The 72089-nt window shown below is 32.6% G+C and overlaps 1 protein-coding gene across 2 annotated transcripts; it reads left to right on the forward strand.

Moving 5' to 3' along the window:
• Positions 1-16758: 16758 nt before the first annotated feature.
• Positions 16759-58437, forward strand: Osi9 (DUF1676 domain-containing protein Osi9). Of its 2 annotated transcripts, none has more exons than XM_072535525.1 (3): positions 16759-16970; positions 35178-35433; positions 53091-58437. In XM_072535525.1, the coding sequence occupies exons 1-3, from the start codon at positions 16797-16799 to the stop codon at positions 53390-53392; spliced, it is 732 nt and encodes a 243-aa protein (XP_072391626.1). In that variant the 5' UTR covers positions 16759-16796; the 3' UTR covers positions 53393-58437. The 2 variants fall into 2 exon arrangements, with proteins under 2 accessions (XP_072391626.1, XP_072391625.1); XM_072535524.1 differs by having other exon boundaries at positions 35178-35436; positions 53091-58436.
• The last annotated feature ends 13652 nt before the right edge of the window (positions 58438-72089 follow it).

Here is a 72089-nt window from a genome sequence, read left to right on the forward strand (position 1 = left end):
AAGACTTCGTAATAACAAATACCTTTTTCAAATAGACTACATTATAATAGCAAGGAGGTATTATTAAGCTGTTAAATGTACTAAGACGTACCCAGGAGCTGATATAGGCTCAGATTATAACCCAGTAGTTACTGTAATAGAGGCGAGACCAAAAAAGATTAGAAGACCACACAAAAAGGCACTAGATTTAAATAAACTTAGAAACAAAAATATACGACAAGAAACAAGAGAAGAAATAAATGAAAACCTCCGTTCAGTGCAGCAACAAAACGATACAAACAACGTTAACAAAAATTAAAGTACATAAATACAGCTATACAAACAGCAGGAAAGAAACATCTTACAAAAACAACAACAAAGAATAAGGGGTGGATGACACAAGATCTACTAGACTTGATGGAACAAAGAAGAAAGATGAAGAATCACCCAGACAAATACAAAGAAATAAATAAACACATAAAAAAGAGAATAAAAGAAGCCAAAGAGGAGTGGATTAAAGAACAATGTGAAGAAATGGAAACCTATGAGAAAAAGTACGATGCGTTCAATATGCACAAAAAAGTAAAAGAGATAACAGGAAGCATAAAGAAATGCCAAATAGGTAAATTTAAAGACAAAGATGGAAATCTTATTGTAGATCTAGAGAATAAAATAAAAAGATGGACAGAATACCTGAATGAATTATTTGAAGACGATAGAAACAACTTAACTCAGATAATCAATGCAACTGGGCCAGACATATTGAAAGAAGAAGTAGAATACGCAATAAGAAACGCTAAAAATGGAAAAGCAAATGGACCTGATGAAATTCCTACAGAACTGTTGAAGCTTTTGAATGATAAATCCGTAACCATAATATTAAATTGTGCAGTGAGGAGCTAAAACAGTTTCCCCTCCACTTTCCTATGCCGATCTTTCGAAAGTAACTTCGTTTCGAAAGGTTTTAAGTTTTGAAAAATTGGATGAATTTTATAGCTATAAAATTCAATATAAAGTTTAGATTTTCATTCAAAATTTGTGCAAATTTTACTTCTTAATGTTTATAAACAATGGAGATACAATTAACAAAAAAATTGTCGCTAACTTCGTTTCTATTGTTCATAGAAGGTTTATTTTTTTTTTGTTAAATGCGAGTTTTTTTACCAGCTATCTAATGGTTGTAAGTACAAGTATGTAGCTTGAAAAATATAGAAGTTATTACAATTGTTTATAAGTAAGAAATATACCCCTTTTTCAAACGTTTATTTTGTAAATAATTTCGATGAAATCTCAATATTCATTTAACTTCTGAGATAGTATAAGTCTTAAAGAATGCTATAAAATTTGTTAAATGTGTCTAGCATCATTCATAGGGCAAGTTCAATGGTTTAAATAATTAGTCCCAGGGATAAACAAATTGAATAACTTTTAAACTATTTGACCGATCGGGGGTAAATTTCGCACAAATTTAAAGGACGGTAATTCCTCAATGTTGAAATGTATTAATGACATTTTATTTTGTTAATAAAAAAATTAATTAAATTTATAAATTAGTGCAAAAAAAATGCTTTTTTGCAAATATCTCCGTAAATTATTTATCAATTTTAATTGAAAAAACGGGAAATTAAAGATATTCTTGATATAAAAAAATGATATAAATATTGTTTATTTAAATTATAAGGAAAAAAACTTATAGATAAAAAATCAAATTCTGACCATAAATTATTGTTTAAAAAAACGCAAGGTAAAAATAAGAGTATCTTTTTATCTATTCGTCATCTAGTAACCCCCACCTATGTCTTAAAAGCTTCAGATATCTGCGAAACATTTTGCCGTGAAATCGATGATTTTTGTATAACCAGACTGGGCTATATCTTTATCAACAATTAACACTATTTTTTCGCTTTTTTTTATTAAAAGAAATAAATAATTAAATTAAAATAAATTTAAAAGTTTTTTAGAGTTTATTGACAATATCCCTAACGTATACTGCCGCGCGAAAAGGTTTATCTGCATAAAATTTGGAAGCATACTCATTATTTTCTCGCGCAGTTAATAAAATGTCAGTATGTCTGCGCAAGTAAGGCGTTATCTCAGGAATAATCGCCTCACTCGCGATAATAGTTCGTAAGTCGTTATGCACATCTGTTGGCCGGGGAACAATCGATAGCTGAACTTATTACTGTATTCATGGAAAAACAAATACTGTACAACACTCCATCCTATTTATTATGGTCCTTTAAAACTAATTTGAAAATCTAAACCTTTATATCGCTATTTTCACATTCGTCTGGATTTCTGGCGTGATAAATAGGAATGAGAGATTGCTCAATACCTAGATAGTACGTAAACTGCTTCATTATTTTACTAACAAATTGGTATCCGTTGTCACATTATTCTACGAGGTGTGCCTTATTATAAAAATATCTCGCTTATTGGTATATTTGTGCACTCCTCCGTAGTAGCTTAACGAAAATAGTTCTATCCATTTCGTGGAAGTATCTTCCGCAGCAGGAATTTATGTTGTCTTTTTTAGTCACAGATATTGGACCCACTTAATCAATTTCAACACAATTGATTTAGTGGGTCTTTAGGAATAAGTTGGGTGGATAAAATTACAAATGAAGAGGTAATACTCAGCATATAAAAAAAAATTGAAGTCTTAGGCCACCTGATGAGAGGATAAAAGTACGCATTCCTACAAAATATAATGCAAGGAAAAATCCAAGGACGCAGAAATCCAGATCGTAAAAGAATGTCCTGGATGAGAAATTTAAGATAGTGGTTTGGCTGTACCACTAACTAATTATTCAAAACAGCAGTAAATAAAATTAGAATCGCCGTAATGATATCCAATCTCCGATAGGAGAGGCACTCAAAGAAGAAGAAAGCCGGTTTCAGATTCAAAGGTTTGTACCTTTGGCAGATCTCTTTATATCGCCGCGCCGTAACCAACCACCATTAAAACATAATTTGATCTTTTACAACCCTACGTTTTTCCTAGTCTCCTCAAAAATGTCTCTCCAGTCGTCCCTAACCATAGCCTTTCTCCGCCAAGCACGTATTCTTATATTTCTCATGTCTTCATCGATGTTATCAAGGAACCTTGTTCTGGATCTTCATCTTCTTCTCTGACCAATGGATCCATCAAGGAGCGTCTTTCTAGCTGGGTCATTTTGTTCCATCCGCATTACATGTCCTATCCACCTCAGGCGTCATATTTTAATATGTTATATCAGGTTTCTAGTATATATATGTTTTCATTATTTTTTGTTAGAGTCCAGGTCTCTGAACCATATGTTTGGTCTCTGCATATTACTGTTTTGTAGAGTTTTATTTTTGTATTTCTCGATACAATTTGTATATTTAAGGAGGAGATTGAGCCCAAAATAGAGTCTATTGGCCGTGCAGATTCTACGGTTTATCTCTGCGGTAGTATTATTTTCGGTGTTAAGGAGCGCTCATATGTATACAAATTTGTTCACTGCTTCGATGACGTCGTTTTCTATAACGAGTGGTCGTAGCATGTGTAGTTGCCTACTTATATTTATATACTTCGTTTTGTTGGTGTTTATTATTAAACCCATTTTTGTAGCTGATTCTTTTAATGCTACATACGCCTCTCATATAACGTTTTCCGTTCTCCCAACAATATTGATATCATTAGAATATCGCTGGATTGAACTCTCGGGAATGAGGGAAGGTAGTCCAGTCGCACTATCCATAGCTGGGATGGACCGGAGCATGTAAGGATCACGGTCCGTGGACATATAAATTGTATATGAACACTAAGCTAGAGGGAAAATACCTTTTATTGAAATGCAAATAAATGTTTACTAAAGCTAATAATCTGCAAATAAATATGGATTAGTTTTAGAACTAAGAATCTGTAAACAAAGAGTTAGTTATCTTAATATTAAAAATCTGCAAATAAGGTGTTAATTAGTCTTAAAACTAAGAATCTCTAAGAGAAGGTTATTAGTTATCACACCTAAGACTAATTAAATCAAAAAGAAAAAAAAAGTGAAAATTAAAAAAAAGTGAAAATTTTTCTAATTTCAAAAAAAAAACAAGTGTGATTTCTAAATGTCAGATTTCGTTAGAGTTAGAAGTTATTTTTATCCTGAAAAGAAATAAAATATTAGAAATATTATAAGTCCCTAGAAGAGAAAATAATGTTAGCAAAAATTCTACTAAGTTATTTTCGGTCTGAAAATATTTCAAAGTCCCTAAAATAAAATATCAATAAAGAGAAAACAATAAATTTATATATCTATATATATATATATAAATATATATATAAGCGGGGATCCTACAGCTTCTGCCGCTTCCCGCATTTCGATCGCCATCTTTTTCTATCTCTCCAGGTGTCTTCATCAATTTCTCTATCTTTCATGGTTTCCATAACACCTTGTATCCAAGACTTAGCTGGTCTTCCTCGTTTCCTTCTATTACTTGGATTGTATTCCATAGCTCTTTTTGGCCATCTGTTGTCGTCCATCCTCTGTACGTGTCCATACCAACTGTAGAATAAATTTATCCTAAGTCAAATTAGTAAATAGGAGAAATATTCTTATAATTTTGCTGCAAGAAAAATGTTATAAAAATTCGGCTAATTAATAAACAGTAGAAACTATTCTAAGTTCGTTCAAGAACTTAGAAAAATAACCTGTAAGAGAAGTTAAAATAACAATAATTCACAAATTATGCTAAGGTAAAAATTCCCTGAAATAAATGTCACACAAATCTTACCAAAATTCCGTCTAAGTCAAAAAGACGATTTAATTCGAAATAAAATATTTCACGAGAAATATCCTAAGTCGAAAAGCTGAAAATAAATACAATTTAAATATAAAATCGACTAAGTCTCACTAGAGACTTAGAAAAATCCTGCAATAAAGAGGATAGCGCTTTAGGTAATAAAAGATTAGAGTTTCTAGGAACTTAATCAACCGGAAGGTCTCTATTGCCAAGAAGGCTGGTTCTGCGGACCTGTCCTAACCAGAACGAATTGTTTTCCATCGTGCACCTATATTTATTTATAATTAATTAGGTCAACGATCCAATGGCGCTCTACCATTGGAACCTGCACGATAGCCAATGCTCAATTTTGGATAATACCATTGGCTGCAATTATGTTGCCATTTGACCAATGGTAAATCCGCAATTGAGCTGCAATTTCGGGCAATACAATTGGCTGCAATTAAGGTTGCAATTTGACCAATCGTAAAGTCCGAATTTTGCTATTGGCAACAAGAATAGGTCAGGATTTGCACTGATTTATTATATATTGAACCAGTGGTGGTGATCTATGACATATGTATTACATTTTTCGGAGTCAGTTTGAATAGTATACATACACAAGAGAGGGTCTCCCTGGCGTAGCCCCTTATTTGTTTTAAAAGTTTCCCCCTGAATTCGTATTCTATATTCAACTTTTTCAAGAGTTAGTTTTGTTAAATTTACGAACTGATTTGGTATTCCTAGCTCTTTCATTGCTAGTTTTATGGATTAATGTCAAAATCACAGCATTCTATGTGTTCCGTGGTTGTGTGGATGCGTGTGATAAACTTATTTACCACGGAAACAAAAATAAAATTGAATAAAACGTAGAAAAAAGTTGTTAATTATATTTATTATCATAAAGCGTAATTAATTCTCGAAGGGATTGTATCGCGGACCGATCCAAATTGTGTCTCAATGATTACTGAAAACTAAAACTCAACACAGAACACGCGTTCTTTGTTTTTAAAAAGCCATGCCATAAAATTTTATTATCGGGCAGGTCGTTATATTAATTTCGTTTCCCATAAATGCAACGCACTCAAAATTTATTAAAGTGTCGAGTATATCTAATATCTATAGTAAATAAACATATTAAAAAAAATTTTTTTTTTCTTAAGTATATAAACCATTTGCGAAAATGTTAATATGAGATTGTTTTATTTAATTTTCGAATACAAAAATTTAACTCGTAATTAGCTTGTCGCTATATTATCCCCCTTCAAGAAATATGGATAATACATACATAGTTACAATGGAAATTGAATAGGTATATCAGAAAAAGACAATGTTTGCACGAGAAAAAAAATATTTTAACTCAAAAAAATGATTTAACTGACACTTGCTTGATAACTTCCCGTAAATCTCGTTTGTCTCTTGGGTCTGCTGTTCTCAAAATTGTTGTAGGTGTTCGTTTCTCTGGACACTGTTATTTTCTCTGGTTCTTGATTTACGTTGACCTCATACGCAGGTTTCAATCTATCGATGGAAATTTTTACTTCTTTTCCGTTTACACGAACGATAAATGTTTTGTCTCCTCGTTTAACTACTAGAAAAGGTCCGTGATATGGATTATCTAAACCGTTTTTGATTGTGTCACGGCGGACAAACACGTGAGTAGTGGTTTTCATCTCTTTGAAAATAAAAGTACTTTTGGACCCATGTTGCGACGGTTGCTTAGGACGGAGATTTTCGAAATGGTTTCGAAGTGTTTTTAAATAAATGTGAGCACTGTCGTCGGTGTTTCTTTGAGACGAAAACAATAATTCACCGGGCAAACACAATGGTTGCTTTGAGAAGTTTTATATCTACAACATATACAAACACATAAGTGTTAGATATAACTAGACTCATATTAAAGTGATAATTCTAATAATAGTACAATATACAGGGTGTTCTATTAAAAAAAAAACAAAGTGACTAATGATATCAGCAAAATAGTAAATTTAGCAACATTGTAAGCATCAAATTTAAACTCTCCACATTGCATAATAGGCGTATTCCTGTTTTTATACAATTCGGACCATCTATTTAGGGGGTTCCTAATTAGACGTTTCCAGAAACTTTTTCTCCACTCTGTACATATGGAAGTAGACGATTGCATTTCTTTTTAACTTAAGCTTCACCAGTGTTCTAACCGTATTTTGAAGTTTCACCTCTCATCAGGAAGATTTGTCTTAGCTCGAAGTGAAATGAAATGCTCGTTGTCTTTATGGCTGTTATAGTTACATAATAAATATGCTTGAGTATGTCAGTAGCGACCTATATGAAGCAACAGAAAGTTAGGAGATTTCTTTTCGATGGCGAATTAAACTGCGAATTCAAGCTCACGGGAAGCTATTGGACGATGTTAGTAATCACCTTTTATTCCGACATTAAATCTACTGTTTACAATTGAAAAAAAAATCTTTAACACTCTTTACGTAGGCAAAAAACGTTGAAATTAATGCAATAATTCATGTTGTGTGTTTGTATCTTTATGCAATACAATAATCGTGTAATAAATTTACTGTTACGAAAAAAAAACCTTTTTCAGCGGATTGCAATAGAGTAGACCGGGGACAATTGAAACAGGGTACAATTGAAACAGCCGCCATATTGGTAGTATTCCGTGATTAAAACCGCGCGAGCTTGTAGCAAACGCAGCGCCTCTAGGAGCCCGGTGTCTCTATCAGTCAGCCATTGATTGTCGTTTGCATTACATGCGTACATTCTCGTTAGCGTGATTTACCGCTACCGAAGTAAACTTTTGCACTGAACAACAAAAGATGACGCAACATATCGGAACGTAAATATGCAGCTTCGACTATTTTTGTAGTTAAATTGGCATTTCTCCTTTAGGGAGGCCAGTTTAAATTATTACTATTGTCCTAGAGTGAAAAGATACGTAAGTGTTTACGAAAAAATGTCTCGTGGGGACGATTGAAACAAATAGTATAGGGGACGATTGAAACATGTTTCAATTGTCCCCAGAGTAGTCTTTTATGTTATTTATTATTGTACGTTGTAGTAGAGTATCCAGTGTTTAACACTTTAGTGGCGTTATTAATACCCCCCTCAAATTCATGTGAGATAACGTAAATTAAATTGTAGAAAAAATTTGGAAAAATTGTCAACGTAGTTTGTGCGCGAGCCCTATTAACTGTTTGGTTGGAGTACGAGTGAGAAAAACGGAAATTGGTTGAAAACCCGTTTTGGTTTATGAAGAAGCCTATAAAGAGGTTACTGAAAATAACACGTCCATAACATCATCTACGGCTAAATTTGATCTAAACTACGTGTCATTAAGTAGATTTATCAAAAAAAAAAAGAAAAAAGCAATTGAGCAATAATTCGTTACTCCAGTCACAATGGGTTATCATTGCGTGAGACGAGTATTTGACAGAGACCAGGAAAAAAGCATTGCTGGATACATAATCAAAGCGGCACATATATTTTACGGGTTACCGCCTAAAGAAATTCGGAAATTGGCCTTTCAATTGGCCGTGAAATATTCGTTGAACATGCCTGATATTTGGAGACAAAATGCTATGGCAGGAGAAGATTGGTTCTCTGGATTTATGAAACGCAATCCAGAACTTTCAATCCGCTGCGCTCAAGCCACAAGTCTTTCCAGAGCAACCAGTTTCAATGTAACGAACCTAAAACTTTTTTATGATAACTTGGCTAATGTAATGGATAAGTACAAATTTGAACCAAAAGATATATATATATATATATAATATTGATGAAACGGGGGTAACGACGGTTCAAAAACCTAGTAAAGTTGTTGCCGAAAAGGGGACAAGACAGGTGGGAGCACTTACATCCGGAGAGAGGGGAACATTGGTGACCATTGCTTTAGCCGTCAATGCTATCGGTAACAGTATACCGCCCATTTTAATTTTTCCACGAAAAAGATACAAGGATAACTTAGTCCGTGACGGTCCAGTGGGGTGTATTGGAGCGGAAAACGCGAGCGGGTGGATGCAAGAGGAAGAGTTCTTGGTATAACGGTATATTATTTTCAAAAGCATACTAACGCTTCAACCGAAAATAAAGTATTGCTTTTACTTGATAACCACCAGTCGCATATAAGTATACGCTGCTTGGATTTCTGTAAAACAAATGGCATTGTCGTCTTGTCATTTCCCCCGCACTGTTCGCATAAGTTGCAACCTCTGGATCGTTCTATCTACGGTCCCTTCAAAAAGGCTTTCAACTCAAGTTGCGATTCTTGGATGAGAAATAATCCAGGAAAAACGATGACAATTTACGACATACCCAGCATAGCTAAATTATCTCTACCGTTGGCCCTCACGCAATCAAATATTATAGTTGGATTTGCTTGCACAGGCATATATCCCTTTAACAGAGACATATTTACGGAACTAGATTTTGCACCTTCATATGTCTCGGATAGACCAGCTCTTAATAACACGACACCATATGCCACTGACGTTCTTCAAGAAGCACCTAGTGAAGATCCTCTACATACTAAGAGAGCTGATATCTTGCCAACATCATCACAAAATCACACACCGCCAGCGTCTCCAAGCACTTGCATTGCTCAAGCATCGCAGGTTGTATTTTCACCAGAAGCAGTTAGACCGTTGCCGAAAGCGCTCCCTAGAAAAACAATTGGCAAACGAAAAGTGAGGAAGTCTGCAGTTTATACAGATACGCAGGAGAAAAGTTAAACTACGAATCAAATACAACTTTTAGAAAATACAAGAAAACCAAACAATGCCAGAACAATCAGCAACAGAGTGATAGCGACGAAGAGGATGATTGCTATTGTCTGATTTGCTTGGAAGCATATCGTAGTAGCCGCCCTGGAGAGAAATGGGTGCAGTGTACTGAGTGTCGTCATTGGTCCCATGAAGAGTGTACTCGCCAAGAAGAACTATACGTATGCCACAATTGCCTTTCAGAATAAAAAATATTTTATATTGTATGTTTTTCACTAGAATAAACACTATTTTTCTATGTCTTAGTGCTATTTCAATTGTCCCAGGTATCTGTTTCATTCCCTGCCACGGGGACAATTGAAACAACTTGACAAGTTCAAGTTTTTATTTAATATCTTATTAATGACATTATATAGACAAAATATAATGATATATATGGAAACACAATAGGATACGCTTTTTATAACTAATTTCGTAATTTAGAAATTTGCGATAGATGCGGAGAAAAAAAATCAAAATGCAGAAATGTTTCAATTGTCCCCGGTCTACCCTATATTATGACATTGAATGAACATTGAATTTTAAAACATCTGGAAAATAAAAAAATAAGCTAAAGTAAAATTACATTATTTACATTGATTTTAAGTTAACAACAGGTGTTCAAACTCTGAATTTTGGCTCTTTTTATAATATAGTGTATTCGATATACACATATTAATCAGATTAAACAGGAAAATAAGCTTTAAATTTATACATAAAGAAACTAGAACACGATACAAAATTACATTATTTACCATTGTGCATGGCAATCAGAAGAAAAGCATTCATTATCTTGTTCTCTCAGTAGAAAAACTGACATTGTTAGTAAAACATACTTCTTACATTTAAATAATATGTTTTGTTTTGCCGACAGTTGCTTAATTTCATATAAGTATCTCTTTTAAACAGATTTTTTGTACTCTTTATATTGAGCGTGAGAAACCACAAAATAAAGTGCGTGTTTACGTTTATAACTAAAAATTGTCCGGACAAAATTGGTTAATATACAGGATGAGGCAAAAGTGTTGGTTAATATTTTGATTTGTGATGAAAAAAAAATATTACGTTAACATTATAACATTAATCAAGTTCTCTTTCGAAATAAAAATTTGAAAATTAATCGGAAAAGATACATGCCTTTGTAGAATAACATAGCTTTGGACAAACTAATGATCGTGAAAAAATTCTTAAAATTCTGTCTGGCGACATGGTTAAAATTAATACCTGGTATAAATTTTTAAAAATACGATTATATACCTGGAGACTATTAGGAGAAAAAAGCATAAACCCAATAATGAACCATATTGAGACTAAGAAGGACCCACATCCTCGAGAATCGAGTCACCGAACTGGGCGTAGCCCAGAGCGGGGACTCGACGCCTAAGAAAGCAATAAAGTTCGATGGTAGTAGAAGATAGCGAAAATAAAGCGTCTAACATAGGCCTGCATTTGTTCATGGTACGATTTCGTGTGGAAGTCCTTGTAACCAGGACTCTTACACGACAAGCACTTTGCTGATGCCTCTAGAACGTATAATGGTACTATCGGGATTGTTGTGGATGGTCTGGAGCAATAAAGCGGAGTAAAGTGATTTCTGATTACACAAATAAATTATCCTCGCCCCAATGAATTGTATCAATCGAACGTCATTCTAAGGGATGTGCAAGTCTCCAAGGCTGGTTTATATTCAATTAATTGAAAACCAGATTAACTATATATTAGTCAACAAACCTTTTATAATTTGTGTTAAAATGATCACTATCTACCCTGAAGTACACATTTTAGCTAATCATAATTCTGTTGTAATCAAAATTCAAATTAATCTTAAACTTAAAAATCGTGTTACTTAAAAAAATCGGGGAAGAAAGAAAGGCCACAAGCTTTGATACATCTATCAGAAAAACGAATTTAAATATGACTTAAAGTTAAAGCTTACTGAAAATTTTAAGAGTGAATAGAGTAATCTAAAACCCAAGATGAAGCAAATTGATACTTAATATTATACTTAATCAATTATAACATCAAATAAACCTTGAATGAAGTCGGGATTATTAGAGTTAATGGAAAAATAAGGAAAAGCCAAAAATAATTCTAAACCATATAAACCATGCGAAGGTATTAACAGAAAAATTAACGTTAAAATAAACACTGCAATAGAGATCTGTATGAAAAAGAAATGTGAAGAAATGGTACTGTTGGATTTTAGACATGATGTACAATGAAATTGATGTTATATACCGAAAGAAATCGTGACATATCTTATTTGAGAAAGAACTCATACTTATAATTGACGAGCAAGAAATGCGAAACACTTAACACAGTCTACATAACATTCCTGTTATACTCTTAAAATGCTGGACAAAGCATTTGAGCATTATGATTAAAGTTAACCTCTTGATAAAAGAGGTATGATACCTAGCGATTTGCTACATTTATACCGCTCCCAAAAGACAAACACCTCCACACTGCAGTGATTACAGACTGATGATGTTTATGAGCCATACTTTTAAAATATTTCTTCAAATTATACATGGCCAAACTAAAAAGAAAAGCGAAGATGATCTTAACGATACACAGTTTGGTTTCCATAATGCTTTTGGGATACGACAAGCTTTTTTGCACTTAACATACTCCTTCAGAAGTGTAGAGATCTATAACAAGCTAAAAATTTGAACAATACAATAATTACTAAAATCCAGAAACACCTATCTTTGATACATCGAAAGGTAAACGATCTGTAAACTGCTGTAGTCTCTAGGTTAGGTAGACCGATAAACCTAAACTTGAATATTCTTTAAAACTGAAAATAGGAGAAGGGAGAATTGGCTTGCTCAAATAAAAAAACATGGTCTAATACGAAAATCTTGGCCAAGACGATATAAACTGCTAGTGGGAATAAATAAAAAATATGGATTATCTCCAATATAGAATCTTTTAGCATTATTCGACTGAAATCCTATAAACAAGCTGAAAAATCTTAAAAATACATCTTTAAAAGATATCTCAGTCCAAGACGCCGCCTGGCTGACCTTAGTGTAGGATTCATTTTTTTTTGGAATCCCGACGATAGTTTCCGAGGTATTTTTGTCGCCGAGTCTACGTCCAAAGCCTATTTGCTAAACAGACCCTTCTTTGTTATTCAACGTTCCGGAAGTGAAACGAAGCCTGTACGGCTGAGCCATACTTTCAAAGCACTACCTTGTATTATCCGCAGACTAGTTATTTAGAAACTAGTTTTCCCTGTTTCTTTTTCCTGTTTCCCCGTTTTGGTCCCAAAAAATGAAGTTTTTTTTTTTTTTAGAGGAACACCTTTTCAGATAGTTCGTAAAAAACCCTAATTGATATCAGAATAGCGTCACTTTTAGTTGAGCATTTTCTCCTTTCCCACAGTCTAAATCACATAGTTATTTAGTTATTCATCTTATCAAAACGAACTTGCTTCATCTTTAAATTACAACATCTTTCTTACCTCAGCCATTGTCCCAACTGTCTTTCTCCTTCTACTTTCTTCATGATGAAGGCACGAATGCAGTTATGTATAGTCCAACCCGCTTTATTTTTAATCATTATTTCAATCATATCTCTAACTGTCACAAAATTCGCACCTATCTCCATTTCTATACTGCTCTCTTTTACTATCCACTCCAACATCGCATACTTTACAGTGGCCGGGCGTCGATAGCGCAGGCACAACAACATCTAGAGTAAATTCGACATTATCTTATACATCAAAACAAATAGTCTACAAAAACTTTTCAGGGTAGAGAATAAATAAGACGGAATCTACAGAACAAATATTGTATAACCAAAAACTGGATAACCGAAGAAGAAATGGTAGACCAAGAGTATGATTAAAATGAAGAAAACCTTACGAACATTAGATATGTGAAACTAAAAAAACTAAAGCAAAAAATAGAAATTTACCCAAACTAATGGAATAACTCTTGGAATAGGACAAAATCCATATTGGTTTCTGGATTTACTATTAATTATAATGATATGATAATGTAAGACATAAGAAGGCGTAAAGCTAGTTACAAAAGGCCACAGACAATAATAGAGTGTAATATTAGCCAAACCAAGTCTACAAATCCAGTCAGTAAATATATATAGAATTTGGATAATAAGACCAACAATTTATTTTTATAGTCACATTACCCCGTGAGGCTACCCTAAAAACGTAAAAAATATTTATTAATATTATTATTTATATGATATGTTTTGTATTATTTATTCAATGTTCATAGTTATTAATTAGTCTTTTGTATTTCAAAATAATAATCTCAATAAATCACTGTATCACCCAGAACTGTCAATTTTGAAATCAGTGTGTCATGTCCTCGGTAGTATAGTAGTCAGTATCCTTGCCTGTCACACGGGCATCGAGCAAAAAGACAAAAGAGGGAATCTAATCGTTATGAAAAGGCGACCAAAAAAGTGGCCTCTGATGGCGGACATATCCGGAAATGCGAATTCGCCAAATTTAAATTTTCCGACACTTATTAACAGTAGCTATAAAATAGTTTTTAGAATGTGTCTTAGACGAGAAAATTTTAATTAAATATTAACGATAACAGTCTAAAATGGGAAACAATTGTTAAAAAACTTCAATATAAATAAGATTTCATGTGACAGTTGGGACAAATAATAACATAACCCAACTAAATTTGATTTCTTAAACAAGGAAAGACTCTCTTCCTTGTTTAATTTGGCCTCTCAAGATGCCACTTCCTGTCTAACAATATTTTTGCCCCCACTACCTTTACATTCCCTCTTTTGTCTTTTTGCTCGATGCACACGGGAGACCGGGGTTCGAATCCCAGTCGGGGAGGACTTTTTTATTAATATTATTACATGATAAATTAAACATATGCGTAAATAGAAAAGTTACGTATATTATTGTCATTTTGAATACTTATGAATATTGCATTTTAATTTGTATTGTATTATTATATTGAATTATGTTGCAGTGTATTGTATTGTATTTTTATATTAATAACAAAATAAACAATAAATTTTACTGCAGAGTATGTGTAGAAAATTTTTTGCATTCAACTCCTTTCATACATATATGAAAATAAAAATATACATTTTCATCAAAATATTGATTCAATCCTTCATTTACTATACTCCTATTACAGGTCAAATTTTGTTTATTAATTGTTAGTAAGTTTTTTATTAATTCTGTTTCTCTTTCTGCTATGTGTTACCTATAACATTACATATGTATTGATTGTGCAGATTGACTCCCAAATAAATTTATAACGGCTAATGCGTGTATAGAAGTGTAACTTCTACTGGCAGTCCCACTGGACTGCCACACCCGTTTTTTTTATTTTTTTTTCACTAAGAAGGATGTAATTGAGTATTAAAACATAGTTTTTAATTCCAAACGACATTTAATAATACCAATTTTCGATATTGTAAGGAATAGTAAGGAGGAAAAATATAAAACTTTGTTCATTTTTTCATATTGTGTTTAATAAAAAGTTAAACCCACAATCTACAACTTACGCATAGTGAAATTATCATTTGTAGTGATAGTTGGAGCGATTTATGCAAAAAACTGCGATTAGGTATATGGGTCACACCCAAAATCGTTATTTTAAACAGGTACCACCCGGAGTATACAGTGATGAGTGTTTTACTACCCGGCAAAATAGCGGAAAGGATAGAAGACAGATTAAGTTGTGAGATAGTACGAGATAAAGCTAGTTTTTAGACGTGGCTATTTGACTTCAGTCATAATTATACGGATGACCTCGAAAATATTTTATTTTGATAATTTCTGATGTTAGAATAAATGATTGAATAAATTAAGATATATTATAGTAAAAAACATTAATTAGTAGCGATTTTAAATTATAAATCTTTAAGTTTATTTAATAATAAAAATAACTCAACTGAAACATTTGACTAAGCTAAAGGTAGGTATGTTCAGTCCGAAAACAATTATTGTATGTGGAATTGGTGTACTAGTTAGAGACGTGGTCTATTGACAAGAAGATTGGGGTTTAATTCACACTAAGGATAAAATTTTTGTTTTACTCAATCAAAAAATAATAGAAAATATTTTTTTTATTTTTGTAGAATTTTTACTTATTTAAACATTCTTACAACGTTCTTTTAATTTTGAAGAATTTTTACTTTATTTTCGAAAGTACGACGATACTGTTTTTTCAATAAGATATTTATGTTTAACTAACACTTCTAATACTAGTAACGACTGACATAAATGTTTAGTGATTCAAAGCAAAACGATCTCTGCATAATGTAAAATTAAAAAAAAAAAGAAAACCACATGTGGGTTTTAAACTCTAATCGTCTGCTACGTCTGTGTCGCAGTATCGAATTCTTACCACTAATCCACGAAGGATTGATAATTATTCCGTGACAAGAGTGTATGAAACTCCACAAATCATAGTAGAAATTATTCTTGGTTAATAATTTAAAACTTTAGATTAAATAATCACTATTAATTAAATTATTTTATTCACATTTTTACTTTATTGTGGTCAATCAGTTTTTACTTTATGCGAAATTAAAAAATGGAAATACGTCACACATACGACGTTACACATAATAATTATGACCGAGGTGAGTTAGCTCGAAGCTAACGTCTAAAGGTGTGAGACTATCGATAGCGGTAATGTAATGTAATGTAAATTATAGGTTTGTATTGATTATTTCCCACCTCTACGAGTTTCATCTCTTTTTATTTTACAAGGTAACTATGTTTTCTATCTCTTACGGTTAAAAGCCGGGTAATAAGACACTCATCACTGTATATGATAAATGCTGTAAACTGTACCTGTGCAAATGACCATAAACTGTTGAGACGCGTTAATTTAAAATAAAAAGAAATTAAAGTCAAACAATGTTTAAACTCTTTTGTATGTTTAGAGAATTTTAAGCACACTGTATAAGCACATTGCCCTCCGTTCTTATGATTAATTTAAATTTACATTACATTTTTTTAGCAAATCCTGTATTTTTCTTTATTTTCAAATAAAAGTAATAATACGTTCAGAACATCGCTGCATACTTTCTTTGACCAACTTATTCTGATTAAAGAAACATAATTTTCATAATAGTATTGCACTGGCTAATTAGATATTTCCAATAAACCGAAAACTAAATGACCACTTATAAAAAGTGTCTCACGGTGCAAACACGAATCGCGATCATCCAGGTCACCATACCTACTAACTTGCAATTTGATTTCTGTTACGCCGTTAAGCAAGACAACATAGATTTTTGAAATACTTGTTATAAACATCCTTACAGGTTGATAAAACCAGGACGTAGGTGACTTTGGTGCACAGTATGTTACGAATCGTGCGTGAAGGCTTTCCCAGCATGAGAAAGATATTTGTAGTTCTGGGCCTATTAGGTCATGTGTTGGCTGATGATGAATATTTGGGAGATATTTTTGTATACAAGGAAGCTATGGAATTCGTAAGGGCATGTGGAAATAAGGAATTGTCTATGTGCATTAAGGTAAGTGATATTGTATACCGGTACAATCGCAAAAATAATGCTAAACTAATAATAAATAAACAAAATTTCTAAATCGTAAAAATAAATCAATATAATATTAATTTAAAGATTTTTTATAATTTTATCTAAAGTTTATAATTTCTAAATAAACCAAAGAATTTTTTAAGTGAATTGGCTTAATTTACATTGTCTCTAACAATTAACAGTTAATCGTTATTTTTAGGAGTTGATTATACTAATTCATTTATCGCACTAGTTTTAAAGCTCAGATTTTATATATGTTTTATTATACTTTGTTTTTCGATTAGTGATTTTGTGATATTAATCAGTTTCTAGATCCCCAGACTGTCTCAATAGTATTCTAGGGCGTATCTGTATATATACATATATATATATATATATATATATATATATATATATATATATATATATATATATATATATATATATATATATATATATATATATATATATATATATATATATTTAGGGATTCTACAGTATTCACTGCCTTCCCTCGCTCAACCGTTTCCATCTCTGTCTGTTGTTCCATTCTCCATCGTTTAGTCCTCTCTTACTCATGGCGTCGTCTACTTCGTTCCTCCAGGATTTTCGGGGTCGTCCTCTTTTCCTCCTTCCTATGGGGCTCCATTCGGTTATTCTCTTTATCCATCTGCTGTCGCTAGTTCTTCTTACATGTCCATACCACTTTAGTCTTTTTTGTTCTATACATGTTAGTATGTCTGTTTCTATTGATTTTCTTTGCTTTATTTCGTCATTACTTCTCCTATCCATTCTTGTTACTCTGCAGCATCTTCGCAGGCATTCCATCTCTGTTGCTACTATCTTACTGTTGTTTTTCTTGTTTATGATCCAATTTTCAGCCCCATATGTCATAATACTTCGTACTAATGTTTTATAAATCTGCGTTTTTGTCTTCATATTTAGGTGTCTATCCCACCATACTGAGTTAAGTTGTCGGATTGCTGTTCTTGTTTGTCCTAATCTTTGTGAAATTTCTTCCTCTGTTGTTGCCTTTTTCGTGGTTATAAACCCCAGGTATTTGAATTTATCCTTTCCTTTGATTGTTACGTTGTCATCAATCTGTAGATCTTCTATGTGTTCTTCACTTGTAGATAGGTACTCTGTTTTCGAGAGGTTAATATCTAGGCCAGCCTTGGTATATTCTTCTTGTAGTTTCTTCATCATGTAGCTGAGGTCGTCTTGGTCTTGTGCAATCACTACTTGATCGTCTGCAAAACTTAAAGTGTATAGGTATTCGTTCTGTACCGGTACTCCCATGCCTTCGCATTTTCTTTTCCATGTAGTCAAGGCTTTCTCTAAGTATATTTTAAATAGGGTTGGAGATATGGAACAACCCTGCAGGAGCCCTTTTGTTGTGGTGAAGTCTCCTATGATTCTTGTTCCCATTTTAATGGACACTTTATTTTCTTTATACAGAGCTTTTGTAGCTTCTATGAGTTCCGTCTGTATTTCTAATTTGTACATTGCCTCCCATAGTTATGACCTTGGTACAGAGTCATACGCCTTTCTCAGGTCCACAAATGCCAAATGTATATCTCTATTTTTTGCTTTTTTCTTTTCCAACAGTTGTTACAGTGTGTATATGTGGTCTATGCAATATCTTCCTGCCGTGAAGCCTGCCTGATCCTCCCCGATTTTGCCTTTTATCGCTTGCTCTATCTTTACTCGCAGTATCTTCCCATACAATCTTCCTATTGATGATAATACGCTTATTTCTCTGTAGTTTTCGCATCGTTTTCTATCTCCTTTCTTTAATATAGATGTCATATATGCCACCGTCCATTCCTTTGGGAGCTGTTCTCCATTTATGGCTTTCTGAAATATCCATTGTATCATCCGGTGTAATTTTTTTGATCCGTATTTTATAAGCTCAGGTGAGATGCCTCCAGGTCCCGGTGCTTTCTTATTTTTGATTGCTTTTATGGCCGTATCTGTAAATTAATGAATTTAGGTACTCAAGCATTATCAACAAATATTATCAACATTTAATTGATCTATCTATAAATATAATTATTGTCCTTAGAATGGTTTATCATAACATAGATCAGCAAAAATTGTGGTTAATTCTTCTCTATTATGGTTATTTCCCAGCAAATCGTTAGGTCAGAAGTCTGTCTAAACTAGTATATTTAGAAGCCAGACTGTGCCTTTTTCTTCTTTAGGTGTTGTCTCTAATAGTGGCTTGCGATGACTTCTGCAAGTTCGTGTCTATTTTGGAAGTTTCTTATTAAAATTTGGAGTTTATATATTCCTTCACAACACGCAGCCATGTCATTTTGTCGTCTGTCAGAACCTCGTTTTCCTTTTATTTTTTCTTCTATTATTAGTAAAAGGTAATTATATCGTTCCTGTCTGGATATAAATATGTTTAAGATACAATGTTTTCTGTTTTTTTAATAATGTCTACAAGTTCACGATTTTTATTCATATGTCTCAAATGTTCTTCATTTTTAAATTGGTCACATGGTCAGTCAATGACAATTTTAGAATGCTGCGAAATATCACAAGTTTTCCAGTCACCGTAATGAGCAAATTGTTATTGTCTAGGCTTCCATGCTATGTGGTGGGATAGTGTGTGTATATAGCATTTTATCTTTCGATATTGTAGAGTTAACTCAAGATATTGGATGTTGAAAAATATTTAATTTTTTTAAATGCGTTCCTGGCTTGTTTTATTTCACTTCTTTTTCTGAGCCTAAGATCTTATGTATTCAGCATCATAGATATTCAATCTTTACAACTTGCTCAATTAGTTTGTCATTTACTAATATATTTATGTTTGGAGTAGTATTTGTTGTGATATTAATTGTTTTTGTTTTCTTTTCATTAATTTTAAACCGCTTTGCAATGTCCCCAAATGGGGACAATGGTATAAAGTGTTTAAAATTTTAAAGTATATAAAATTTTACACTACATGTTATTTAATATTTTTAAGTGCAAAGTATAATACAATTTTGGTTAAATCTAAACAAAAATCAATTAGTACCTACAGCAAAATAAATAACAGAGATTTTTTTAATAAACATCTTAGGAATGATAAACTCTGAAACGCTTATAATACGGAAACGTAGTATGAAGTTTCACGCTAGTCTACAGTACCACTTACTGTAAAACTACTGATTTAAATCAACTTCCCTCTTGCATTTATTATACATACGGAAAATGTGTGGCTTCTGCACCGCCTACTAATTAAACTTTTTCTCCCGGATCTTGAATTTTTCTGTGGTGGACTCCTTGGCTTTTTTCTCTGTAGGTACTTGTTTTCGGCATCGTACCAACTTTCCTGATTGGCTGACAGTCTGTGAGTCGATCTAAACATCCTCTGGATCCGAGTCTTGGTCAGATCTTAACAAGTCTACATTGTGATTTAATAAAAGAAATACCTTGTCCTCTTCTCAGCTACCTCCCTCAGTAGTATATACTAAAGCCTTTATTGGATGGTTGCATTTGTAATCCATTCTTCTCATGTTAATCCATCGATGATCCTGTAACATGACGTCTCTGTTGCTTCAAGTTTCATCCAGTTGGATTCCTAAATGAAGCTCCAAACTGGGAAACTGGGACAGCGTACAGCATTACCGATCTAACGTAGGTCTGGTATTAGATTTTCTTGGCCTTCGTTAGTGGAATGGACCTAAAAATATACGGACGTATTAGTTTTTTAGCAGTGTTTGCTTTTACCTTGATATTGCAGTGTATTTTTCTTAAAGTTGAGTTTCCTGTCGGGGTGGACACCTTGGTACTTGACTAATTCTTCTGACTAGATCCTGTTTTTTCCTATTGTAATTTCTACCACTGGTGAACTCGTCTCCTTGGTGAACATAACGAATTGCGTCTTTTGGACGTTGATTTTGATCTTCCATTTATCGGTGTATTTCTTAATTTTTCCGAGGTGGTTATTTTTCTGTGGTCTGCGTAAAGGGCTGTAGTTGTTCTTCGATCTGTTGGTAAATCTAAAACTTGAAATGTTCTATTAGATATGTATCACGTATATTAACTAAATAATGAAGCAATCTAGCTATGTTTATCTTGTAGATTAGTGCCTTCTTATAGACTGTGTCGTATGCCTTCTCGATGTCCAGAATGGCCATTCCTGTTTTTTGTCTTTCGTTAAATCTTATCTTTGTGTCGCTGATGACTCTTGCTAGTTAGAGTTCGCAGTTTCTTCCTCTTCTAAATCCGAACTGGTCCTCCTGAATAATTCTTCTTCTTTCCGCATGCTTCATCAGCTTTCTGTAGATAATTATTTCCAGTAATTTTCCTAGTATTTCCAGTAGTGAGATGGGTCTGTAGCTTTCCGGTCTTCTTCCGTCTTTTCTTGGTTTTAGTAGGGGGATGATGTTTTTCAAAGTAGTATTTGAAGATGTGGATTCCTTCTAATTCTGGTACTCTGCTGTCTTCTAGTCTTCAGAAAAAGAATGAGTCCCAACAAAAATTCATCACTATCTCTAAGTCACGCTGGGTAGATCTGGGACCACCCAGATATTACATACTCATTGACCTATTCTAATATCTATAGTCATTCTGGAACTGTTTTCTTGTGGTATATTTAAGATACATATTGTGTTTATATGGAATTACCACAATTAATTGTAGTAATAATTAAACATTTATAACTACAAAAAATTTGATGTTTCGATTTCCACTCCTCTGCCTCTGCATATAATAGCTCTATATTTAGAGAAAGAACAAATGACGCTAGAACCGGAAACATCAGAAATTACCACAAACGAAGAACTTAACATAAATATCCAGGAAGTTCGGAAACTACTTGAAAACCTGAACAACAGAAAAGCAGCAGGTAAAGACGGGATACCAAACAAGTTACTGAAATATTGTGGAGCAGCAATGATAGAACAATTAACAACATTAATTAATAAAATTATAAAAGACAATAAAATACCGGAAGAATGGAAAACGAGCTTACTCTAGTATTCAAAAAAGAAGATAAAAGCAGACAGAAAACAACAGAGCTATAAACTTGTTAAATACTACGCTAAAACTTACAACTAAAATTTTACAAGTGCTAATAAATCAGAGGATAAGTTTAGCAGATGAACAACATGGTTTTCGTAGTGGAAGATCGTGTACAAATGCAATATTGGTTATAAAGCAAATTACTAAGAAATCACTAGATTATAATAGACCAGCATTGCTGAGTCTGTTTGACCTAATGAAAGCGTTTGACAGAGTAAGACTCAAAGACGTAATCCATATTCTGCATAATAGAAAAGTTTCCCTAAATATTATAAAAACTATCAAAAACAGCTACCAAAACAACAAAATGGAAGTCAGAATAGATAGACAACTTACAGAACCTACAGAAATAGGCAGCGGAATAAAACAAGGGGATTCATTGAGCCCCATGCTCTTTAATTTGATCATGGATGAAATCATCAAAACCGTTAACAAAGGAAGAGGATACAGAGAATGGGAAACAAAGAAATCAAAATACTCTCTTACGCAGACGACGCCATATTGATAGCCCAAGATGAGGATAGTCTGCAAAGACTGGTCCACAGATTTAACATAAGAGCAAAAGAATTTAATATGACAATTTCATCTCAGAAAACTACAACAATAGTAGTCAGAAATAAAGTACCTGGAAATTACACTGTCTAGCTATGAAGACTTGGACAAAGAAGTGAGAGATCAAGTACAAAAAGCAAATAGACTGGCAGGATGTCTTAATAACACTATATAGCGAAACAGACACATTAATACTGATATGAAGACAAGAATTTATAAAACCAGTGTAAGACCACTGATGACATATGCCTTAGAAACAAGACCTGACACAGCCACAATGCAAAGGCTACTGGTAACAGCAGAGACGACAGTACTGAGAAGACTTATAGAAAATATGCTGAGATATTGAAAGAGAAGTGAAGGCAGAAGAAAATATAACGTGCATTGTATAAATGAATGGACACAAAATAGAAAAAAAGAATGGAATAACCACATAAGCAGAATGGAAGAGACCCGTGTCGTCAAAATAGCAAGAGATAAGTCACCAATCGGCAGAAGTATCGGACAACCGCGCAAAAGATGGAGTGACAACCTTCCATAGAGGTTTTAATCCACCATTGAACAAGCAGAATTGCTTATAATTATAAAGAGGAGGAAGAAGAAAATTTCCACTCCGGAAATCGTCCTCGAAGAAGATTATTTAGAATTTTGTTAAAAAATTTCAAAATAGTTTACGGGGCTGTGTACAATTTTAAATCATGAAAATTGAATGATTGATTTAAAGGTTCATTGTTTACTAACTATAAATTTTATAAGATTGTACCCCATTCGCATTCAATAAAATAAAATTACGGAAGCCAATAATTAACCTCAGTAAAACGTGTTAAGTTTCCTATATTGCAACGCTCGGTATTTATGTTTTGAATATCGTGTTACTGTCACATTGAAAACCATTATCTCTATTGACATTCTTTCAGCATGTTACATTTAAAAACTCATTACAATTCATGCGCCAACAATAAAGGCCCCGCCATACACTACTGATGAAAAACTTTTTCGATTTTAAGTTGGTTGCCGTTTTAAACTGTATTAAAATGAAAACGCAGTGCACACATACCACATATGTAGGTACACACAAAAAAGTTACACAAACAACCCGTTCTGCAGTCACAGTCGATTCCGCTTCGTATGATTAAACCAACAACGTCACAATAAAAAATCTGATGGCACTGTTACTGTTCTTGCATCGTTTAACGGTGCATTATCTGCAATATGTTACTCTCAATAAAAATGTCTAGATTTCCAGTTACGACTTTTGAAGTCAATAGGCCGTATATAAATGTTTCGTGTTTGTGCCGTATGCTAAACTTAGAGAAAACGAGGAAATTGCCTTATTGATGACAAATTCGTCTGCTTGTGGTCTTTTAATGTAGTGATAAACTAGATAAAGCTAAGAATAGAAAAATTAAATTAGAATGGCAATGTTTACAAGGACAGGAGTTAGTTTCATTATTTTATATATTGTATTGTTCTTAAGCTAGTTTCTTGTGGCATTTTAAGGTAATTACTATTTAAATGGGAATAAGCCACAATTAAAGGTTAAAGTACGTTTATTTATCAATCTATTTATTCATCTCTAGTTTTAACGGATCTTGAGAAAGCGCTAGTTCTTAAAGATGAAATAAGGTTGAGTGCAATAGCAGACTATAACATTAAAAAAAGACAAACATTTTCTATTGAAACAATTAAAATATTGCTTATATACACACACAATTTGTACAAACCCCAGCTCCGAGTGACATGTGTATTCCAATGGATCAGTGGGACCCACATGTCCGAAGATCAAACCGGTCACACTCCTTAAAGAAGCGGTACCTATCCCAAGCTATAACCAATCACCCCTTCCCATGGCAGGAGATAACGAATACTGGTTTTGTACTGAGCGGTACTTTGGATGCCCTGGGTAATGGGACATCCTCTGTTTTACTTTGTGTGGTTAGCGCTACCTAATTTTAGGAGTAGCTAGGCGAGCTTTTCTCCCTATAACTAATTGAATTTATTATTCTACTTGATCTTAGACTTGTGTCCCAAAACTGTGGTCCATAGAGATGTCCGGATTTTTGTATGCTCGGTCACTTAGCCGCCGAATCGGCAAAATAAATTTTGTTCTCCCGAAAGGTCTGGCCACCGAGTTCACCCGCAGTTCACAGATTTCGCGTTCCTTTGACATGCTTGAGGGGCTGTTTTACCTGAGCGGCGTTTTTCTGTTTGTGCCTCAGAATTCACTTGATGTGGTTGCATCGTTGGCATTACTGCTTTAACAGAAAATTGTTAGTTAAGATTAAGATAAAATATTAATAGCAAGAAAGTAGCAATGGGTGGGGTGTGCACTCCCAGGAGTATACGGTCGTCACACAACCTGTGTATATTTTTTTTGGTTTTTATCTTTTACAGTATAACTGATCAGTGAAATAAAACGTAACTAAACAAAAGAAATAAGATAACGTAGGGATTTTTTTTCTGTTACTGCGTACGTTAGTCTACCGCATGGCTATCATTCTATATTTGGGTTATTTCTATATCATGTTAGCTGCTGAGTGGGCCGTCGATGTACCCTTTTGTACCCTTATGTCTGTATCCTTTTTCTTCTGGTTTTATACGTACGTCCCCATGCTGCTGAGGCATATCTTCATGTTGTCAAAATTATACAGTTTGCCATTCTAATCTTTAAATTAAATTTTAGTTTACTCTTTTAACCTATTAGTGATGAGTGTTGACTCCTGAGTGCTTTAGCTTTGTTGACCGTTTGTTTGGTCAGGGTTGGCCCTATCCGAACTCTGAACCTTCTGTCAGCTAGGTATGATCAGAGGAGACAGGTCATTGCCTCGCTATAACCATACTGGCTTTTGGCTAACTCATTTTATACAGCAGGCATTCGTGGCATACGTTATCGAAAGCTTTAGTGATATCTAGACAGGCAGCTGCTGTATTTTTCTTTTCATTGAATCCTTTCGTGACATATTCGATTAGTCTCAGAACCAGAAGTTCACATGAGTGTTCGGATCTTAATCCAAACTGTGCTTCCGGTATTGTTTCGATTATTTCGATTCTTTTTTTAGTATAGTTAGTATGATCCGCTCTACTATTTTGCTTATAGCTGGAAATAAGCTTATTGGTGCATAGTTTTTTGGAAATGTGTCATTTTTGTCTGGTTTTTGGATCATTATTACGTGAGCTTCCTTTCATCTGTCAGGAAAGTATCTTAGTCTTACGATGTTATTGATTAAATTTGCTATGTATACTATTACCCTTTACTGGCAGATTTTTAAGAGCTCTGTTCGTAATTTTGTACGGTCCTGGAGCTTTCTTGGTGTTGGTACACTTGATCAGTTGTCTGACTTCTTCAGGGAAGATGTGAATATTACCCATGTTACTCTTCCTTCTTTTTAGATTCCTATATCTTCTTTATATTTGTTGTAACGACTTTTGAATGCCATAAACAGAGAGGAAGATAGCTTGGGGCTGAATATAAACAAAAATAAAACAAAAGTAATGGCCGTTACACGTACACCGACATTAATATTCATATCTACAACAAACATATAGAACCCGTACAAAAATTCCAGTATCTGGGTTGTTGGATAACAAACGATCTTGACTACAAAGTTGAAATACGTGCTCGTATAGAGTACCTATGCTAGGTCCTTTTTTTAAAGAATGAAAAAATTCCTAATAAACTCGGCTATACGGAGTGGAAACATGGACTCTCGAAATCACAATTATGATAGCGTAGAAGCCTCATATTGTATTTTTATTGTATTGTCTATTGTATTTTTTCTCCTCTGATTCTCAACATTCTTCGATATGTCCACATTTCGAATGCTTTCAATTTATTAATACATTGTTTATTTAAAGTCCATGACTCCACACCATACAAAAAAACAGAAAATACAGAACACTTTAGTACTCGTTTTTTAAGATTTAGGCTGAAGTCTCTATAATATATTATTTGTTTTATATTATTGAATGCACTTCTAGCCTTGTCTATTCTAGCTCTAATTTCTTTGGTATAATTGTTTGTTTCATTAATGTTTGCCCCTAACTAATTATAATTCTGAACTCGTTCTACCGTCTTATTATTTACGTGTATATTGATGTATTTAATATTTTTCTTTGATATAACCATGAATTTTGTTTTCTTTATGTTTAGTGACAGACCAAATTCTTCACTCGCTGCAACAACCTTATCTAAAAATTTTTATAGATCTGTAACATTTTCTGCTATTAGTATTGTTTTATCAGCATTTCTAATTTCACGTATGGATAGGCCATTTATTTTAATGCCTGCTACTTCATCTTCTAATGCTTTTTTGATTATTTCCTCTGAGTATGCATTAAACAGTAATGGCGACAAGACACAGTCCTGTCTAACACCTCTTCTGATTTTTATTTTATTAGTTTTTAAATTATTTATTCTTACGTCAGCTTCAGGTTCATAATACAGATTATTTATTATTTTTATTTATTTTATCTATATTGTGCTAAAAATGCTACAATTTCCGTATCATCAAGCGTATCCACTAGTCGTTGTATCAAATATTATATGTATTACTTTGTAATATCATATTATACGTCAACGCTACTTCAAGATAAAGGTTTATACATTTTAACATCCTATAAGTACAAATTCTCTGAATTTGCATGTCCAAGCTACACGTAATAAATTTTATCGTATTGAGATACGTCAAATAAATTTTTACCGATATAACTTTTGTTACAAATAAAATACGATTTTCTCTTGGCTCCAGCTTTATAGTTTTCTTCGCCATCTTGAAAACACTTTAAAGTTCACAGCCTGCTGAATTCAATCTCTCACTGAAGGACCGAATCAGTTCAATACCGCCCTTGTCCATTCTATTTCCTACAAATTTTCTATTCAATTTTCACCAGCGTGCATTCGAAATCCAATACCTCCGCTTTAACGATTTTTATTTCCTTTACACTTGATAAGCATGATGTAATGACTGGTTCATACTTGAGTATTTTTAATTTCCGCTGCAGGGAGAAATGTCAAATATAATTTTTAATGAGATGATCAGTTTTTATATTTTGAAGTATCAGTTTTTTGATTAAATTCTAACTATAAATACGGTAAAAGTTGTAAAACAATATTCTCAACCATAAATACCAATAACTAAGTTTGTAGTGAAATATATTAGATGTTTATTCAAAGAGGAATAGACAGAAATAGTAATTGATTATTAAAAGGGTGATTAATATTATTTTCTTTGTATTTCATTCGATAATCACATTGCGACTAACAAACAAATTGGATAGTTATCAGCCACGGGAGCAAGCAGGATTTAGAAGAGGTTATAGCACTATATATCATATACAAGTAATAAGAACTCTAATTGAAAAATCAAACGAATACAATAAAACACTCTGGATAGCTATGGTAGATTTGACTCCATAGAAATTTGGGCCATCCTTGACGTCTTAAGCAACATAGAATTGATGATCGATATACAAAATACTTTATAGAATACAAAGATACTTTAGAATGGGGAAATAAAGGAATGACGAAAGACGGCGAAAACATGAATCACCTGAGATTTTCCGAGATGATGTTGAAAAGACAGAGAAGAATAATTGCAGGAAATGCTGTTAAACCTAAACACAAAATCAAAAGAAATAGGACTAAAAATAAATCTAGCAAAAACTAAATATCTAACAAACGAATCCCCAGATATAACTAAGGATATAAATCTAGACAATAATATTATAAAAAAAGTTGAGTCATATAAATATATAATACTTAAAAGAAATCGAACAAATCGGCAAAAACATCGAATTAACAAAGCTTAACTTCAAGACTGACTTAAGTAGAAGATATTTCTTAGCATGGGCCGCATTCGGAAGATTAAAAACAGTATTTTAATCAAACTTACCAAATATTTTAACCCACTAATGCATCCTGTTGCTGTTCGGCAACATAGGTAAATGATTAAGTGAAATTGTTTTCTGATTGTATTCTGATTGTATTTTGATTCGAATTTAAAGTAACTGAAGTTGCTTGTAGTCTACATAGTGTAAATATAAAATAGTTTGGTACTTTTGCACAGATAGCATAAGCATGCACCTCGCCCTATTGAATTGTTTGACAGCTAACCTGTAATGTCGTGTATTATTTGTGAGTTGTATCTAGTTAAAATATTAGTGATTTATTGATATATAATATTTAACCCTCGGTTAGTGTTCTGGGGTATACCATACCCCAGGTACTCCTTATATTTCTATAAAATCTAAAATAGATGAAATAGCGTCTTCTTGCGCGTAGTAGCTGTAGTTTATACATGTTTCCTCACGATGACCTTGTTACCAGATGTACATTCAATCCAATTCCAGTTTGAATTAGGAGTTACTCAAAGACGGTTGGGTGTGTGATACCCCGGTACACTACTGTTGTAACTTTTAATTGTTTTGTGTTCTAGAGGTAAATTTACATATTTTTGATATTTTTTCGAGATGTTCTATGATTTTTATTTTCCTTTCAGCGATACCTACTGAATTATAGAATAATTATATCTTACGAACAAGAGCAGGAAAGGTTAAAACGTTTATGGGCGGAGTTTGGCAGTATTTCTGACGATGATAAATCGTTCATTGATAGTGAATCTGGGGAAGAACAAACCGCATTAGAAAGTCAAGAGACAATCATATTAAAAGAAAGGCCTCAAGGAGAGACAGCACACAAAAGGGAGGATTCTGAAGAAGTGTAGGCTGAAGAAGAAAGTGATTGGGTCAGTTTTCTGGTACTAAACGTAATATTACTTTCGCTAACTGGTTTACCAGTTATCCGCTCATGATCAATCTACTTCAGACTCATGATCTTATATCGGTTGGGACAGTTAGGAAGAACAAAATGCAAATGCCAACAGCTCTTCTGAACACACGAGGAAGAGAAATTCGCAGTTCAAAATTTGAATTCAAAGAAGATATAACGGCTGTCTCATATGTGCCAAAAACGTCAAAAAATGTAATCCTCTTTTCTACATTGCATTATGATGATAATATAATTGAAAAAACTGGTGAAAAGAAATTACCTGAAATTATTGACTTTTACAATTCAACCAAAAGCGGTGTAGACACATTGGATGAGCTATCTGTTAATTACAGCGTACCAAGAAATAGTCGTCGTTGGACTTTGACACTATTTTTTTCGTTTTTGAATACAGCTGAAGTGAATGGTCAAGTTATATATAAAACAAATACAAAAAACGATAAATTAAAAAGACGAATTTTTTGAAAGAACTGTGTGTGCACTGATTTCTGAGTTTCGAAACCAACAAAGACAAAACCCTTCCTTGCGTCGACTACTACGTGATAATCAGCAACCAGAGTTATATCAGTTGGGACCTAAGCGACGTAGGACAAGCAGTAGATGTTCTGTTTGTCCAAGAAATACAGATAGGAAGACTTTTTATATATGCATGTGATGTGATACTCCAATTTGTTTGGAACACGCAATAATGACGTCTTCAAATTACGACAATTTTGAGGAGGCGTAACTTTTTTATTTTTCAATGTATTTTGGCGAACATTTTTTTCTTTAGTTTGTAGAATCTTAGGCTATTAGTTTATTTAGAGTTGTGTGATCAATACAATTTTTCCTAATATCTGAGTATATTATTGTTCACTCGTGTTTTTTGACTAGCATAATGGCAATATGTTGGATAAATGATGTTTTCCATTTAAATATAAGACTTTTACAGTACCATATTTAATTTATTTGAATCATAAATAAGTAAAAAACCAAGATTAGCATTTTAAATGATTAAATTTAAAAATTTTAACTTCCTGCGTTAATTTAGTTTGGTTTAGTTTGGGGTATGAAATACCCCGGAACACCTCTCGTGCTAATTTATCTAGGCACACTAACGCAGGGTTAAATATTTATATATTGATATCTCAAAAGGTCGTGTCTTACTGGCAGGGAGCATTCGTAGTCAACACGCCGGTTCTTGTGCTTCGAAGTTTATCTTCTAAATGGATGAAGTCTTCTTTTATTCGACGTCTTAGACGATATTAGGTTATTGGATAAATAATAAAACTCAAAGTAGCATTGTGGCAACACCAGGCCAATAAGGTCTAGCGGGGCTAGTAGTATATGACGACTAGATCCCGATCGGAAGACGTGCTGCTCTTTTATACACTTAGTATTTGAGAATTCGCAGCAATCTTCCGCCGGAGGCCAATGACAAAACAGTTAATAACGAGCTTTGTGATTGGCCGACCAAAATGACAATCTGTGTCGTGATTGGACACTTTGGCGACATTCGTAAAGCTCCTACCCTTCTATGAAACTAGTACATGAAGCCCTTAAAATAAAAATACGAGCAACCTTTTTGTCACTGAACCTCTAAAAATCATACAAATAATCTGAATTTTAAGCCGAGAGTATTAATTTTGGAACATCAAAAAGATGCAAAACAGTTTACCACTTTTACACCCGGGCTTCCCCCTAAAACCCCCTCGCGGAGGGGTAAAAACGCAAAAAAATTGATTTACCAAGAATCTGTACATCGTAGAAATAAATGTTTCAAATAAAAAATGTAGCTGAGATAATTTTAAACAAAAATGTATATATAAGAAATTTTTGTGTAGATTCAACAGTTCTCTTAGAAACAACGCTTGACTACCGTCGATTTTGCATGTCAGGCACGCGTGCGAAATCAATGTTTAATAAAATTTGTATCAGCTCGGCGGTAAAAATTCGATATCTTTTAATTCAAGTGACATATCAACAAAAATTAAGGTGCGTTTTAAAGATAAGGAATTCAGATTTCGTATGCTGTTTTTGTATTTTGCCGCAAATAAACTCAGACTTTATAGAGGTGTTAAATAAATAAACTTGGCGCGATTTTTGGCATTTTTTATGAATCTCACGAGATCAATACAATCTATCCATTTCATTGACTGGCCATTATAAAGTTTGGACTACTAGAGCCTAACCTTAAAAACCTATAGCATGAAATTTTATTTTTAAGTGTTGGCAACAAATGTAAGGCATTTGAAATATGCTTTAAAAAACGATGGATTTAAACTTGCACACAACCAACGATCTAAAACATTTAACACTAGAAAGTCAGGCTTAGCATACCTACCTAGAAAGCCCGAAGGGATCATTTTGGCCCCAAGTTCCTAAATCAACAAAAACCAAGTTTAGAATTAATTATTTATTTGGGAATAAACAAAAAATAAAAATAAAAAGTTTTATGAAATTATATAAACTCTTGACGATAGAATTTGATTTAATTTTTTAGTTTTATTTTAAACATTTGAAACACCATGCAATTTGCAGTTTTTGGCATTTGCCACACATTGCCTTGTTACAGCCGTGGCACTCATTGGAAGTATGATTTCCTTTACAAAACATTTTTAACTGACATTTTTTTCTTTTTTTGGCTAGTAACAGTGCTGGTGGTTGGTAAATCCGGTGGTGCTGGGTATAGTACCAGATTTCGGGAGGCAAGGTATGGAGCCCGTAATTCTTCACACAGCTGAAGAATAAACTTACGACGACTGATTTTACTTCCAGTAACTTCTTTATAAATAATCCATGCATTTATTGCTCCTAAGTCAAGAATGTTATAAAACACGTGTATTGGCCATCGTCTTGAAGCAACTTTTGTTGTATAAAGACGCGCCATTTGGTCCACTACATCAACCCCGTATTTTGTTTTATTATAAAAACTAACTGTTTAAGGAAGTTTTTTTCCATCGACAGCAACATCCACTGATTGATGTAATGAGCTCAACAAAAGCACATTTTTGTGACTCTTTCCTTGGTATGCAGTAAGTGTTATCTTTTCGTCGCTCTGGAATATATGGGTAACATATAATTCTCCATTTTTACTCTTTACGCTTAAAGGAACTTCCTTTCTGTTGCGATTCAAAGTACCCACAAGACTCGTTGATTTTTTTTGCAATGCCTTGGCCAATTTTAACGATGTAAAGTAGTTATATGTCGTAACATTTTTGCCCTTTCCCAGTTGATTTTCCATTAACCGCAAAACAACATGTTCACCAACACTTGTATCTTTCTTGCATAGATGATCAGTGCCAGTATAAGGGTAACCATTTACAATATATTTTGATTCCACGCATGTCAAAAGCCAAAATTTTATGCCAAACTTATCCGGCTTATTTGATATGTACTGTGTGAACGGGCACCTGGCTTTAGAAGGCAGTAGTTGTTCGTCCACAGTAAGGTTTATTCATGGTTTGTAACATGCACCACTATTTTCTATAAATCCATTCCAAACCGCAGAGGCTAGAGCAAATTTGTCGGTTTTCAATCGTTCAGATCTCGTTTGCTTTATGTCAAATCTGAGATATTTTATAATATCCTTGAATCTGTCTCGTGGCATAGTTTGCTTAAAAAGCTGAGGACCCCATACTGTTGACCACAAGCTGTTGGTTGGGAAATTTTTGGCGCTGTAGACTCCTCTTGCGTACATAATAGCAATGGCAGCCTCCAGTTCTTTCAAAGTTATAGTCCATGTGTCATTTTTCAAACATCGATGTGCTTCTGCAATAGTGCATTCTTTTATATGACGTAACATGCTGTCGTTGATTATTAGATGCCAAGCACTTACCACACAATTGTTCCTCACGTTCTTTTTTGCATACGACGTAGAACCTGATTCCTCTCGATAAATGTTGTGCTGAGCGCGGCGTCCTGTAATGAGCAAACATTCAATGAATATGAAGATACTAAAAATCATAATCTTACCAGGTACTGATCCAGAATCAATAACATCAATAACTTTCCACGTTGTTCCGTCTTTCGATTGTTCGGTGTCTCCGATTGAAATAGTTTTTCCTTGTTGACCTCTTTTTCTCTTGTGATTTGGCTTAGATGCACTTGGATTCACGATAAAATTAGCTGACTCGTGCTGGTGAGTTGTAGAAGCAGTGTTTACATAAATTGGCGAGTCTTGTACAATAAAACTTACTAACTGCTCTGAAGCATCAGAGTCACTTGAATCATTATTTTGTGATGGTACGTATTGTTCATCGTCGGACTCATTATTTTCTGCAAATTCAGATTCACCTCCCGAAACATCTTCTTGTATTTTTCGTATTTCTTCAAGAAGTTCAAGCTCTGATAGTCCACGACAAGAGATCTTTACAGTCGTCTTGAATTTTCACAATTGAAGGAATGTTTCAATATTCTAGAAACGAGAGTCAGCAGAACCTAATAAACCGCTCAATAAACAAAATACTTTCAAGGAACAAACATTATGTATCAAAATGCCTTCTAGAAATAAACGTACATAAACATAATTTTATCTATCCGACAGAAAGTTAAAAAAAAATAGTCAAATTTCCGAGAAAACGATAGTTAATACAGGGCCAGTTTGGCCCTATCAGACTTCTATGGTAGGTTTGTTAGAAAATCCATTTAATAAATTTAGTAAACAATATTTTTTTGCGTTAAATAAGACTTTGTATCTTAAAACTTTTGTGCGTTAAAACTTTTTTTTAATTACACTAGTAAGATTTTCAAAAGAACAAAACCTTTTCAATAAACTATACTTAAAATCGTCTTCATAAATGCATTTTCCGAGATGTGTGATCGTTTTTAATGTAAAACATTAAATTCTGCGTTTTTAATGCATATTTCAAATGCCTCATTTGTTACCACAACTCAAAATTCGAATTGCATGTCATAAGTTTTAAAGAGTGATGTCTAAACATGAAAATTTTACTATAACTAGTCAATAACAGTGAATTTTATTGATCTCACGAGAATCATAAAAATGACAAAAAGTTTATTTACTTAGCACTTGTATAAAATATGAGTTTATATGCGACAAAATACAAAAACTGCATACGAAATCTCAACTCTTTACCTTTAAAACGATTTTTGATTTTTGTCGATAGGTCACTTGAATCTAAAGATATTTAGTTTTTATCGTCGAGCTGAAAGACATGCAAAATCGACGGTCGCTTCAAGCGTTGTTTCTAATAGAACGGTTTATTCCACACAAAAACTTCTTATAAACATTTTTATTTAAAATTATCTCAGCTACATTTTTTATTTAAAACATTTTCTTCTACGGTGTACAGATTTTTGGTAAATCGATTTTTTTGCGTTTTTACCCCTCTGCAAGAGATGTTTTTAGGGGAAACCGGGGGGTAAAACTGGTAAACTTTTTTGCATCTTTTTGGAGTCCCAAAATTAATATTCTCTGCAAAATTCAGCCTGTTCGTATAATTTTTAGAGGTCAACTCTCTGACGACTGGACTATTTTAAGTATTTGAGATGAGCGCAAACTACGCAAGCTTAGGGTCTAACATTTATCCTTAAAACAACAGCTTAATACTAGTGCCTGTATTTTCAGTCTAAAGGGTTTTTGTATTTGAAGTGACACTCGAGTACTTTAATTTCATTCGTTCCAGAATTTTTGTAACTGTTTAGATACATTGGTAAACCAATTACATAGCAAAATAAACTACACTTGTGTTTGTAACAAGCAACAAAAAATTAATTGCATTTTCTTTGTAAGGAAAAAACTATGATATACAGCAATTTCAGAAACACACATTCACTTTAACTAACACACATCCTTTTCAAGCACACTTTACAACAATGGAAAATAATTCAAGTTCTCCAATTTTCAGGAACGTGCTGTGAGATACATCGATAGCCTGCCAAACTATATGGATCTCGGAAGCGGTTTGAAAATAAAATCCAGTGAGCCCGAAAGAATTTCCAGACACGCTACCATTTCATCTCTGCCAGACGAACATCGAGCTAGAGAAGATGCCTTGGATAATTTACTTTTTGAAAGATTTAGCGAGTTCATGAAGTCGCACACATTCGAATATAAGGTTCCAGATGATACCATCAACGACCTGAATAAGTCGGTTGAGGAAGGTAGTTGTATATTTTACATTTTATTTTAAATACTATACCTCAATAATAGTTTCAAATCGTATTATATAAAAATAGAGTACATGGTTAGTATTTTTGATATTTATATAAAGAATGTTTATGAAGAGAATTCTCGATCGAACCTCCGAACAGTAAACATATTATCAGCAATTAGCGTTAATTGATTATTAAAAATAGGCTTGTTAGTTCGGAAAATAATAAGGAATTTTTTTAATTCAAATGTAGAATTTTGTTTATATATCTAAAATTTAAACAAAGGTGCAGTGTAAAAGTGTTACTTCTGGACTAAAAGCTGTAAGTTTGATTTTCCTATTTCATCTATAACAAATCAAGGGTAAACAACTATTTTGCCGATTGAGCGTGAGGTTAATTACCAGTCCTTCCGGTAATAAATTATAAACACCAGGACCGTATTCAGGTTATTTAGCGCAAGCAAGGAAATGGATTCAGCAGCGGGAACTTGTACCATGAAAATGTCTAGCAATCTACTTGTAAACCAACCATCAAAATTATATTCTACAGCTCTTAATCAACCTACAAATAAATTTCCAAACAAAAAACAAGCAATTCTACTTCACTCACTGCCAAACTCTAATATCGAAATTTACCTTAATGCAGTTACTTATATAGAACTGGAATAATACCTAGGGAATGGCTCCGTTCGACCTTTATACTACTGCCAAAAAAGGCAAATACAAGGGAATGCAGCGAATATCGTACGATAGCTTTGATGAGTCATGCTCTAAAACTGTTCCTGAAAATAATCCATAATAGGATCTATAGGAAATTAGACGTAGACATCAGTAACACTCAGATGGGATTCAGAAAAGGGCTGGGTACAAGGGAGGCTCTGTTTGCAATGAACGTTCTCTCACAGAGATGCTTAGACGTGAACCAAGAAATTTACACCTGCTTTATTGATTTCGAAAAGGCCTTTGACAAAGTACAACATGAACCACTAAGACAAATTCTAATAAAGAAAAATATAGACAGCCGAGATATTTGAATTATATGCAACCTATATTGGAATCAAACAGCAAATGTGAAGGTTGAGGGTAGGCTAACAGAAGAAATTCAAATCCGTCGAGGAGTCCAGCAGGGATGCATCTTGTCGCCACTTTTATTTAATCTGTATAGTGAAGCTATTTGTGAACAAGCACTCGAGAAAGAAGATCTTGGTCTGATAATAAATGGTGAGACGATCAACAATATAAGGTATGCTGACGATACAGTTCTCCTAACGGGAACGCTAGTAGAACTACAACATCTCGTTCAAAGTCTCAATATATACTGTAACAGTTACGGCTTGAAAATTAATTTGAAAAAAACTAAATTTATGGTAATCACGAAATCAAAGAACATCAGAGCTAATCTTGTAATAGACAATACAACGATTGAGCGTGTGTCCTGTTATAAATATCTAGGTGCTTGGATCACAGACGATACTGATCAAACAAAAGAGATTAGATGTAGAATAGAAATCGCTAGATCAGTCTTTAATAGAATGCGCAAACTCTTTTGCAATCGTGATATCAATATAAAGTTACGAATACGAATGCTGCGGTGTTATGTCTTTTCTACCCTGTTGTATGGAGTAGAGGCTTGGACACTAAAACAGTTGACCACAAAAAACATCGAAGCTTTCGAGATGTGGTGCTATAGGCGCATTCTCAGAATATCATGGATGGACCGCGTCACTAACACGCAAGTACTCCAAACTTTAGACAAAAGATGCGAAATTCTAAATGAGATAAAAACTAGAAAGATGGAATACTTGGGACACATTGTGAGAGGTGAAAAGTACGAACTTTTAAGAAATATCATGCAGGGCAAAATTAAGGGCAAAAGAAGTGTGGGAAGAAGAAAAATATCGTGGCTTCGTAATCTACGTGAATGGTTCGGGTGTAGTTCGATTGAACTTTTTAGGCGCGCTGCTAACAAAGTCGCAGTGGCCATGATGATTTCCAATCTCCGCTAGGAGTGGCACGAGAAGAAGAAGAAGTAACTTATAAAGTGGATCCCAGAAAAATACCTTCTATTTTTAAAATTATACATGATCGTATTTGTATCTTTACCAGTGAACAGACAGTCGATGAGTTTTTAGCAAACGACAATGGAATTGTAGTAATTAATCAAGAACGTATTCAAGCTCGAAGACTATTAACTCCAAATGAACGATTGATTATTTTCAACGTATGTCCAAGTATTCAGCACAGCGTTATAAAAGAACAACTGAAAAACTTAAGTATACATCTAATAACTCCAAGCGACTTTCTCAGGATAGGGACTTCAAATCCAGCATTCAAGCATATCTTGAGTTTCCGACGATACACTTTTATAGCGCCAACTAACGTAGACAAATTACCTGATTCTATGTTAATTAACCATGAGGATAACACCTATCGAATTTTCTTTTCCATCGAAAATCAATCTTTCTACTTATTCAAGCAGCAAGGACATTTTGCATCTCAGTGTCCCAATAAAAATAATCAGACTCCTTCAAACAATACCCAAAATAATATTCATCTAAACTCTTTACATGAAGTACACCAATCAGCTCTCCTTTTGACAATTTTTTCTACCCAATCCTCTCCTACTGTGACTGAAACTACAGTACAACAATCAGCTCCTTTGTCGACAAATTCCTCTACACAATCCTCTCTTACTGAGGCTGAAAAGTCAAGAAAATTATTACCTCTCAATCAAATACTCATACTCGATAAACTGCGACCTACCCAATGAGACTTAAATGGACACCTTTGATCAAGATACATCCTCATCTCAGCATCCTAAATGAAACTCACCTGAAAGAATATCCCCTCTAATAAGAGATAACGAAAATGCCTTCGTTGAGCCGAAGCCACGAAGCAGAAAACCAAAAACTCAACAAGAAAACGACAGAAACCTAGTAAAGTTCTTTGAAAATGCGCATGGTTCTTCAGATCCTCTCAGTGTCGCCAAAACTTACTCAGAGGATATCGAAGGATTATACTTACTTTCTAAAAAAAATACATCTCATGTTAAGTCCAAGATATCTTAAATCCCTTTGTTCTAGAATAAAAAACAAAATTACAGAACATATTTTAAGTAATACTTCTTTCGATGATCCTAGCGATTCCTCTGCGGAGACTTATTAATTAAACTATTTTTAATTCTATTATTCAATGGAACTTAAATGGATACCATACCCATTTAGAAGATCTTAAAATTCTTATAAATAAACCATCCTATGTTTGCAAGAAACACATTTTAAAGGAAATTCTTATACTACTACTAAGGATTTCCACAGTTTTCACTGTCTTCCTTCACTCAACCGTTTTCTCCAATTTTCCCTGTCTTTCCAGTCTCCATCTCGCAGGGTTCTTTTCTCCATAGCCTCATCGATTTCATCTCTGAATGACCTTCGGGGTCTTCCTCTCTTTCTTCTTCCAATCGGGCTCCATTCTGTGATTTTGTTTATCCAGCGTCCTCTGTCCGCTCTTCTGACGTGGCCGTACCAGGATAGTCTCTTCTCCTCTATATAGTCGATTATGTCTGATTGCACTCCCATTCTCCGCTTAATCTCTGCGTTTTCAATTCTGTCTCTTTTTGTAAGTCTACAGCTTCTCCTCAGGAACTCCATTTCTACTGCTCTTATTCTACCTCTATTTCTCTTGTTTATTGTCCAGTTTTCGGACCCATATGTCAGGATACTTCTTGTCAGGGTGTTATATGGGTGTCAGGGAAATTCTTATCAAAATCTTAAAAACTTCATGTCCAGGCTACGACTAGGACACACCAAGATCACACATGATTTCCAACTACAGAAGTAACCAAACCTTTGTGATACGCGTGTGATAGTGATCTAACAATACATCACTTATTAGTGGAGTGTCCTTTATACGCATTTGAAAGACAATATGAACAGTTACCTACAACAATAAAAGACATTTTAAGTGAACATAGTGACCGCAATGGTACCATACTTTTTTTTTGGTTTCCTCAGGACTAATTAACAAAATCTAATTGTATTCTTTATTTTTTTTATATTTATGCTATCTGTAAAATCGACCATTGGTAATAACCCCTGTGGTTGAAGCAGTTTCAAATAAAAAAAAATGTTTATGAATATTAACACTTTGCCTGTCGTCTCGGTCTATGTGACAGAGAAAAAAAAAACGGGTGTATACTTCTATACACGCGTTCGTCTTTACAAATTTATATGGGAGTCAATCTGCACAATCATTACATATGTAATGCTATAGGTAAGAGAGAGCAGAAAGAGAAAAAGAATTAGGTATACAGGTATATGGTGCATCGTTTGCTGTATATAAACATTTGACCTGTAATGGGAGTATAGTAAGTAAATGAAGGATTGAATCAATATTTTAATGAAAATATAAATATTATTATTTTCATATATGTATAAAAGGAGTTGAATGCAAAAATTTTTTTTACACATACTCTGCAGTAAAATTCATTGTTAATTTTGTTATTATTATAAAAATACAATACATTACACTGCCACATACTTCAATATTATAATACAAATTAATATGGTTTGCTGCAATTAATTCTACAAGGAAGAGTAGAAGGAAAACGAGGACCAGGAAGGCTACGGATTTTCTGGCTGAAAAATCTACGTACGAGGTTCAACACAACAACCACAAATCAGTTTGCAAAATACAGATTGTCATAATGATCGCCAACATCCGAAATGGATAGGCACTACAAGAAGAAGAAGATCTCTAAGTATGTGCCTTCTAGCAAACAAACGCGGACATCAATATTATAGGCGGGCTAGCAGGACAGTTTTCTTTTGCTCCTTGTTGATATGATATTGTCACTATTCGTCATATGATAAAGTAAAATTCTTTTTCTACTTACGGTGTTTAATCGTTCTAAATGTTAAAAATTAACAAGGCTATTCTTAATTTCCTAGTGGCTTCTTTATTACATCTGACGAATAATACGTTGTAATAGCAACATCTGCTTATTTCTTATAATATTGTCCAGATATTAAAACTTGCGCTATTTGATTGCATGAACGATCTCGCACTTCTTTCTCGTTCTACGTATAACATCAACAATAGTCACCCGGTTTGCTCAAAAAACTCTTAAAATGCGTCTGTACTAGAATATTTCTCTTAAAGAAGTTGAACTTTCTTAAAGAAGCGTCAAAAAGATTCAAGGATTTACCCTATACAATTAGGTAGAAAAAACATAAAATCTAAAGATTAAGACATTTGATCGAATTCGAAAATCGTAAGAAATTTTTAAATTTATCACCCTGTATCATACCCTGTGATGACGTTCATAAAAAAACTTAAAAGATTTTTCCGATTTTGTAGCAGTTAAGCTTAAGTAATGAAATAATTTTGATTATTTTAAATCATTCTCTAGTATAACTAAGTAACATGCCTTCAAATCCTGTTCGTTTTCTTTATTGGTTTACCGTTTTATCAAATAATATTTTAGTTTTACTTACACACCTTCAAAAAAACAATTAATTCACCAGTTATTCGTTAGTCGTGTAACTATTATAGTTACTTCCCAGTATAACCGATTCTCCAATAAAAATGTAAGAACTTAAAACTAGTTTTACTGATAGGGCAAATAAAAACTGGTCCTGTATTTATTTGACTAGTATAGAACATTTTCTAGTACAACTAAGTAACACGCCTTCAAATTTTGTTCGTTTTCTTTATTGGTTTACCATTTTATCAAATAATATTCCAGTTTTACTTACACACGTTCAAAAAAACAATAAATTCACCAGTTATTCGTTAGTCGTGAGTAGTTACTTCCCAGTACAAACGATTCTCCAATAAAAATGTAAGAACTTGAAACTAGTTTTACTGATAGGACAAATAAAATCCTGCCTGTATTTATTTCACTACTCGTCATAGTTTTTGTTGTTTTTTGACTTGCAGTGATATAAAGAATTAAATTAGGAAAAGTTTTGGGAGTTGTCGATTTATAACTGGTTTTTTTTTTATTTTATTTTACTTTAATCACTTAGGGTTATTAGCATAAGAAAAATACAAAAAGTGACAAAGACATACAGGCATTATACAAAATATCAATTACATAATAATGTATACAATATAATATTTTAATTATTGATGAATTGTATTAAATTTTATTAAAAAAGTTTATAGATTTCAGGAATTCTATCAAGTCAGCTCCGTATTTAGATTCTCCTAGAAGTTCTTTTAATGTTTTAGGAATGTGGTGATATATATATATATATATATATATATATATATATATATATATATATATATATATATATATATATATAGGCAATTTTTTTCGTGATAAGTAATCTAACCCCAATTTGTTTTCCAAAGTTTTCCATTTATGTGCAGAAATTTCCGCTTTGTTCGGCATCGTGAATAACTGCAATATTTGTTTCATATTTGTCCAAAGTATTTGTTACGTTCTTTAGTACTACTTTTCAAGAGTTTAATCAATATTTCATTATCCAATAATCACCCAATTTTATAACTTTCGCGACCGTTCTGCTTTTTGTAGTTATTTTTTTTTATTTTCTTGGGCTTGTTGGGACTACGATGCAAATTTTTACAACGGTTTTACAATAAACCGTTTTTTAAGCTTAAAAACTTACCCCTTTCCAGTTCCCTACCTCAGATTATGAGGCAATTATTTTTTCTTTACTTTTTGTTGAATTTTCTTCCTTTTGCAATGGTTCTGTTCATCCTGTCAATCAATCAATCCTGTTACGACTTTTTTTTACTTTTCACCATTTTAAAAGGCTTTGGCCCTGATCTAATAGCTTAGCTTTGGCTTCGCAATAACCCGCAAAAAATGCACTTTTTAGAAAAATTTCATCCTGCGTGAAATTTCTAGTTAAATAATGGATTTCGTTAGCGTACCAAATTCATTAACTTATTATTATTAACTATTGTAAATTGAACACTTGAAAAATCATTTCATAGTTTTGTTACATACAGACATATAAATTGGACAAGAATAGCAGAAATTTATGTATATCGTATTTCAATAGATCAGACAGTAAAACATTAAAAATTATATTTTACAAAATTAGTAGGATTTGATAAAATTTATGTATATGTTTACATAAACCTACCGAATAAAAGATATATAAATTTAAAAAGAACATCTCTTCGCAAGATTTTTTATTTAACCCTCTAGAAGTGTCATTCTTGAAAAATTTATGTGCCTTTGGAAGATAATAACCCAGTTAAAAATCAATTTTCTCTTACGCCGTTTCTTAGGAATTCTACACAAAATCCTATTAGGGCAATTCAGATTTCATTTTCAGTGAAAGTGAAAATAAGTGCCACTTTAAGGTCTGTTATCTGCCAGTCTTATAAAACAATTGAAAATAAATGTAACAATTCTCTGTAAATATTAATAACTGTGGTTTCAAAGTGAGAATATGAAGAAAATATTTGTTGAAGATTATATACAACAGAAGTTTGAGTAAAGACGTTTTACATTTTAAGAACTTCATCAGTTAATCACATATATATATATATATATATATATATATATATATATATATATATATATACTTCTAAAATACGAAGGAAAAGATCTGACTAAACAACTACTAAAACTAATCCAAAAAATAATATAACATAACAAAAATTTCTTAAGAATGGAAAATAAGCCTTCTAATACCTTTCTTAAAAAAGGAGACCAATCGGACCTGGAAAATTACGGAGGAATTAATTTGTTATACATAACACTAACATTTACAACCAAAGTGACAACAAATAAACTGAATAAGATTATAATACTAGCAGAAGAACAACAAGGTTTTAGGTCGGGAAGATCATGCATTGACGCTATATTTATACGCAAGTACAAGAGAAATCACTAGAATACAACAAACCGGCATTTATATGTTTCGTAGACTTTAAGAAGGCATTTGACCAGGTTAAATTAAAGGACGTTATTTACTTATTGTACGCAAGAGAGATATCTTTTTTATTGAACGCAATTCGTTGACATAACATCCTTCCGATTTTTGTTACTGTAGCTTTTGTAATATATGTTTTTTACAAGATGCTCTTCTGATAGGGTTATCATACCTTAAAGATGGTTAGGAGATACGACGATGGACGCTTGCCTTCACCCATTATCTCATGGGCAATATTTACTATTTTTTGTACTAAATTGTACTAAAACTTTTTTTTTTATATTGTTCTGAGTTATTTTCTTGTGACATCTTATACAAATTTACTATTTTAGTTGGAAATAAACCTGAATATTGGTTACAAATTAAATTTTTTTGACGTTTCGACTTCAACTTCGGAATATTTTGATAACGATTTCCGAAATGAAAGTCCAAACGTCAAATACATTTAATTTCTAACTCATATTGTGGCTTATTCCCAATTATCCTCCTAATTATATTTTGCGTACTGTTTACTCGATATATTTTTAGGTTGAGCGATGTATACCGTCGTGAAAACAAACTAGATCTGAAGTTGGACCACTAGTTGAATAGAAAGTCGGAGCGTGAGTGGAGACCAATATCCAACTAGTAGTCCTACTAAGTGGGACCGCAAGTTGGAACGTGAATGCCCAGCTTTAAAGTCTTACCCATATAAAAAATTTTCACATTCAGGAGATATTTTATAAACGTAGTTTTTTGTTCTTTTTTGTTCGTTGTTAAGTTTAATATTGGGTGAAATAGATCTTAGTGTGATGGTTATTTTAAATACTTTAATGTTACATTTATTTCCTTTTCTTTTTAATTAATACTGAATTATTATCCACGATTCACGTCATTTATACATTTACTAATTAAATTCATTCATAAATTATAACTATATATTTTTTACTAATAATTTCTGAAAAGGGCCGTTTTAGCTCAAACCCTTTCGCCTGTGACCACTCTGGGCACGACTGCCTCCTCAAGACTACATCCACCGATGAAAACCACTAGTAAGACCTAACTGAAATTACGTCGACGTAATGACGACGTAATTTAAAACAAAACAAACCACGTCCTGAAGAGGTATCATATCTAAAACAGGACAACAAAATCAACCAAACGAAAAAACAATTACCGAAAAAACAACAAGACAACGATGCATGCATACTCTCAGTCACTAATAAGAAAGACCTACGATAGGCAAGAATTTGCAAAAAGTTATCGGAACCGTTGTGAAAAGAGAGAAAGAAGTAATAAAATTCGTAAACATTCCATAATTAAAATTGTATAAACACATGTTTAAAAACGGAAGAAAAGCTGATAACCAAAAAATTACAATACAATATAAATACACGAAGAAAATTAAAAAACTAGCATTTTTTAAGATCGAATTAAGACAAGGTTAAGAGGATTTTAGAGAAAAGTAATTGTTGATCTATGCGGTCGTTCCCTTTCGCCACGTAATGAAAAAATTAATTGAATATATACCTTATTACAAACTTATATTTTATAAATTAAATGAAGTCCTTTGATCTAAATAAAATTGAAAAGATAATATACCAGCTGCAAACCGAATTATAACGATAAATGTTAGTCAAACAATAGAAAATACATAATAGGGTTTAGAACAGCTCCAATATTCACAATAAACCGAAAAAAATCTAATCCTCTAAAAATGTAGGAAAATCCACTGCTTCCGCTATTGTTTATCCTGACAGCGAGGATATAATGAGTAAGGCTTAATACAGCATAGGGAGAGAAAGATAAGGTAAACAAAATCACCGCCATCTTGACGATGCCGTTCGATGCATGGAAAATGAGTATAAATAATAATAAGTAGTAAATATATTTAGAAAGTCGTCACGAAATAGCGTATAGATATATATGTGAATAGTCAAACAATAAAATAGAATAATATTAAATAGTAAATTAAAATCTAGCATAATTTCGGTAGTCAGAGATTTGACATCTAGGAATAAGCTAAATTTTGCTGAGAATAATAATTTTTTATCCCAAAATGGTGCAAAATATCTTGTTTTTTCTACCCCCAAGCTTCTCCAAAACCCCCCTCCCAACTTAGAGGGCGGGGAATGAAAAACGTGCAAACAATCTCACGTTACAAGAAATGCTTTGAAGAAGACAGAATTCAGTGGAATTTGTAGCTAAACTGATGAAATTCCGAAAAACCTACTTGTGCAATCAAAAAGAAGCAGTTTTAAACGATTTAAATTGTTTGTAAATATATCATCACTCTCTTTGCCTTTATACCTAGACTTGCCCTAATATACTTATTCCTAATTTTATTCTTTTTTGTCACACTACTTACTAAGCATTCTCATTTTCGCCATACGTTTTAACTGCCAAACATTCAGTTCCGTACACCATATCTGATCTTGTGGCTGTTTTATAGAATTTTCCCTTCAACTTTATAATTTTTTGTCACAAAATACACCACTCGCTTCTACCACTTCATCCATCCAAACCTAATTTTTTTTTTTTTTTAGAAAAAACATAATCCACATCAACCACGCAGGGTTATTAGTGAAGTAACGTACACAAGAGTTTATTTTATTTACATTAAATAGATGTATGTAGACCTAAATCTTTTAAATAACTTATTACATGGTCAGTGTTTATGGTTAAAGTGGTTTTGATGTCATCTGAGATTCCATATTTTCTTCTTGTTTCTTCGTGGTACTGGCAGTCAATCAGAATATGCTTCACTGTCAATGGGAGAGAACAGTTTCTGCCGGTTGGAGAAGATTCTTTGTTGATTAAGAATTTATGGGCCAGTGCAGTGTGTCCAATTCTTAGTCAGTTAGTTATTACTTGGTCCGTTCTATTGGATGGATTATTCAAGATGGTCTTCACAAGGGGATGAATCTCATATAGTTTGGTTCCTGAATCTTTCCAGTAGTCTTGCTATATGTTTATACAGTGGTCTTTAACTAGGTTTTTGAGATCGGAATATGGGTAATTTCTTGATTTGGTTGTGTATTGTGAGTTTATTCGACTTGTGTTTGCTAGGTTGTCTACTTTCTCATATCCAGCTATTCCTACATTCGATGGTACCCCGATAAATGTTCCTTGTTTTCGAGTTGATTAAATTATATTTATCTCATTTTTTATAGCCCGAAATATTGGATTTCTAGGGTATATTTGTTTTAGACCTAATCGAACAATTAATGAGTCAGTGATGATGACACATTTATTCTCACTACGCGTTTTAAAGAAAATTAAGGCATCCAAAATGGCTGTGGTCTCGCCTGTGAGGATGCAGAAGTTTGTAGGTATGGATATAGTGTGAGTAGTGTATTTACAGTAGTATGCAGCAGCGTGTCCGTCATGAACTTTAGAGGCATCACTGAAAAATTTGAAGATAATTAGGATAATCAGATATCATTTCGGAGTACAAGTGTTTAATGAAAATTGGATTTGTAGTTGATTTGGGGTATTTTGTGAGGGTTAAGTCAATGGTGAGTGGTTGGATTATTCATGGAGGAAAATTTATACTGACTTGTGGAGATCGATTTAGCTTATCCATATCAAAGTTAGAAGATTTTATTCGTTCTATAAGGGGAGTACTATTTTTAGTTAGTTTTGTAGAACCAATACTGGGATGACAAATTTGGGAGAATACTGGATGTTATTTCTGTGCTGATATTTTCCCTATATAGTTTAGGGAGAATTAGCCATCCCTTGATTATCCTTAAACTAGTGATGATTCGTCAGTTTCGTCAGCTGAAGAAGGATTAGGGTTTATTTTTTTTTCTTTAGTCGGGTGATATTATTTCTTAACCTAGAATTTGTGTGTAACAATAAACAAAATTAAGGATCTGAATTAGTTCCTCTGGTTCATTGGAGTAATCTTTAGAAGTTAACTCAGGGTTATGAGAGTTTAAAACATTTTCCATAAAATCACATATTTCATTGAAATTTAGTATAAATAGAGGTGATCTATTTTCGATTTTGTCTTTGATGGATTCTAGGGAGAGAATGACATCTTTGCGGGGGGGTTTTAGAAGAGTTTTTGGGTTTTTTTTTTGTTTTATATTGTTAAGGGGTACTAAAAACGGATGAGTCGGTGGAGTTGGTTTTTGGATTGTCTTCGTTAATTTCAGGAGATGATATGTTATGTCTTTTTAGCTGTTTAGGATTGACTGAATTATTTGAGGTTATTGGTATTTCTGGCGTCGTAGTATTTTCAGTTTTATTTACAGCCGGTGATGTTGTTTTGAAAGAAGAAGAAGTGTTTGGATTATCTGTAGATATGTTTTCGATGAGGTCGGTTTCCGTTCCTCCGTTTAGAGGAAAGCCTGGAAGTGGGATTGATATTCTCACTAAAATTCAGGTTATTCGTATATTTTTTACGGTTTTAGTGGCAATTTTAACTCTGATGACTGGAGTACAAGTGTTGTTGTCAAACTTTATATTTTCACTAGCTGTAATATCTTACGCAAATCACATCCATCACTTATACGTCACTGGAAGTTTAGAAACTTTATAAATTTTTTAATATATCCGACCTCAGTACAACGTTTCATATGGATTAAAAAAAGAGTATTATATTCAATCTGTTGGTGACATATTTATTTATAATAATATAAATAATGAGTACTAATAATCTAAATTCTAAAATAAAAAATTGTTTATCAAATGATTAAATTTATTATGATAGATGTCCCATTGAATATTTGCAATAAGTCGCTTTTAAACTGTTGTTGATATATTGTAACAGAAAGCTAAACAATACTTTTTTTAATATAATATGTATTACCGAATATCTGTACCTGTCATATTGTAATTATTTGTTAAATTTTGTTGTAATTAAAAAAAATTAGAGCCGCATTAACGCATTGTATGTTTAGTTACAGTATATAATAGATATTGTATGCAAACATGCTATGCTTTAGCAAAAATAATATTCGTTATGATAAAAACATAGCGGGGAAAATAATAACGCAGTGATATGTTTAACTTAAAATAAATTGAAATTTATTTACTGTATCAATACAAAACATGAGTATATTATTTTCGTAAATATATTGGGAAATTGAAAAAGTTCGTCAGTAGCGTAGAATATAAAAATAATAATATTATCATTATTCTGGCTTTATAACCCTGCGTGGATCCTATTCTCCTAAAGAATTTCTCTCCAGTCGTCCCTATCGATCGCCTTTCTCCGCCAAGTACGTATTTACATATTTCTCATGTCCTCATCGATATTATCAAGAAACCTTGTTCCGGGTCTTCCTTTTCCTCTTTGACCAATGAGTATATAAAGGAGCGTTTTTCTAACTGGTTAATTTTGTTCCATTTGTATTACATGCCCTATCCACCTCTGACGTCCTAGCTTAACCCATTAACGCCCAAATTATTTTTTTTGCATTTTTAACGTAATTTTTTGTTTCGTAATATATTTTGAGGTACAAAATGATGTCCTATCAAAATTTTTGTTTTTTGTGTTCAAATTTTTGGAAAAACAACTGTCCTCATTTGAGAACGCCGGGCTCAACTACTATAAAATTAAAGACAAAATTTAGTTTAACAAAATAAGTTTATTTAATTGTTTTTCAAATTATTTTCATATTATACACTATGGAGATAAAAAATGTTTATATAAATCCTATATTTTTTTATGAAATTGTTCAAAACAAATTGATACGCAAAGCGTTACATTACATTTTTGGCAATATGTTCGTGGTTTTGACGTACAGTCTCGATTTTGACTATCATATCTAATGTCTTCACAGATATTGCTTCTTGATGTACTTGGAAGACTAAGTGGTCGACCTTTGCTTATTCTTACGCCATGACCACGTTTTAGATACGAAGTAGCTATTTGTCGCCTGTAGTCTTTGATGGATATATTTTTTTCTCCTTTATGTATCATATACAGCACGCACCCATTTACTATAGCCATATCCATCATTCGTGTAAAAAGACACCAATACCATTTTTTTCCTCTGACAGATATATGGTGTTTTTCTAATAGCCAGTCATGGTGATCCACGCCACCCATATGTTTGTTATAATTGGAAAAAGCGGATGGTTGGCTCACTTGTACTTTATTTTTTTCCTTCTTACTCCATTGTTGAACCTGATTGGTGGGAAAAACCGTATCATAGTTAGTTCCAACATAAACACAATTACTGTCGTTACATTTGCATATTAGTATTTTGTTGTTTTTGTCAAAGCACCAGTCATACGCGCCTCGAGGTTCTTTTTGTAGGTCGTTTGATTGTTTAGTAGGACACATTGCAGTTCGGTTTTCTCTAATAGTTCCCGTAGCGCGATACCCCTTTTCTTTTAATTGGCAAAGGAGACTGTAACTTGTAAAAAAGTTATCAAAATATACAATATGTCTCTGTGGGTTTTCTACGATACTCAGCATTTTAGAAACAACTCTTGTACCTAAAGGCTCAGTTGATTCCTCTCCCGAAGCTTTTCCACAACAAAGAGCAAAATTGTAACAATAACCATTATCGCCACACAGCGCCCACAGTTTCAAACCAAATCGAATTGGTTTGGCCCTAATGAATTGTTTTAGTGAATTATGGCCGTAATACTTCACTATCATTTCATCTACTGATAGATGTTGGTGAAACACTCCCCATTGTTGGAACCGCGCATTTAGAAGATTTAGCAAAGGTCTAATTTTGAATGACTTATCATGTTTGTTATTGTCAGCTTCGGAATTATTTGCAAAATTGATTAGATGCTTTATTTCTAAATATGCATTACGACTTAATGCATTTTTTACAAGCGGTATTCCCAAGTCTTCTTGTTCAGACCAGTAGTCCCTCTCGCTGGGTAATTGGTGGTAACTAGTAAAAATTAGAAATCCAATAAAAATTTTAATTTCTTCAGCTGTTATTGAGTAACCATGTTTATTTTTTTGCTCTGTAGCATAGCGTTGTGTTTCTGTTATGATATGGTTGTAAACAACTTCATCAAAAAACATTTCAAAAATTTGTAGTGGAGTGTATTGACGTACCTGCCTCTTTACATTTTCATATACTTCTTTATCACCTTCATTTTCAATGTGTTCATATTGTGGATCCGATTTACTACAGTAAGGTACAAACGGTTTTTTGGATTCATATTTTTTCCTTTTGGTTATTGGTACAAGTGGTAAGTCATCTTCATCATCAAGATTTTGATCATCTTCTTCCTCAATAAAAACTTCAGTCCCTCTGGGTATGTCTTCCACCTCAGCAACTCCTAATTCATCGTCATTGATTTCGTCCTCGTCTGTTAAATCATCGACTTCGGGGGACAATGCAGCTATATCAGCATCTATTTGTTCAGAATTTAAATAATCAATGGCCTCTTCAAGATTACGAAAATATCTTCGACTCATCCTAAAATAGTAAAAAACAATTAGTTAATCAAAATACCCGTATAGACTTTTTACACAAAATATATGAATTTGCCCAGCGTCCTCATTTGAGGACGCATAATAGTCTTATAATTTTTTTGACATTTTTTTTACTGGGCAGTCATTTTTGAATTTTTTTGTGTAAGTTGTGGATCTAACCTAATAAAACATACAAATTTTTAGAACTCACCTTTGCAAGTAAAAAAGTTATGCACGTCGATGTAAGTATAGTTCAATAAACTTGAAAATCGTACTTTTAACCTTGGGCCAGTATCTCGTCAAATAAAAATAAAGCGCCGACACATACACTTCTGTCTACGATAGTGCTTCTACTAAACCACTGCGGTAAGCAATCACCAAATATTCACGCAGACATTGTTTTATCCCCACCTAAACAAGCCATCGTCAAACGAGGACGCTGGGCACTAACGGGTTAATATGTTTCAAGCTGTTCCTGGTATATTATATAAAGTTCGAAGTTGTATCGTCTTCTTCACATTCCATTGCCATTCACTGCTCCATAAATTTCCTTTAAAACTTTTCTTTTAAAACATCCTCCCATGTTTTCGTTACTTTTTGTTAGAGTCCAGGACTCTGAACCATTTTTTGGGACTGGTCGTTTTATTGCTTTGTAGAGTTAAATTTTTATAGAACCTTTAAGACTACCACTAGAGAATTGAAGTACTATTATAAAAATAATACCTCAATCAACCATGGGAGCTTATCGCCTATCTCTTGCCTAGCTCAGTATCTCAAGTGTAAGTTCGTCTTGTCTTAAACTAGGGATTGAACCTGAACTATTAGCTGATAGCAAATTAGACAAATTTTAACCAAACATATTTATTAACAATAATAAAAAAAAAATAATCAACCCTGCCAAAGCTTAACAATAAACTAGTGAGGACGATACTTATGGCTTCGATAGGATGTTCGTGTGTCCTCCCCATCCCATAGATTACAATGAAAGTACTTACCCCAAGAGAATTTTGTAGACCATAAAATGAATCTTATAATAATGGTTGCCTTCTTTTATAAATTTCAAAAAGAGGCAAAAAATTATATTCCCACTGCATTAGAAAAGTTGACTGACAGAAAGTAAGTGGGAGATTGAAATGAAGTTAGCACAGATGACATAGGACGTAAGCCTATGATAGAGATAGCTTTTTGGTCCACATGGAACAGAATATTTTAGTCTACAGGACAGAAATAGAGAGGTCGAATATTTATTCTACGGGACAGAAAGAGAAAGAAAAGAAAGACAGAGGGAGAAAGAGAAAAACAGAGGGCCAACTACTTTTTAAATAAAAAATAGTAAAATAGTAGAAATCGTATGATTTGTCTTTTTGTTATTAGATGGCGTAGTTACGTCCGTAAATAGTTATTTTGATAAATATTGGTCTACGACGGGATAGATTTTGTTTCGATTCAGAGCAGTGGCTATACCGCTCTGAGGAGACCTAAAGAGGTCGAAATACGTATAAGCGGCTGTATCAAAACAAAAATCTAATACCGTCATTATGTTTTATTTTCATATTTCTTGATATAATTGTGGATTTAAGGAGGAGATTGAGATCAAAATAGCATCTGTTGGCCTTACACATTCTGCGGTTAAGCTAATACATGCTGGATGTAGTAATGCTTGGTAGATTGCATAAAGTTCTCCTGTAAGTACGGTTGCAGTATCTGGAATTCTGTGTTTGAGAATGTCTGTGTTGTTAATTATTGACTCCATTTTCAGTTGTAGACGCGTCTGTGTAGTATCCTGTGTAATCAGAATGAGAGTTAATTAGATCTCTGAAGTGTTGTATGATAATATTGGGGTTAGTGCTATTTTTATGGAATTGTAATAGACTACAGTTGAGGATTGGAATTTTTACAGTCCAAAGTGGACAAAGATATATTTTTGTATTGATATAAGGGGGAAATTGCTTTCAGTTAAGTAGTTTCATTGCATAATGGATTCTGCAGGAATATGGAAGATTGAAATTTGACGAGTTATTCATCATAGATATGTTTAAAATATTATTTATTGGAATTCGTTTATTTACATGTATGTTCGAAACGTAGGGTTAACAGCTAGTCTACGAAGCTTTAGCGTGGGTTCACCTATGCTCTGCCCTTATTGCTTTATATTTATTTTATTTTCTATTTTGCAATAAAAATATTAAAAGTGTCAAGTAACAATACTTTATAACAACATACGAATTACAAATACTCTGTTTGAGATTGGAGATTATAAATAAATAAATTGTTGTAATAGATAATTCTTACGTTATGTTTTACAATATATAACTCATTTTACATTAGCAATATATTATATTAACCAAAAATTTTTACGATTTTTAGGAAGGAAGAAAAAGGGAGGCGGAATGAAAATGAAATCGATGATGATGATTCTTACACTGAAAGCCGCAACTATCGGTGCCATTGTTCTTAAAATAATTGGCATGGTAGCATTTAAAGCACTTCTTATAGCTAAAGTGGCACTTACAATTTCCAGCATCATTGCTCTCAAGAAGCTTGTGGAAACTAAGCACCATACATCCACTTATGAAGTTGTGGCCGCTCATCCTCATTATGATGAGCACAATCATTTTGATAGATCATTTAAACATGAATTACCTTATAGAGGTTACAATGGTGCATAAAGTTTTATATAATAAGCTATTTTTAAGTGTTGACGGTTGTTTTGTATGAGATATTACTAGCTATGTTTGGTGACTGATTATTGGAATATTTGGGTTTATGCTAGGGGGACTAGCATGTAAGCTATTTGTATTTATCTTGGTAAGTTTTATTATTTTAGATTCGTTCTACAAATACTTTTAATCAGTAGACAGTCAAAATTATTGTATATTTTGTGCTGCTTTTAAGAGAATTTTGATGACGACGACGAATATCAGGGAAAAGTCTGTTGAATAGGAAGAGAAGCGAAAACATAAGAAGAGATAAATGGATGGGTGACAAAATGGAAACAGAAGTGGAACGAACACATTAGTAGAATGGCAGAGAATAGGGTAGTACAAATAGTACGAGATAAGTCACCAAATGGACAAAGAAGTATTGGCAGACCAAGAAAAAGATGATGCGACAATTTAAACAATTTAGGAGGCTAATATTAAAGAATAAACAGGCTTTAAAGCCTACATAAAGGAAGGAAAAAGAAGAGGAGGAGAAAGTGACAATAAATAGTATCCGCAATATCATTCAGACGTGAAGAAATATTTAAAATATATTCGGTACAAGAAAAAAAGTATATTCACCAAAGACACTCAGAGCAAAAAACAATCTTTATAATTAGATATAAATGTAGAAATATAATCAGAGTTAAAAAATTTAAGTACTTCTATTTGAAAAGCACCTTATAGAATTCTAGCGAAGGAAAAGAAAATAGGAAGCAGTAAAGGATTAAAGCAACGGCATCAAGCATATATCATAAGTGCCAGTAAAAACAAATAAGGAATTCATCATAGGAAAAATTTATTAAGCCTAATTAGAAAAAAAATATGTGGGGGATAAATGTTAATATTTATATTATAACTATTGCTAAGGTTAATACTACTAGAAAAATTATTAAACTCACTTGATTTCCTGGATAAACCGCATAGAATTTGGAGCATTCGACTTCCTGTCTATAGTCTTCATCAGGGTTTCCGGGGTCTCGGTCAAGCCACCAGATTACTTCACCAGTACACTGGTCAGTGTTTACTAAATTATTGCTGAATACAGTCTGCTCATGTATATCTACCGTAGATGACTTGTATGAAAATTATGTTTGCCGAGGGCTAAAACTGAAATTTAATTGCGAATGAAAATGGAGTGTTCATAAATTAGGTTTTCAATTCTTCTATTAATTTGGCCTATATAAGTTCGTGGATCATAAAAGTAAAAAAAAAACTTAAAAGATCATAAGTGACAAAATTTTTGGTACGTGGTAATTATGGTTTATTCCTTTCGGTTTAAGAATTGTATCGATTTTTTCAGTACCATCTTTATCATAGGAAAGACAAGCTTTCGTATTATGAGAGTCTAATTCTTTGTATTGAGATTCAATGTGAGATAAATATCTGTTGATGTTTCGATGGGATAATTTAACAGTTTAACACGTTCGCGGACAAAGCGGCATATGCCGCTCTACTTTCTGGGACGAAGCGCGATATCCCGTCTAATGTTGAGAACAGCCATTTTTGTACATGAAATACTATTCAAGCACCTTAGGTGTCCCAGCAAATAACATAAAATATTGTGAACTGTCCGTGTCGTGTCGGTCAGTTTAGCTTTGAAATATTAGACGTGAGTTAGGCGGCGAGCACGTGGTACTATATCACTTCATTTTTGTTGTTTTTTGTTGGTGTTTTGTTTATTTTGACTAGATTTGTTGGAGAATAATAAAAGTAAGTAATTGTTTTATTACGATTGTGTTATTTAGTAATTTGTATGCTGCTTATCAGTAGTAGAGACAGTAATAAAATGTTGAGGTTACATTTTTAGTAAATATACTATTTTTTATTTTTACAGAAAATGGATTCTAGAAAAGAAGCAAGGCTTCTTGGACTTATGGATGAAGTGAGCACAGATGAATTTGAAAGTTCTGAATCAGAACCTTATAGCTCTGATGATGATTTACAAAATCCATCATATCAACATAGTCGTGGTGAAGATTCGTTGGCAAACGAGAATCTGTTTTCAAACGAAAATCACGAAGACAGAGTTGAGCCAGAAAATGACGAAACAGGTAATGATATACAAAATTTGCTAGAGGTGGGCGATATTGGAACTGATACCGAGTGGGATGCTATTGCCGCAGATATTCCAGATTTTTTGTTTGACGATTCCCAAAGTGGCCTTCATCTTAATTTTGACACAGGTACTCCTAAAGCTACAGACTATTTTTTTAAATTTTGGGATCAAGAAATTATTCAGCTAATTCTTGATTCAATGAACAAATACATTGAAATATTGACTAATGTAAATAGGCCCAAGCAAAATACAGCAGACAAGCATCCATTAGGCCATTTACTATGGAGGAACTTCAATCATTTTTAGCTATATGCATATTACAGGGTCAAATAAAATACCCCTCTGTAAGGAAGTTGTTTTCAATGAATCCACTTTATTATGCACCAGTTTTTCATTACACCCTATCTGGTAGAAGATTTGAAGAAATGCTGCTGTGTTTTAGCTGTGCTTGTAAAGAGGAAACAACAGGAACTGATCCACTGAAAAAAGTCAATCCTCTGCTCGATAAACTATTCCTTAATTTTCAAAAAGCTTATTACCCTGCAGAAGAAATATCACTAGTTGAATCATTGCTTCTCTTTCGTGGTCATCTGAGTTTTCGGGTGTATATCAAAGGAAAAAAAGCGAAATATGGCATTAAGTTCTACGAGTTATGTACAGCAGACGGATACGTATTGAATATAAAAATTTATAAAGGAAAATCCGAAGATGTAGAAGGATTATCTAAAATTGAATCGTTAGTACTGCAACAGGCCATCATTTATTCCTTGATAACTTCTACAACAGCCTTTTGCTGTCAAATCCCTTTTGGAAAGAAAAACTCATTCTACAGGAACTCTTAGACGAAACAGAAAAGGAAATCCAAAAGCTCTTGTAAACACCAATTTAAAGAAAGGAGAACACAAATGGCGAAGAGACGGTAGCATCTATATTTCAAAGTGTAAGGATAAAAGGGAAGTACTCTGCATAACAACCAAATATCTCCCAAAACTTATAAATTTACAGAACAGGTTTGGAAAGACAGTAATAAAACCTGAAGAAGTTGCCAGGTACAATGAGTACATGTCAGGAATAGATAGGAACGATCAAATGGTGAGTTATTATTCTTCTCCACGGAAAACTATCAGGTGGTACAAATAAGTGATGTTTCACTTACTGGACACTTACAGTTCTACACTTACAGTTTTACAAAAATGTAAAACTGACCCTTTTGGAATACAGAGAAAATTTGGTAAGAGAATTATTGAACTTTCCAGAAGATATGAATGATGGGAGAAAACTGATGCATAAGGGAGCTTTGCACGGTGGAAAACGACCTCGAATGGAAGCGAATATAGTTGTCAACACTAACAATGAACAATACTTTCCAGATATAATTCCACACCCTACAGACCCCTGCAAAACTCACCATGTAAGGTGCAAGTGGTGTTTACGAAACAAAAAACGCAAGGAAACCAGATACTTGTGTAAAACGTGTGCCGATAAACCAGCACTTTGCATTGTACCGTGTTTTGAACTGTACCACAAAAATTAAATTTTTTAATATAAGCGTATTTTTGTATTATATTTTCGTTATAAGGATATTTCTTAATTTTTTTTGTACAGAAATAAAGATTTAGTTGCATTTATTAATCGAGAGCGGCATGTACCGCTTTGTCCAGTTGCACAACTTTTGTGACATATATGGACATAGCGGCATTTACCGCACCTTGTTTTTTTATAAAAAACAACCTTAACATTCTAAAATATTATGAAACTACTTTTTTATGACAGAAAAATAACAAATTTTAAAGATTTTTACAAGTGTGTTTTTTGCGAGCCCCTATAAAAACTAGGTGTCCGCGAACGTGTTAAAAAAAGACGAATCAGTTCCTATTTTAGTAGATTTGTCGATTTGAGCATTAAAAATAGAGATGGGCCTCCGGTCTCAAAGTCACTAATCAAGTAATTGGCATTCACTGGAGACGTGGCAAACGCATTTCCGCACATTGGCTTTATCTATAGAAATGTTTGTAAAAACTAAAATTATGTCAAAACTTATTATACTTACATGTCTGAAGGTTACATAGGATATTGTTTAAGAATTTTAATGAAATAAAAACAATATACAATTGACGAACGATGATGCGTTTTCTGTGGGAAGTTGTAGGGTTTTGGACATGTGTTTTGCTAGTGGTTTGCTAATATGACTTGGTAGCGTCTTTCTGTTGCCATTAAAAGCTTTTGTGTCCTAAGTTCGACAATTTTATTTGCATTCCATTTAGACACAAATTCTGCAGGTTAAGATTATTTCTCTTATTTTTAAAAATATATGAATAGTTTTGTCCGATTTTTATATTACTGTCACCTGATTAAAATTAAATAAATTTAATCAGTTTTATGATTTAAGCATTAAGATTTTTTGTCATTTAAGTCATGGATATCTGTTTATTTGATAATTTATGTATTTATTTACTTATTTATTTATTTATCTATTTATTTATAGATTTATTTAACTATGAAGGGTTAGCGGCTCAAAAGAGTTCACCGTGATATTTAACAATATTCATTAAATTTGAGAAAATTCTAAAACAGGTCGATTTTTACCCCAAAGCAGAAATATAACTTATTACTTTATTTACTTTACTTTATTAGGTACTACATTGCTCTACACGTGTTTCGAGTTATTCAACTCATCATCAGGAACACTTGTGGAAGTTCAACTGAAATGAAATGCAGTTTAGTATTTGGTCATTATACCACTCTCTTTCTCTCGACTTTCTCTACGTAAAGAGCGAAAAAGATAGTAATTTTCAAAGGTGAATCGTAGATGCACGTCGAAGTAAAAGGATACTTCTAGCGTCGTTAAAAGCCTCTAGTAAGAGGCTTTGAATTTGCGGTTCACCTAATTTGCTATCAGAGAGAGGTCTCTGGACTTCTTGTTAATTCGTATATATATATATATATATATATATATATATATATATATACATATATATATATATATATACATATATATATATATATATATATATATATATATATATACACTATTTCAGCATTTTTACAAAATCCATTAAATGCTGCCAAATATCAGGTTGGACTCTTTTGAGTGGCCAACTTTTTATATCTGGGAACTTTAATATAGTAAGTTATATTAAACAAATTTTTAGAGTGTACCTGGTATACTAAATAATTGGTACCTGTAATATTATAGTAAGAGTAGTATTTAATTGGTGATGGTAGCGACTTGTAGTACTTCTAGTCAATTTAGTTAGTTGTAAAGGCGTAGTCATATGAATTGATTTATGCCTTGATCTCATTTATATACTACATTATAGTGACATAACTATATAAAATCCAACATATTTTAAATGTATTGCACAAAAAAAAGATTTGTGCCAATCTTTAAACAAACTATTAATAATGAAAAAGACTAACATAGAACTATATTGCCGAAATAGTCATCTGTATTAAGGTTAATTTAGTATTTTGTATGTCGGCGCTGCGGTCTGAGGCTTAAATTTATACAACATTTATTTCAGGAGTTTGATATTTCATTGAGTCTTTAATTTTTTTACTTTATCAGAAACATGGAGATGCTGTATGTTTTTTTATAAAACAAATATTTGTATTTAATAATTTGAATGGACACATGTTTTTCTATGAAAGTAAAAAGCCTCATACTGCATTCCCGAAATTTTAACACGATTCCTTAGTATTATACAACACAAAATAAAACTTCTTTTTTACTTTACGTCTCTATATCTAGCTAATTGTTTGTTATATTCTTCAGGAGAAACTATGATACAATTTTAAATAAAATTAATAAAGAGACAGATATTTCCATATTTAAAACGGTACTGACAGACTTGGGTACATAATTAGTGATTAAAAACACAAGTAAACAAGAAAAAAAACAAGTACATTATGTATTTTAACAAACAAGAAGAGTAGTCAATTTTTATTTATAAATGTTAAAAATATATAGGATAGGTAAAATGTTTTTATTGTTTATACGGTAAAATTAATTTAAATTATTTAGAATATGACAGTAGATATTTTTTTTTGATTTAAAGAAACAAAGTCGCATCCACCCAAAGGTTATTAGCGACATTCCTATAACATTTGTAATATTATTAAATTTAACATTTGTAACAATTAATTACAATTTGTGAACGCTTGAACATTAGTAACAATTAATTAAGTTAAATTTTGTGTAACATATTTATACATTTTAAGTAACCTAATAAATTGTTCGGAACTAAACTTTTGTTGAGAAGTGCTTTCAGGTTATTTGGCAAATTGTAAGACTGTCTTTGATTTACATATTTAGGACAGTCTATCAAGAAGTGCTTTATACTGTCTACTGTATTGCATGTTTCGCATTTTGGAGGTTCACTATTTGAGAAGAGATAGGCATGAGTATACCTGCAGCGTCCAAGTCGTAGACGTGTAATAATAGTTTGGCATCTTCTACTTCTGGCTGTGGATTTCCATGATAAAATATCACTTTTGATGGTTCTGAGTTTCAAACTAGTCATTCCACTTCCGATTCCATGCACTTAACACCTTATTTTTAAAATAAACTTTTAGATCGCCTGCGATACTCCGACACCCTGTTTCTGATGCGTCACTGGTGATAGCGTTACGCGCACTAGTATCTGCTTCTTCATTCTCTTCTATGCCTATATGAGATGGTTTCCATAGGAAGTGAACTGTTTTGAAATTTTCTTAAGCTTTCATTAATTCGGCCTGATAATTTTCTCAATGGGGTGTTTAGGGTATACATTTTACATAACTTTGACTGCGCTGAGAGAGTCAGAAAGGACTAGACAACGAAAACAGTCATATTGGTTGGAGTTATATTTTTTTGGGGGATTCAGATTAGTTTCCTGTAGGCATATTACAGAGATTGTTCACCAATTAGATGGTGGAGCATGGCAAGGCGATGCAAAAAACCATCAATATTCCACTGAAGTAGAGAGTTGAATTTAATGTTGGCTTAACTGAGATGTGTCACTTTCCGCTTCCGATGTCTCACTGTTAATATAATTATGGATTTTTTTCATTATGGATGTGAATTTACGTTTTATGGTTCTTTTCTTTAAATGGGGATAAACTTGACTGAGCATATGGGACAAAGCTGGTAGGTCTGTGGTATATTCTTGAATTGTGGCTATAGGATCTGTTGACCCCGTGATATTCATTAGGAGCATGTTAAGTTGATCAACGTTTAGAGGGAAAGACAGAGGGTGATTTTTTATGAAGTTTTTAGCAGAGTGAAGTAAGAGAGAAAATGGACATTCAGAAGTACTTGCTGAACTAATTTTAGCTTTTTTAGATTTTGCTTGGACTTTAGGTGGTGGAAAAATGTTACATTCTTTTGAAGATGGATCTGCTTCAGGTGAAATAATTTCATCAAAGTTTCTTTTTGGTTGATTAATTATGTGATTGTCCTTATTTGATGCATCTAATTTGTTCGGTATCTCCGGGATATTAGAAATAGACATTTGTTCACAGTGAGAAGGGTTTGTGTCATTGTATGCTTGCAAGGATATATTTGTTGCGCTGGATACCGATACTTCATTGTTTTGGTTGGAGTTTAGTTGAGCTAGTGCTTCGGAGCTCTGTGAAGCGATGTGTCCTGGTTTTTTGCATCTGAAGCAAACTAAACTGTCTTGGGAAATCAATATTCTATATGTCGTGTTGTCAAAAACAAGAGTAAATGACTCTGGTAGTGTTAGATTGTGAGGACTGATATAGATTTGTCTTCGAAAACTAAGGATGTGATTGTACTCAAGCATGGAAGCACTTATTTTGAGGAAGGTCATGGGGGAGACAGGAACTATGCCGATTTTTTGTAACTCAATGATTAGCAAGTCGTGCGATATTGAAGGACATACGCCGGAGAGCACAAGTCGTTCCGCTGGTGTAACTAACCTTCTTGCTCTGACAATTTCACCTTGTATTTCTATTTGACCATGATTATTCATAAAATCGTCCACTATTTGTTTATTGGATAAATACATACATATGCGATTATTAGATAATCTAGAAGAGAAGATTATATTTTTCGGTTGAATTATATTTCCGAGTGGGAGAAGGTAGTCTTGAAGTTTGGTGTTTTCTAAGACACTAAACATAATTGCTTGGGACTTTAAAGGAAATTGCACTCTCGACGCTGCCGAAGAGTATGACTGTGATGTGTTTATTTGATTTTGATGGACTTGTATTGTAGAACTGTTGTGTGATTCCATGTTTGAATTCATTTTGATAAACGTTTGTGAAAAGTAAGTCCGACCCTGTACACCTGCTAAAACAGGTATATCGGTCTTTACTAAAAGCGGTTATTTGCTGGTAAAACTGGATTTGTTTATTGACAACAATAACAAATAATTGCAATTTGCTGACTTTAATGCTAATTTAACTGGATATTACGTAAAGAGTTTGTACACTTACAGTTTATTTAAATATATCACTAAGATTCACAATTTATAACTTACATTAAATTTTGTTAATGTTAAAAATATTTGGAGCCCACATTAAATACAACATTATAGTTATCGATGCAGAACCGAACTCCGACAGTAGATATTGCTTACGTTAAAAAGGAGTTTTATTTACAAATATACAATAAACCGCATACCTGCTAATGCACAACAAAATTATTTTTTACGTCTTTTCATTACTTTACTAAACAGAATGCCTAATTCATATTATATATATATATATATATATATATATATATATATATATATATATATATATATATAATATGAATTAGGCATTCTGTTTAGTAAAGTAATACTTACAATATGGCAATTATACCTTTAAGTTTTATTCAAGCAGTTTTTTTTATTTTATGTACTGTACTTATTATTTTATTTATTTCTATGCTCGATATTATTATTTATTTTTACTTTTAAGATTTACACTTTAAAACAAAATTGTAATGTTTTTATACAATCGTAGTAAATAAACATTTAAAAACAGTTTAAATAAATTTATTTCTCAATGTATAGTTTGGCAGTTCAAATATCCAGGCGTTTGTATTATCCCTGCCGTACTCGCATGAGATATCAGCGTATCGCAGGAAAACCGCGCATGCGTTCTTATATAGCGCATGTAATACACCAGCTTCTAGGTAAATTTTCCAGGTAGACTTTAGAATTTGGTGAGGTGTGTATGAGTGCGTTTTCTGTTCTTCTGTCTGCAGAGTTAGTCTAGAGGTAAATTTGGTTCTTGGACACATACGTATTCCACATTTCATTGTGAGCTTAATATCTGTTGGTGAGTTATTTGTTTATTTTTATTATATTTAATTTTTTTGATGTAGATTATTACTTACAGCTTTCAAAAATGAGCAAGAATCCGGAAAATGGCTGGCATGGTACAAAGAACTAGAAGAGGAAGTAGTACTCGCAGTAGCAGATCCAGATAAAGATAATAGAGATTTTTTTCAAAAAGCGATTCATAAGAAAGAAGATGCCGGAAAACAGGATGTTGTTAAAGAAGTTATAGAATGTAAGGACGGTGATGATGTTCCCTGTTATGTTGTGAAGACTGTACAAACAGCTGAAGAAAAATTTGTCAACCACAAACACGATCTAGAGTATATAATATATTTGAAAAAAAACCTGGGCCCATAAATGATGCTTCTTCTTCTTCTTATAGTGCCGTGCACCTATAGTGCGTTGGTGAATTATCTTAAGGCCAGACGTCTGTCTTTTGCGCCATGCAAAAGATCGCCAGTGTTATTTATGCCTGTACAGTTCTTTATGTTCCGTAGCCACGACATTTGTTTGCGACCTACTCCCCTCTTGGCTTTAATCTTTCCCTGGATGATTAGTTGAGGGATTGCGTATTTTTTTTCTCTCAGAATATGGCCAAGGTATCCAATTTTTCGTTCCTTGATCAAATTGAGTAGTTCTCTCTCAGTATTTGCCCTTCTTAAGACTTCCTCCTTTCTCACTCTATCTGTCCATGATATGCGGAACATTCTTAGCAACGTCTACATTTCGAAGGCCTCCAACTTATCAATGGAAGGTACTCTTAACGTCCATGTTTCCATGCCGTATAATAATATGGACCATACATAACATTAAACCATCCTGTAGCGGAGAGTGAAGGTAAGATTGCGGTTACATAGTAGCGGTTTAAATTTGATAAAAGCTTGTCTTGCTTGTTCGGTACGGCATTTTATTTCTTGTTGAGGATCCCATTGGTCATCCATCATCATTCCCAAGTATTTAAATGTTTTTACTTGATAATTGGAGCATAAATGATGCAGCAAATGCCAAAATCAAAAACAGAATATTATGAAATTTTCATTAATAAAAACATTGAGGAAGTAGTAGCAGATTCTACATTCATATACATTAAAAATCTAAAGCCAAAGTACAATCGTGAACGAGATGCTAAACAAACTGATCAGCTTGAAATGAGAGCTATATTAGGAATCTTATAGCTTCTAGGAGTTAGTCAATCAGTCAAAAAAAAATAAATGTTTTTGGAGAACAGACGGTACTAGGATGGACCCATATATTGCACAAGGTCTTATAATCGGTTAGGATTTTTTTTACGTTGCGTACGCTTTGATGATGTCAATGGTCATCACGGAGCGAAAGGAAATCGATAAGATGGCAGCAATACGAGATGTTTATAGGAAATAACTTGTAAGTTTCAAAGGTTGATACCCTTTTAGGCAGTTCATACCTTCAAAGCCTGCTAATACAGCATTAAAGGTTTCTCATTAGTTGACTTAGTTAACATATTTACTGTAAACTTCGAAATATACACCAGAACTTAACCAGAAGACCAATTTTGACTATCGAATGTTGTCGAGCGACTTTTAAGTTCTATAACATACTGTAATATACCTATGCGCAATTAATTTTCTAGCTTTTCACTAGCAATACAACTTATAAATAAATTAATATTTAAACAAAAACAATCGGAGATTTATAAAATTCATAAACACCACCGAAAACCAGACTTCAGCAGTCAGTTTTCATTTCATAAAGACTGTGCGCTTGTATCTTTTATCCCAAAATCTCAAGAAAGAATAAAAATGCTCATGTTCTCTTCACAAGTCATAAAGCTAACAGTATAGACAAGGATACTGGCTTATATCACCAGATCTTATAATGTCACCAGAAACAGTAGGAGATGGCCGTTTATTATTTTCTTTGATATTATGAACATAGCAAGAATAAACGTTTTAGTACTATTCTAAATGAATAACTCGAACCAGAGTGTTTTAGTAAAGAATAACAGGCGATTTTTCAAGCAGTTTAAACTAAGGAAAGTACATTTATATTATTTGCTTTAGCTAAAAGATTGGAAAGATATTTTCATACAAATGGGTATACTTTAAGGTAATTTAGAAAGTTACAAAATTTTCGAAATAAGACTTAGAAACTCCAATAGAGCCGGCACGTAACCAATATAGAGGACTACAGAGCGCAGAAAGTACACGGAACTAGAAGAAAAAGATCATAAACCAACATACTTCTTGGTTCTATTACTTCTCTAGATGCACACGTTCCACTGCACCGGTTTTACAAGTTAGAAACTTAGAGTTCGAGCATCAATACTGGAATGATACTCAGTCGATAAATGACCTATCAAAAGAAGGTACGAAGCCGAAAAAACTCGAAAGCTTCTGATTGGCTTTAGATTTGACCGTCGTTGACTCCCACCGGTCTCCTAGACAAGCTGCGTTTACTGAAAGGTTAAGTAGATTCAAAAAGCTGCCCTAAGGTACCCCTATATTTGTATTCAATTAATATATATAAGATATATAATTCCTGCCATCCTTCTCGCCAATAAGGATTTATAATCTTTTATACGAAAAAAAATTAAACAATTCCAAGTCCGGTCCTTTAACACTCTTTTAACCTTTATAATAACACAGCATGGTTTAAATATTCATATGCTTTAGATAAATCTAAGCAGCTGCCACTTGTTTTGAGAGAAAAATCTTTTGAAGAATCTTTGGACCTTATCACGACCCGAATTCTAACCAATACCGAATGAGAACTGATGTCGAGGTTAAATAGATGTATAGGGTTGGCGATGTAGTCCAAGAGATTAAATCTGACCATCTAAGATGGGCTGGATATTTCCACATACTCCCTAATAATCACCTTACCAAGTTAATCTGGAAGGAGACTCCGACAGGAAGCCCTTTGGATGTCCATGAATGCGATCCAGAGATAACATAATATTGTCATATTTAAAAACAATGGGGCTACCCACTGGCCCAACTATCATGAACGATCGTTCGAGATGGAAGCGACTTATGCAGTCAGCCAAGACCCACCTAGGGGTTGTGCTACATGAAGAAGAAAATGACACAGGAATTTCCCCCTTTTTAAATGCTAGAATTACCCTCTTTATAAGGTCTTTGTTAGCATCTTTAAAGTACCTGTTGATGTTCCTTTTTAGTAAATATGTTGATATTTATTGATTATACCATTAGTTTAAATAAAATGAGTGAGCTGGAGCTAGTAGTAGACTAAAGCCACGTAAGGCTTTTAAGTCTTACGTGGTTATATTATCTAAAAATCTGCTGCGGATAGACTTTCTAAAAATTCCTTGTGTTTGGTGAACCTGGTGATTTCTTCTTCCGCAGATTAGAATACGGGACTGTAGAGTTCTTCCTTCTACCCTATAGGAGAATATTAACTACCGAACCAGATTATTTTCTGTTTATATATTTTTATTCATCATAGAAGTTTTCTCGGTATTCCATTTATATTAAAAATTTTGAATATACATAGTAATATTATAAAATGTAATAATTTTTAAGAATAAAGACCGATTTTCCCGAATTTCCTAAAGTAATTTCCGCATTCCCGTTTACATTTAAATAGAATATTAAAACGATTTCTTTGCATATACGGTTTTATGGCTTTGCACGAGATGAATTAGTTTGAGATTTTGTGCAAGCAAAATACTGAGAAATTTTTAATATCCACTACTGGATACGTATTTTGCTCTTAATTTATTAGAATTACAACAATATTACTTTAAAATTACTTGCTTATCTTATATAAGAGTTTTAAAAATTTTAATACTTTGTAATTATAATTATAATAGCTACAAGATTTTCCTTTCATCATAAGACAACCAAACACCAAAACGAAAGAACTGGTGGAAATAATATACATAAAAGAGGATACATGGGTGCCCTTTCTTACATAAATATTTCAAAAAGAAAATGAAGGATTATTAGCAGACACGCCAAATAAAACAATTAGCGATAAGATCTAATTATTATCTAACCATACTTAAAGAAACAAATCGATAAATGAGCTTAATTTAGGATAGCAGATAAGCTCTTTAAATATGGCACTGATTATACCTATGACTTCAGCTTCTCATACAAAAAAAAAACAACCACTAACAGAATACCCGAGGAATGGAGCAGAGCGATCATGCTGATATTTATCGAGAAGGGAGATAAAAAAGATCCATTTAAACACATCACTCAAATTACCAATAAGAAAAATAGGAACAAAAATAAGTCAACAAATAACACTGCAAGAAAAATAGTGTTACGATAAATATGACTCATATTTAAGCTGTAAACATTTTATTGTAACAAGTATTTTTCTAGTAGGTTCTCCTACGATAAAACCTGTCTGGGTTCCTCGCTATTCGAGAAGGGTCAAACAAAGGTCATCGTCCGCTTTGAGGTGACCCCAGAATAACAGCTGTTTTATATTATGTAAAGGATAATTTTATTTAAAGTTAGTTTGAATAATGGTATTGAGTCGTCGAATTGTAACGCGGAAATAAATTAGTGTAAATAGTCTGAAAATAAATATTGTAAATAAATAATATAAATTAAAGTAGTTGTGTTCTAGTTTTTAGTGATAATACATATATATATATATATATATATATATATATATATATATATATATATATATATATACATATATATATATATATATTGTTATGATGTGTTTTTTGTTTGAATGATGAGCAATGAGTATTTTTAATAATATAATATATAGGGTTTTTATCGCGGTTCTCAAAGAATTAGCTTGGAAGTACTTTTTTAAATTATCTTTATTATAACTATTATGAAACACACATATATATCTAACCTAGTCAATGTAAATTTAAAATAAACTATCTTTAAACTGATATTCTTATAAAACTAATTAAATTCTATAGACAATCTAAAATTTAAACAAACTATCTTCAAAATTGAAATTGTTATGACACTAACTAAATTATATTAACAAAATTTTGTACCTTTCTTTCACTGAATGCCTAAATGAACTATTTTCCACTAAGTATATAGATTCTAATCACCACTGAATGTCTTCGTACTTCAGTTATCCTTGTTTTTTGTGAAATTACTTTTTTCAATTATCAGCTTCTACCAATTTAAGATATATTTTTCTTCACCAGCATCTATACACCACCAACCAAACCAGCAAACAGCATTTATATTTATTCTTCTTTTCAATATACCAATATCCAATTATTATAAGTTGATTTATACTAATCTCCAACCATAATATAATTTAATTTCTTCCAATATACCTTTTTTTATCTTCAATAATTATTTGTGTATAATTATAAATGTGCATTAAATTATATGCATAATTTTTAATCTTCATTTAACTCACTATATTAAACTATTTGACTATTTGTACTTGATTCACTGACTCTAACTAACTTTCATAATAAACTGCTTGACTTCTGACTAAAAAACTTAAAAAAAAACTGCCCAAAAAACTCTTCTGACTGCACTATCTAAAACTTTTCTGACTAAAAACTTTCAAAAACTGCCATCTTGGATCCAAATCACGGGTATTTATATGTTTTTGAATTTCTAGAACCATCTCGTAAGATATCATGTTCCAATTTGTTCTATTTAATACTTGTCTGAATTTTCTGGAACAAACCATTTCGCAAACATGGCCATCTCCGGAGATCCAGAGAATTCCATTCTTTTCTATTAATAATTTTGTTTACATTTAGGCTTTTCAGATCAGAATATATAATTAAATTAGTAACTTAACATTCTAATTTAATAAAATACACATTTCAAACAATATATTATTATAACCCACTTTATATTCGTAAATATTCTTAAACGTCACTTCAGAGTATAAATATCTGTCAAATTTCGAGAGTATTTTTGGTTGCCTAGGCACATGGCTCACTTAAATCTATCTACCACATTATAATTACTAAAATACAACTTTTTACACTTATTATATGCTAATTTATTAAAAATACCCTCACATAAATATATTTTTATTAAATTCTCTAGTATATAACTTATTTAAAACAACCAAATATCTAATATTATGTAGTATATAACTTATAAATTATTTTCTATAAACCGTAATCGTATCAATACCCCAAAATAATATTTAAAATAAATAATTTACTTATTATTTTTTTAAATATTAATTTTCTCATACCTTATTAAATTTAATAAATCAATTTTTTTTTTTATTTAAAATGTGTTAAATACATCCCTGTTCGCTGTCTATGTCAAAACAGAGAACAACGGAGCACAGTTCGGCTATTCTATGGTCAAACTGTCATGTCAAATGGAGCAATGGATGCGATATCAGAGAATAAAATATAACCTTAATTAAAATATAATCGATATGGTGTTCTGTTTGTTTATAGACAAAATCTAGGAATTATTTCCATTCAAAATAACTTTCATCAATATAAATTGGTAAGTTTTTTTAAGTGTTTTTTTTTTTTTTTTACTTTATTATATTAGAAAGACATTTTTATAGCAATTATAGTATCAATTTTGTGTCTAACCCCAAATTATGATTTTTAGGGTACAAATTAATTTCCATATATACAAAATTCAACAAGTATGATGTCAAATTGATTCAAAATAATGAAATCTACCATCTACCATTTAACAAATCAAGTCTATTGAATAAAATGGATATATCAGTAAGTTATTAGTGTTATTATATTTGTGTTAAAGGTATAGAAATCATTATTCAATCTCTTCATGATATTGAAAAATGTCGTTGATATGAAATATGCCTCTTAGTCTGTTCTCTGCATCTATTAACACATAACTATTTAGTCCATTCTGATTTTCAATTGTATATGGACCTTCAAACATTGGTTGTAATTTCTTACAACGGTTTTCTTTAACATTACTTTTTCTAAGTGAACGAATTAACACTAGGTCTCCTTTTTTAAATGTGATTGGTTTTTTTATATTTCGATTTTGTCTTCTGATATATTTTTCAGCTTTCCTCCTAATTCGGTTATTCACTTTCTGCATTACTTGTTCTAACATATCCTGATTATATTCACTAATCCACTTTCTGTTTCCTATATGGCCAAACATTAAATATTCTGGTACTTCCTCTGTATTCAAATTATGTGTATTATTTAAAAAATACTCTACTTGTGGTATATGTTGCTGCCAAGTTTCGTGTTGATTTTGGCACAGTATCCTTAAATATTTTATAACTTCTTTAATATATCTTTCTGCAGGATTTGCCTGAGGATGTCTGATACTTGTAAAATGAATGTTGATTCCCTTTTTCTCACAAAATGTCCGAAATTTTTGGTTGTTAAAATATGTAGCATTATCTATTATGCAATTTCTAAATGGTCCTATTTCTTCGAAAAATTGATTAATATATAATTTTAATGTTTTAACATTTGTTCTAGAGCAGGGATATAGTTTAATAAATTTTGTATATAAATCAACTATCACTAGTATATGCTTTTTTCCTGTTGGACTGAGAACTAAATTTGAAATAAAATCCATGGAAACTGTATTTAGTTTTTCATATACAACATTAGATTTATATGTGTTCTGGTTTTTGAAATTCTTTTCTTTGTTTAGTTGACATATTGGGCATTGGGTAGTAATTTCCTTTGCTATACTTATGTCATTCTTTGCAAAATAATTGTCCCTAAATAGCATCCATAGCTTTCTTGAACCAATATGCATATAATTGTTATGTAAATTTTTCAATATTTTCTTTGCTAAAGTTCTAGTTATTACATATACTTCTATGCCATTTATTATTTTATAATATACCCCATCTTTCCTAAGGACTTTTTGTTTTTCACTCAAATTGATCTGATCTCTTATAATTTCTTCTTTAGAATATAATCCAGTACTTTCTACTAATTGATTTAATCCAATTTTTATTGTTCGCTGCCCTTTTTGTGGTGTATTTTCTAACCTTGATAAAGCATCTGCCACTATATTGGATTTTCCAGAAATGTATTTGATTTCAAAGCAGTATTCACTAAGTATTAGACTCCACCGATGTATTCTACTGTTTCCATATTTGTTATTTAATATAGACGTTAAAGCTTGGTGATCTGTTTCTATTGTAAATTCATTACCCAACAAATAAAATCTTAATTTTGTGACACAGTGTATTATACTTGCTAGTTCTAATTCTGAAACTGAGTAACCCTTTTCATGTGGCTTTGTGATTCTTGAAATGAATTGTATTGGGTATTCGACCCCATCATGTATTTGTAATAATACCCCTGATAATCTCTCTATTGATGCATCTGTTCTTAGTATGAATGGCTGTGTATAGTCAGGATAGTATATTTTCAAATTTGACAGAAAAATGTTTTTAATTTCTTGGAATGCTAGTTCTCTTCTCTGATCCCATCTCCATTTTACACCTTTTCTCAGTAGTTCAAGTAATGGAATTTCTTTTATACTTAGATCTGGTATCATCCTTTTATAATAATTAATTATTCCAATAAATCCTCTTAAAGTTCTTAAATTGTGTGGTGTTTTATATTCCTGAATGACTTGTGTCCGTTCTGGATCCATTTCGATTCCCTTAGTGTTAAGTTTATAACCTAGATATATGACTTCTTTTTGAAAAAATGTACATTTTTCTTGATTTATTTTTAGTCCAACTTTGTCTAATCTATTTATTATAGTTTTTAGGTGTTTCTCATGATCTTCAGCCGTTTTAGAAAAAATTAATATATCATCAATGTAGTGAATTACAAAATGTTCATATTGATCCAAAATATCATGAAGACATCTACATAGAGCACTGCAAGATGATTGAAGTCCAAATGGTACTACTTTGAATTGATATACTACTCCATCTATCTGAAATCCTGTATACTGTCTACTTTTTCTTTCTAGAGGTATTAACCAGAAACTATGCTGTAAATCGATTTTAGTGAAAAATGACATTCCTGTAATTCTTCCTAATATTCCATCTATACTCATTGGTGCTTCAAATTGCTTTTCAGTAATCTTGTTAATATTCCTTGCATCCAAACATAACCTGATTTCACCTGATCTTTTTCGTACTACTACTATGGGGTTAATAAAACGTGTGTCTGCCTTCTCAATGATCCCATCTTCTAACATATTATTAATTGTTTTGTTTACTTCTTCTCTGTATTTATATGGTATTGGGTATGATTTTGTTTTAAAATCTTTTTCTTCTTTAACTTTTATACTATGATTATAATTTTGTGCAATTCTATTTTATTTATTGACAAGTCCCTTGTGTTGCTGCAATATGGAAATGACTATTTATTTATATTCTTCAGGGCAATTTAAAACTTTTATCATATCTTCTTCTTTACAAATAAAATTATTCT

Source organism: Diabrotica undecimpunctata, chromosome 6, assembly GCF_040954645.1.
Source record: "Diabrotica undecimpunctata isolate CICGRU chromosome 6, icDiaUnde3, whole genome shotgun sequence".
In the NCBI taxonomy this organism is placed as follows: Eukaryota; Metazoa; Arthropoda; class Insecta; order Coleoptera; family Chrysomelidae; genus Diabrotica; species Diabrotica undecimpunctata.

Excerpts from the sequence above, each read along its gene's own strand:
- Osi9 (XM_072535524.1), top strand. The coding sequence starts at position 16,797 with ATGTTACGAATCGTGCGTGAAGGCTTTCCCAGCATGAGAAAGATATTT. Across the intron at positions 16,971-35,177 it reads AATTGTCTATGTGCATTAAG|GAACGTGCTGTGAGATACAT; the intron begins GTAAGTGATATT and ends TCCAATTTTCAG. Across the intron at positions 35,437-53,090 it reads TAAGTCGGTTGAGGAAGGTA|GAAGGAAGAAAAAGGGAGGC; the intron begins GTTGTATATTTT and ends TACGATTTTTAG.